The 72,089-nt window shown below is 33.7% G+C and overlaps 4 protein-coding genes across 8 annotated transcripts in view; 2 read left to right on the top strand and 2 right to left on the bottom strand.

Moving 5' to 3' along the window:
• The window catches only part of LOC126828475 (nicotinamide phosphoribosyltransferase), a 15,289-nt gene extending 8,077 nt beyond the window's left edge, over positions 1-7,212 (bottom strand). The window contains exons 1-5 of one of the 2 annotated variants that reach the window (XM_050558218.2): positions 7,144-7,212; positions 3,286-3,516; positions 2,800-2,928; positions 2,319-2,477; positions 85-215 (exon numbers count right to left, since the gene is read on the bottom strand). In XM_050558218.2, coding sequence (XP_050414175.1) covers positions 85-215; positions 2,319-2,477; positions 2,800-2,928; positions 3,286-3,516; positions 7,144-7,203 — 710 coding nt within the window. In that variant the 5' untranslated portion in view covers positions 7,204-7,212. Of the gene's footprint in view, positions 1-84; positions 216-2,318; positions 2,478-2,799; positions 2,929-3,285; positions 3,517-5,021; positions 5,141-7,143 lie in introns of those variants that run through there. The other variant, XM_056102476.1, reaches the window with a different exon arrangement.
• Positions 7,213-14,108: 6,896 nt separating this feature from the next.
• On the bottom strand, positions 14,109-59,785 carry LOC126827028 (tubulin tyrosine ligase 3). 4 transcript variants are annotated; one of them, XM_050556184.2, is made up of 20 exons: positions 59,415-59,785; positions 32,983-33,102; positions 31,751-31,919; positions 31,152-31,259; positions 30,256-30,401; positions 29,806-30,016; positions 29,577-29,632; positions 29,188-29,316; positions 28,915-29,029; positions 28,114-28,581; positions 27,595-27,734; positions 26,623-26,684; positions 25,978-26,129; positions 24,528-24,623; positions 23,852-24,110; positions 23,411-23,516; positions 22,007-22,154; positions 20,613-21,362; positions 15,532-15,733; positions 14,109-14,247 (listed from the first exon to the last, which is right to left on the bottom strand). In XM_050556184.2, exons 3-19 carry the CDS (start codon positions 31,824-31,826, stop codon positions 15,573-15,575), a joined length of 3,183 nt encoding a protein of 1,060 aa, XP_050412141.1. In that variant the 5' UTR covers positions 31,827-31,919; positions 32,983-33,102; positions 59,415-59,785; the 3' UTR covers positions 14,109-14,247; positions 15,532-15,572. The 4 variants fall into 4 exon arrangements, with proteins under 4 accessions (XP_050412141.1, XP_050412137.1, XP_055958163.1 ...); XM_050556180.1 differs by lacking the exon at positions 59,415-59,785 and adding an exon at positions 35,750-36,419; XM_050556181.2 differs by lacking the exon at positions 59,415-59,785 and adding an exon at positions 35,750-36,419 and having other exon boundaries at positions 14,110-14,247; positions 15,600-15,733.
• LOC126827029 (protein rolling stone) lies at positions 54,004-56,475 on the top strand. The gene is made up of 2 exons (XM_050556185.2): positions 54,004-54,115; positions 54,803-56,475. The coding sequence occupies exons 1-2, from the start codon at positions 54,017-54,019 to the stop codon at positions 55,544-55,546; spliced, it is 843 nt and encodes a 280-aa protein (XP_050412142.1). The 5' UTR covers positions 54,004-54,016; the 3' UTR covers positions 55,547-56,475.
• A 6,412-nt stretch (positions 59,786-66,197) lies between the features above and the next one.
• On the top strand, positions 66,198-69,877 carry LOC126828038 (alpha-scruin; the record flags this gene model as incomplete). The annotated part of the gene is made up of 6 exons (XM_050557620.1): positions 66,198-66,210; positions 66,702-66,821; positions 66,912-67,098; positions 67,473-67,676; positions 67,875-68,101; positions 69,254-69,877. Coding segments are annotated over 6 exons (918 nt in total), but the record flags the coding sequence as incomplete, so codon positions are not given.
• Between the last annotated feature and the right edge of the window lie 2,212 nt (positions 69,878-72,089).

Here is a 72,089-nt window from a genome sequence, read left to right as displayed (position 1 = left end):
CATTGTAATAGTCCCCTGCTTTCTTCGAAAGGCGGGGGACAAGGAAAGAACCAGGTGTAAGTAGCATGAATATGATGTAATTACCTATGTTCAGCAGCAGGAATAGAAAATCCAGCAATAGGGCAGCCATAATAATGTTTAGCTGTTAATATACCAGCTATTGTATCTGTACCCATAAAATTCACCAGATGAGACATACCACCAATACCTGCAGACTAATCAAACACAATTGTTTTTTTAATAAAATAATTTCAACAACCTGAACAAGAGCAATGTGTTGATTGAAATGGTAGTTTTTAAAACAAAGAGATAGAAATATGAAATGGCTGCAGTAACTGTAATGCTTAGAATTGTGGCCTGTAGGCGATATACAGACACACACATTTATTTAGGATAGAATAGTTCTTTTCTACCAATAGTACAAGTCCTATTATAGTCATTGATTGAGATCATATTTAATCAAGTTACAGATGCCTTACACAATTTCTGACCTTCTGTAAAGATGGAATTCACAGATGTAGCTAATTCACACCTTGGCTAACAGTTTGTAAAGGTTGACTTTACAGATGATGTACAGGACTTCTGATCTTTTGTTGAATTTACAAATGCAACAAAATCACAAGTTTGCTGACCTTTTGTAATGAAAGAATTTACAGATGCAGCAAAGTCACAAGATTGCTGACCTTTTGTACAGATGGAATTTACAGATGCAGCAAAGTCACATGATTGCTGACCTTTAAAATTGGTAACAGTAGAATATAAAATAGTGACTGTAACAAATCAATTTATAATATCTTCAATTCAGATAATAAGGTTAAATACATTTATAAATGACCAGATGAAATATTAATTTTTCCTTTGAAATGACCAAGTTTCTCTGAAACAATGAATATTTTTTAAAAAATCTCTGAAAATGCCAAATTATTTTTCTTTTCTCTCAAAACGCAAATTTTTTCTTTTGAAAGTGCAAATGGTTTTCTTTAACCAGTGGCTGCCAGGCAGGATACGCCCACATTTTCGAGAGATGGATAGAGAACAAGCTAAAAAGAAAATGATTTTTCCTACAATCAAGGACCATAATTCAGGAAATTCCAATTCGATATGCGCAAATATCGAAAGGAACCGAGATCTTTGTTATAAACTTACATTTCAAGTTTCAACAAAATCGGATTAAAATTGTGACCTCTATAGGGTCCACAGCCTTGATATACTATATTTTTACGCTATTTGAGAACGAAGGGCGGCCATTTTGTCGGTCAGTTTTGGGCCGATTTTCATGAAATTCGAACGCAGGCGTCCTTAGGGTGTAACGGTGATATAATAATACGTTTTTTTTTAAATCGGATAAAAAATATGACCTCTATAGGGTCCTCTATAGGGTCCACAACCTTGATAGACCATATTTTTACGCTATTTTAGAATGGACGGCGGCCATTTTGTCTGTCAATTTTGGGCCAATTTTCACGAAATTTGAACTCAGCCGTCCTTAGGGTGGAACAGTGATATAATAATACAGTTTTTTTAAATCGGATAACAATTATGACCTCTATAGGGTCCACAAGCTAAAAACGCGATTTTTCGTACAATCAGGGGCCCTAGTTCAGGAAATTCCGGTCCGATATGCACAAATATCGAAAGGAACCGAGATCTTTGGGTTATAAACTTACAGTTCAAGTTTCAACAAAATCGGATAAAAAATGTGAACTCTATAGGGTCCACAACCTTGATATACCATATTTTTACGCTATTTGAGAACGAACGGCGGCCATTTTGTCTGTCAATTTTAGGCCGATTTTCACAAAATTCGAACTCAGCCGTCCTTAGGGTGTAACGGTGATATAATAATACAGTTTTTTAAATCGGATAAAAATTATGACCTCTATAGGGTCCAAAAGCTAAAAATGCGATTTTTCGTACAATGAGGGGTCATAATTCAGGAAGTTACGGTCCAATATGCGCGAATATCGAAAGGAACCGTGATCTTTGGGTTATAAACTTACATTTCAAGTTTCAACAAAATCGGATAAAAATTGTGACCTCTATACAATCAGGGACCATAATCCATGAAGTTTCGATCCGATACATGCCAATATCGAAAGCAGCCAAGATCTTTTGGGGATAAATCTATATTTCAAGTTTCGTCAAAATCGGATAAGAATTGTGACCTGTAGAGAGTCCACAAACAATTGTGGACGGACGGACAAGGACGACGGCATAATACGTCCACATGAAAATGTGGGCGTATAAAAATGCAAACAGTTTTCATTGGAAGTATCAATATGTTGTTTTTATTTTCTTTTACATAGTTATTTACTCACTTCCATTGACGATGTTCCTCTAAAACCAAAATCATGTAATTTAAATGGCAGTCCATCCAGATTATCTGCTGTTTCATCTAAATATTTAGCTATAATTTCTTTCTGATACCGAGAATTGGTAGCAACCGTCATCGGATACCATGCCTGTACTAACAGCGTCTTTTTTTTTAAAAAAATCATTAAGAATCCAATTAATATATATTTAAGAATAAGATGTTTTACATGAGGTTGCAAGCTATAATATTCTGAAAGAAGATTCTCTAAAATAGTTCAATTCCATTTAGTATTTACAAAGATCGGGATCAATGACTTTAAGGGTTATTCGATCATAGAAGCCTTTTTAGTCATAAAGACCAGAGAGAACATGGCAAATTGAACAATCATGTCCACATGATAGTTGGACCAAGTGGTGGTCTTCTCTCTTGTGTCTGTGGAATTCTTCAGTTTTGTGTATTTATTCTATAATGTTATATTAGCTCACCTCTAAATAATTTGTCAACCAGTAACATTCTGGGTCGGTATTTTCTACTGTAAATAGGACATTTTTAAATGGAACAACACTACCTTCAGGTACAGCATTTATTCTTATAGGTAAATAGCCTTTGTGATGCTGAAAAATAAAATGGTAAAATATTGAAATATCAGAATTAAAATGTGATAAATGAAGAAGAACTGCCTTCAAATGTTAAAATAAATAAATCTAAATACTGGCACTACCGGTACCGTGTACCATAAAATTAAACCAAAGGATGTCATGAGATATTAACATTAAAATAACTTTTAACTTCATTAATTATCTTCTTCAAGCCGAATTTAACCATATTAACTATTTACATCTGAAGAAAACTTTTTTGGTAAGGATTCTTTCACTAAAGGCATTTTAAATTAAACTAAAAAAACATGTATTCTTTATTTTGATAAAAAAAACCCAACAAATTATTATATTTAAATTATATTTAAAGTTTACCTCGGCAATGTATGTCCATCCTTTTTCGTTAAAATAATCATTACCAAAATGAAGTTTATACAATTCTTTCGCTTCTTGAATCTTCTCTTTTGTTACAACTGGACCATCCAACCATCTTTTTAAAATATATTGAAGACCAAAGAAACAGACTTTAGGGAATTTACCACCTCTACTTTCAAAATATGAATAGACTTTAGTTGTATTTGGTGGATACTGAAAGTGATGTGTAACCTACAAAAGATAATCAAAGTTGTATTGCCAACAAATATGTTGGTTCAAATCGACCTATTCTCTGTCCACCTGAAGTTTACATTATTGTGTATAGATTTCATGTTAACATCTGGTTCCATGAAAGTCCGGAAGCATTCACTAAGATCAAAGTCAATTTGTTGTATTTACATCTTTTGTTCTAATCTGTTAAATTAGCTTGTAAATATTTTTTGTAAAATCCTATTCTGTTTGTGTTGAATTAAAAGAAGGAAATGTTTTCTTTTAATTTTCTGTTGTGTTGCTTTGCTACTTAAGAAATAAAAAAGTAAACTGAAAAAATAGGCCTATTTTTGGACTAAATTGTAGGTGAGAATTAAAAAAAAAAGTTATTTTATGTCGATACCAGACCAGTGCAGAAAGATGTCTAAATACTATAGTCAGTATAAAATCCATATAAGCCCAGATATCAAAAAATCAATGGATGAAAGATACACAATTTTTAAGAAAATAGCCTACAAAATAAAGGTAGGTTGTCACATGCTAAGTCGCCTGAGCAGTCCACAAGGTCACATTATTACAATAAATTACAAGACATTAAACACTGACCAAGAGAAGAGTAACAACGCATGAAGTAATTATCGTTCGGAGCAGAACAGTAGGACATTAAACCCCATTTCATTTCATTTCTTTTTATAGTATGTGAGAGAGAGAGAGAGAAATGGGGTTTAACGTCCACTCGACACAAACTAGGTCATTTCGGGACTAACATATGGTTTAATTTTATTTCAAAAATTCGCTTGCGCGTAGGGGTCTTTAGCAGTGGGAGGAAACTGGAGGACCTGGAGAAAACCCACGAGATTGGACAGGCGACCCTACTCCTTGTCACGTACATTTTATAGTATGTAATATGTACAATGAAATGTATTAATTAAAGTAAATTATTCAACTGATAATTGTATAATAGGCAAAATTATTTTTAAACTTCAAAAACAGTAATTGCTTCCTTCCAAATTAAATCAATGAACTTTTAAAAAAATATTTCATCATTGTTGATGCACTAACCTGTGGTCAAATCACTAAATGATGGGATTAATGGATTAGTACTTAAATTACAACAAACAAGCCAAGTGTACGACTTATGTGATAGAAAATGGACTTAAAGAGGCATTATTGTGCTTTGGAGGTCTTGGTTACTGGAAAAAATTAATTTCGATTTGGCATGATTTGACAACTTGAGTTACATCATGCATGTTCAAATTAGATATGCAATATCTGTGAACAATAACTGTGATAGATATAAGCATTTTAACAGTCAATTTGCGGGTTATACAAATTGCGAAGTGTTTTTTAATGGACTCTATAGATCAGTGCTTGTGTTTTAAAGTCATTTTGAACACAATATTCCAAATTAGTTAAATCTATTTTCTTGATGAAAGTGATAATTCCTCTTTAAAGTTACATCTATAAAAACTTAATAACTGTAATAACTTTGTTAGCTTTTTGTATCATTAGTTAATTGTTTTTACCTTGTAAGAATCAGTTGAAAGTATAATATTGCTTGGATCCAATGGATCAGTTGCATTCTGGGCATTTTTCCAGCGTTGATACATTTCAAATATTTATTATAAATAAACAGTTGTAGCTACTATTATTCCAGCCAATGAAAAAAAAACACAAAAAAAAATGTTGGCGGCAATAATACAGATCTGGCCATCTTTGCTCTGTTGCACGAGAGATTATCATATCGTCATTTAAAATATGCATAGTTCTAATATCAATGTACAGTTAAATGTCCTATTTAAGTTTGCATTGTCTAACTAATATGTGCCTTCTGTTCAACATGTATACAGGTCACAATTCTATGGAATACAATTACTGCTTCTTACCTGTATTGTATTCCATAGAATTGTGACCTGTATACTCCAGTTCAATTACTAAATGCCATTGAAACAATTTGTTCAACATGATCTCAGAGATCTAATGCAATGTAGGGAAATAAATAGGACTATATATACAGAAACTTTAGCAACATGTTATCTTTTATACAGTAGGGCCCAATATATAAAATGTGGAATTAATAATTCACTAGTATTCAGGTCTCTACATGTTTCTGTTCAATGATTATTCTGTTCATACACTTCAAAGACAAATGAGACAAAATGGACACATAAACTTATATTAGATTCAGTCACCATGGTTCATGATTTGGAGAGAGAGAGAGAGAAATGGGGTTTAACGTCCACTTGACACAAACTAGGTCATTTCGGGACTAACATGTTTTTTTTGTTTGTTTTTAATTTTATTTCAATAATTCGCTTGCGCTTAGGAGTCTTTAGCAGTGGGAGGAAACCGGAGGACCCGGAGAAAACCCACGAGGTTGGACAGGCGACCCTACTCCTTGCCACGTACTACCTGGGATTCGAAACCACGCTATTCGACTCAATGACAGACTTTATGATACAGCGCGCGCACGCTAACCATTCAGCCATCCAACCCCCCTCATGATTTGGAAGAAACATGGTTCAAAGATAGTAATGCATACATATTTGCTCTGTTATTTATGTAATGTAGGCCATACATGTATGTATGCCTGAAATGTGTCTTTTATGCATTGCTATTAAATATCTTATTCTTATCTATTCTATACATACTTCAAATAGATCTACTAGTTTTTAAACATTTTTTTAAAAAGTTATCTTTCATTTCCATTTTAAAAATAGATAAATATTTGTTGGGTGTGGACTGAAAATTTTAATTTTACTTTTCAAACTTCAGCTTTATCACCAGTTAATTCAAGGAATTTGTCAATTTCTTCTTACATTTAAAATATGGCCTTTATGTAATTAAATGTCTGTTTTTAACTTCCTGTTCACAAATGACAAAACAAAAATATTTTTGGGGGAAGAAAAATAAAATCAGCTTCTTTTATTACTATTACGCCTACAGTATGACAAGATTTCAATGATATCCAGTAACAAATGATTTTTTTCCAAAACAAAAGTAACAGGTACACAGAATCGATTACGTAAAAAAAACAAGGAAGCTTTTAAAATTTATTAAATTCAACTTGAAACTGCATGTTTTACATGTGTGAGAATTATACAATGCCGTACGTAGAGACTAAAATAAAGTATAAAGTTAAATAAATGAATATTTTTTCAAGATTATGAAAGATTTTTTTAATACCTGATAGGTTGCACCTATTAGATAAATTCAACTAAAAGACTGGCCCTATATATATAATTTTCCCAATTCGTCCGTTTGTTTAGCTACTACTTTCGGTTTCAATTTGACATCATTTCAGGAAAACAAAAGAACTTTTATAAACGTCTTGCTTTGCGTCGATTCACTTGACCGGAAACAAAATAATTGATCACTTAAAGCCTCATGCAAATAAATCAATAGGCGTTATAATGATTCCGTGACAGACAATCACAATACTTTGCGACATTTATCGATGATGAGATGCTGGTGGTAACTAAACGATATCGCCATCAGTAACCTGGGTTGGGTTTTCTCCGAATTGAACACTGACAGTTATAATTTTAAATGAGAACCAACGGCCCAATTGTACAGTTAAATTACATGATCATAACAGTTTCTTTGTGTGGAATGTGTGACAGTTGACAATGTCTTCGTGTTACTTACTTTATAAGAATCGGTAACAAACAGTATATTGTCAGTTCCTCCAGCTAAGAACGTCGCCATTTTGGACGCTATGTGACGTCATAGCAACATGCAGGTGCGCGTTAAATACAAATTCTGAGGACTAAAAATAGTAACGTACTTCATAGTCTTGTTCATCAAGTCGTATGCTTTAATAGTCCGTGAAAAGCCCGACAAAAAAGATCCAATAACCATGACTTGGGAGTTTTTCGCAATAAACGTTAAAACTTATGCAATTTAAACGTATCTTTCAAATTATTGCTCTTCAGCATCACACGTTTCAAGTTCAAACAAGTTATTAGGATATCATTAGGGCTTTCCGCGAAGCAATTTTATGTCATGGAAAGGTTTTTTTATATATATCATCTGATCCAGTGCGGAGAATTGAGACTCCTCATATTCATAGTCATTGCAAACACTGCCCATACCGAAAACTCGGAAAACTCGGTAATATGGGAAATAGGTATTCCGAGTTTTATCATTTCAGGCGCGGAACCTAGATTTTTTGCAACGGGGGGGGGGGGGGGTCTAGGTTGGATAATTGCTTAACTCATTGCGGTGGGCGGAGTCCACCGCCACGAGCGCCGAAGTAGCTAAACGTTGTAACGGGGAGCCTGGGGGCCTAATTGGTAAATTAGATTCAATTTGGTGCATTCTGCCGTATTTCCGGAAGGTAAATTCCAAAATTACAGGTCTAAAAATCGCCAATAAAATCGCATAAAATGTTGATGGGGAATAGTTATGTATCAAATTTTTTAAAAATCTTATAAATTCCGCTAGCATGTTTTTTTTTTAGTTTTTTTTAAATTTGATAAAATAAATGACCAGGTTTTTTCTCTTATCGACGCTGCCGATAAAATTAAAAAGCAAACACAACAATATTCAACGTCAACAGGCGAACAGCGTTAATAAAACTCTTTAAATTTCAATAAACTTATATTTTCATACAGTAGGCCTACGGTATTAAAAAATTGCCGACGTCAATAGGCGATTTGCCGTGGGGTCAATTGGTCCCGACGGCAATTAATGCTGTCGACGTTTTTGACTAATTGCCAGAGCTGTATATGTGACTATTTGTTTTTGCCCACAATGGAATGAAAGTCATGACTCAACTCAATGTATACAAACTCGCAATTTTTGGGTCAGATTCAAGCTTTTAGATTTAGCCCCTGCCTCTATTTCAGCGACTTTCGCACGTCTCTTTTTTCATTGTGAAGCTATGGCATAGGCTATGGTGTAAAAAAGCTAAGTCGGCTTCATAACAACACGTTGTCCTTAAACAGAGGCGAATAGCCTTCGCATCATTTTTCTAAATTATATTTTATTTACAGAATGACTTTTATATCTTCTGTTTTAAATAGACAAATCTACAGTATATAAATAAATCATTACAACTATAATTATTTATCATATATAACTCCTGGTATATCCCTCCGCCCCACCCCCTCCCGTTCCCAACAAATCATCAACAGTAAACAGCAACAAAAGCCAAATCAAAAGTGTCTTATGAGTCCTACTGGTCTATAAAATATATTAAGTACGCTTATACATATATATCCGACGTGGTTTCCCCTTGTCAATTGAAAAAAGCAATTTAAGCATCACATACAACCCTATAGCTACGAGAAGGTCGCTAAAAAAAATGAAAAGAAAATGAAACATTGATGTGATGGTTGTTAGCTACGATTCGTTGCGTTTATTTTCACCTGGCAAATTTAAGAGCGTGTCCGCGAGAAAACCATGCAGAAGGTGCTAAGGCTTCAATCACAGATTTTGACCAAATTTGGTTTATAAGTTGGGATAGTCCCAAAACACATAAATGTGCAATATTAGATAAATCTTTCAATTCCTGTATGAGAAAATTGAAAAAACATTTTTCATATGGTGAAATTGCCAAAATCTGTCTTTTCTCAAATACCAACTTTGGCAAGTCCTTACACCTTTACTATACGTAGCAGAAAGACCAAACTCACACAGTTTTTCGATGACTCAGTGCTGTTACCACAATATTAACTTCAGACGATTTTGGCGAACGAGATCTGTATACGGACTGGATATCAAAGCCTGTCTAAATTCCCCATTTTTCGTCACCCAAAGTTTGACGCCCTATAGCTACTTCTTTCATGGGGTGGGTTTAAAAAATTTATGCTCACGTGAACAAGCAACCTCCCAACATTTGATACAAAAAATAAAAATGACCGGAATCGACTTGACAAAAACTAGGTAAAGGAAACAATAACCCATAAAATTAACCTGTAATTTCCCTATTTTGGAGATAATTAACCGTAGTAGATAAAAAAAAAAAATAACAATTTATTTTCCTTTTCATTCATATGGTGTTTACTACCAGCCCTAAAATACATTAGTATCTGTTTTATAAAAATATCTTGAAAAAAAATACTTTCAAAGGCCTGTAATCGTTCATGGCTCATCTGGCGTCAACGGGAATTGACTTCTGCAGTTGTCCACGGCCTTCCATTGGAGTTTCGACGTGCTCAATCTTAACAAACATATCCATTACTCTCCAATAGACATTATTTTAAATAAAATAATCCAACGAAAATGAAAAATTCACCTAAAAGTGAGATTCGAACCACCAACCGCATGACTTCCCCCGACCCACCCTCTCACCGAGTTGCTTGTCCCAGGGCCCCAAGGTCCATGTCGTGGGCCCTGTTCAGGGGGTTTGCCTAGGGCCTCTCTTATTCTAAATCCGGCCCTGAAGGTGCAGCTGACGGTGCCCGAGAGCTGTAGCTACCATACTACACTGTTCAATGTCACCCACTTCGACGCAATTAGGCTTCGTTGCCGTTAATATTTAAGCTTCCACATTTCTGTATTGTAGAAATCAGTGGATATGTCCCAAAATGAATAGTGGAAACATGCTCTGAAATTAAACAGACAGGGTCAAAATTAGAAGGTTGCTATTCCACCATAGAATGCAGTCTGTGCTTAAAAAAGGGGTCGGAAGTTTTTGATCAAACTTATGGTATGACACCCCCTAGGGGCAAGAGGTAACATGCTGACGTGGTTACAGTCTGATGTCGCTCTAAAGGACTGTACAGGAATTATTCATTTTATGGGTAAAATTGCGGTTTTCACATGTGTATTTATCACCTTTTTTAAGCACAGACTGCATTCTATGGTGGAATAGCAACCTTCTAATTTTGACCCTGTCTGATAAAGCGGGTGGTCAACTTCGACCCCAGCACTAATTTGAAAAAATAAATCAGTACATACTAATTTTAAGTGGACTTGTTTTAGGGTACCATATTCACATTGTCCTTATAGTGCAGAAAAAGATACACTGTAACTTTTTCTTTCATGGTCGCAAGTAGAATTTCTTTGGATGGTTTTGAAGTGCTAAGCACATAGTATCCATAGGTGTAAAAAAAACGACCGGAATGCAACATACTTAAAATATACAGCTTATTGAAAAGTGCTAAAAAAAAAAGCTTTTGTGATACAGTGTTTTGCGAATTTAATTAGAGAAATAAAAATTTTGACTTTTATACGTTTTCATCATATCCATAGCCATTATTTGTACCATGTTGTACTCTATATAAGTGTGTATTTGTATTTATTGTATATTTGGTATTGTCGTATTGTCCCTTTAACATATTTGTTGTATTGTCTCTTTAAGATTTCATTTTCAAACAAGTTACCGAAAATGGCTACAAAATGTTTAATTTCAGAACGTTTCCACTATTCATTTTGGGACACATCCACTGATTTCTACAATACAGAAATGTGGAAGCTTAAATATTAACGGCAACGAAGCCTAATTGCGTCGAAGTGGGTGACATTGAACAGTGTAGTATGGTAGCTACAGCTCTCGGGTACCGTCAGCTGCACCTTCAGGGCCGGATTTAGAATAAGAGAGGCCCTAGGCAAACCCCCTGAACAGGGCCCACGACATGGACCTTGGGGCCCTGGGACAAGCAACTCGGTGAGAGGGTGGGTCGGGGGAAGTCATGCGGTTGGTGGTTCGAATCTCACTTTTAGGTGAATTTTTCATTTTCGTTGGATTATTTTATTTAAAATAATGTCTATTGGAGAGTAATGGATATGTTTGTTAAGATTGAGCACGTCGAAACTCCAATGGAAGGCCGTTGACGCCAGATGAGCCATGAACGATTACAGGCCTTTGAAAGTATTTTTTTTCAAGATATTTTTATAAAACAGATACCAATGTATTTTAGGGCTGGTAGTAAACACCATATGAATGAAAAGGAAAATAAATTGTTATTTTTTTTTTTTATCTACTACGGTTAATTATCTCCAAAATAGGGAAATTACAGGTTAATTTCATGGGTTATTGTTTCCTTTACCTAGTTTTTGTCAAGTCGATTCCGGTCATTTTTATTTTTTGTATCAAATGTTGGGAGGTTGCTTGTTCACGTGAGCATAAAATTTTTAAACCCACCCCATGAAAGAAGTAGCTATAGGGCGTCAAACTTTGGGTGACGAAAAATGGGGAATTTAGACAGGCTTTGATATCCAGTCCGTATACAGATCTCGTTCGCCAAAATCGTCTGAAGTTAATATTGTGGTAACAGCACTGAGTCATCGAAAAACTGTGTGAGTTTGGTCTTTCTGCTACGTATAGTAAAGGTGTAAGGACTTGCCAAAGTTGGTATTTGAGAAAAGACAGATTTTGGCAATTTCACCATATGAAAAATGTTTTTTTCAATTTTCTCATACAGGAATTGAAAGATTTATCTAATATTGCACATTTATGTGTTTTGGGACTATCCCAACTTATAAACCAAATTTGGTCAAAATCTGTGATTGAAGCCTTAGCACCTTCTGCATGGTTTTCTCGCGGACACGCTCTTAAATATTAATGTAGTGTAAAATGAGAACTGACATCATTTTGCCCACCAATTAAGAAGGATTGTGGTCAGTTATTTTTTAAAACTAAGTCAGGGGATCTATAACATGCTATAGATCTACACTGATCCTCATTTTTTTTTACTGTGTCAAAATGACCAGATGTTTTTCCTTTTTCTTTGACATACCACTGCCGTAGAACTAGGAACTTTCTTGTCCAACACTGGACCTCCTTGTACTGAGTCACCATGACTAACTTTTTGGCAAATGAATAATAAGTAAGGTGACCATCAAGCAAATTTCTCCAAAACAAAAACATCCAACATGATTAATTTAAGCCTTTATTTAAATATATATCCTCTTCTTATCGAATCAACAGAAACATATATATTATATAAATACAATAACATCCTTTGCAAAAGATCAATCAAAATCACTGTTCATATAATTTCCTTATATGAATTATAAACATTTTTAAAAAAACCTTAATCACAGCAGTTCATAATACCTATAATAATACAACCATCTTATTTATTATAATTTATATCACAGATATAATTCAACAAATATATTCCAATGGTTATTATGAAACATTAACATATGATAATGTAAATATTTATAATTTGTGTATATAAACAAACTGCATATACAATTAACAAAAAACAAAATAAATAACAGAAAAAAAAATTATATGGCATACAAAAATAAATCTGTTTAAAATTCATACAAAAATGAGTAAATTGTCTACAAATAATAAATATCTAAATTGTCCAAAAACCATAATTGGTAATAATGTTTATGAAATAATGTGTGAAACAATTTCCTTTGATTATAAAAGGGGCCTACTTACTACTTATATATCATATTTTCAAAGCTCTCCATAATACAAATAATGTTGTCTTTCTTTTCATTTTTTATGGATTGGACATTTCAAGTCATACATGTTATGTAGACAATAATTGAATATTATAGTTATTAATGTTTTTGTAATTGCAACAAATCATATCAATGAAAAAAAAGTGGGTAATTATTGGTTATTTAAATTACATAATGACAATGATGTGAGTTATTCTATCTTTGAGGTTAGGCCTACTAATAAAAATTCATAAACCATTTTTTATCACTATTAATATCTGTTGAACAGATACCCCAGAAATATACAAATATATATAAAAAAAAACCTTAACAAACCACCCAATTCACACAAATGACTAATATGAATAATTATTTTAGTATATACATTGAGCAAAATGTCCATGACCATAATCATAATTTATTGCTCAAAATATTATAAATACAGACTTCTATTACAGATTATATGTTTCAAACATATAAAAAAAATTGCAAATCTAATTATGTTCAGAATTATGATGTATATATTATATAGGCATGTCTGATTGGTGGAAGCAGGAATGGGGCTCAGTTTTTATTTAGAAAGATTGAGAGAACAGTGACAGGTGAGAAAATACTCCAAGTCTGCAATGTGATTCAGAATTGCATTTAATAATAACAATAATGAATACACCTATGTGAGGTGATCTAACAAACAATAAACATCAATGATAATTTAAGCAGTGAGGTGGATAAAACTGAGGCAATCAGAACATTATTACAATATACATGTGTATGTAAATACATCACCGACAACTTTTTTGTTGATCACTATTAAAGTATGAAATGCAAAGTTCATACATGTTTTAAATTTTGTACCTTTGTTTGATACTGGTATTTATCAGATAATCAATACATAACTCAAATATCCAGATATCTACTGAAAATTAGATTTATGAGTTGTTATATAGAAAGGATTAGTGTATTTTGAGGTATCAAGATAAACAGAAGTATTATCCTGCGATCTTCCAGGTATTGAGTTTTTAATGTAATATCCAACAACATGAGGTAATGTATCTTTAGTATTGCCAGGTGTCTTAGGATGATGTCGTTTAGAACCAGCATCAGTATATTTTAATAAAACCTTATCCATGTTTACCATTTTATAACTACTACTGGAATACTTTTCTTTAATTTTTCTAATGTTGCTAGCAGCACTCGGTGGTCGTGAGTTCCCTATAGCATCTTTTGAACTAAAGGGTTTAAGGTGAGCACTTTGAGGTCGTGAATTAATAAGATAATCAAGTATTCTATCTCTTCGACATTTACAGTTTGGATTGACAGCGTGAAAGTGTAGATTGGTTCCATAACCACATTCACTGCACATCCGACACCACATTGTTGGTATTAGTTGTGTTAGACCTGTGATAAAACAACAGTATTATATTATAGTGCAGAAAGAAGCAATAATATACAGTTTTATAGCTAAAGCATGCAAGATTTTACATACAGGGTGACCCAACAATAAATATATAATAGCCTTGGGGAAACAATTTATTGTGTAACGTGTAAACTGTGATTCATCATGTTTTTGAAATGACATCGGCCATTCTTTAATCCGAAAGATTTTATTGCTTTTGTTCACAAATTAAAATATCAAACACATATTATGAATGACTTCGGAATTCCCTGTATATATACAAAAGTTGAAAATAATTTTACTAAATTGATTTCTTAAATATATATCCTTAATCAGTGACAAAGAATCTGTCATAATATTCCAAAAATATTTGTTCACAAATTAAAATATCAAACTCATATTATGAATGACTTCGGGAATTCCCTGTATATATACAAAAGTTGAAAATAATTTTACTGAATTGATTTCTTAAATATATATTCGTAATCTGTGACAAAGAATCTGTCATGATATTCCAAAAATGTAAAAGAAAATCAATTGTAAGAAATATAACAGAAATAGTAAAGCCAGAAAAAGCAAAAGGGGAATATGAAACTATACAGAAAAAGAAAAAGCAAAAGTGTAAATTAGAAACAATATATAAAATAAGACAGAAAGTTATGTTTTGAGCTAATATAAAGTCCATACAGCTATTTTCTCAAAACAATTTCAATAGCTGTATTTAATAATTTCCAGCCAATTTTTAGGATTCTTCTCTATTTTTTAGGGGATACTGTTATTTGTAAATAAGAAATCAATTTATACAACAAGTGGTAGTTAATTGGAAATTTTGCACACCCAACCTTTAATAAGAAAAATACACAATTTTAAATAAGGTACTAGTCACATAACTTCAAGCTGAGTTCTTAGAAGAAAGGCTGAGAGTTAATAAATGTATTTAACTAAAACGAATGAAGCAATTTATAGATTTAGAATCCAGATAGAAAAAAAATATATATATCCTAGATAAAGGTACCAAGGTAACAACTGAAAGTAAAGCACAATTTGTTGGCTTTCCGTATCGAGAAAGCACCTTTTTCACACTACACAATAATCATAGAAAGTAGTGAAATTATTTAAAATAAGTAACAAAACCTTTGAAATAAAACAATTCAATAATCTAGTCAAATCTAATAAGTGATTTTGTTACAAGTGAATTCTATTTGTTTAGTTGGTTAGATTTAAGAAAGACATACATAATAGTCTAGCTAAGTTAATCAGAAATTTTTGAAAGGTTCATGATGTACCTTAATTAGTGTGCAGATTGCTTGCTGTGAGATGAAGAGATTTAACCATGACGATTAAAAATATGCACCTTTATAACAGGCAGTTTATGTAGCACCAGATGTGATTGTGATCTTGATCTACTAGACATAGCTAACTTAAGAGGAGTATGTCGATTAACGTAAGGGGATAAAGCTTTTGATTTGACCTTAATTCTTCTTCTACCTTTTAAGGAAATAAATTACAAAGTTAGTTATTACTATCATATTAAAATATTAAATATACTTACACAATAACACCATTTGATTTATATTAAAGACAAATACACATAAGGAAACTTTTAAACAGTAGAATATTTGACGATAAAATAATTCATAAAATACCGATAGTTTCATCAAAATAAAGTATTTCTTTGAGACTAATAATAAAGGAAATTTCATAATTGGACAGCTTCTAAGGCATAAATGATAGTATGTGTTCTGAAACCAATAGTCAAATACTTTGTATAAACTTAAATACCATTTGAAAACTGTCCCTTTCATGAACAATAAATAATGAATAAACACATGTAACATTAGAGGTGATTAATGTTAGGTGCATGTTTGTTTAGTGACAAAAGGACAGTACAAACAACAGACCAACAACAGTATGCATGTGCAATGAATAGTTATCAGAATAAAATATCTAAAAGGAAAACACACAAAAAATTTACTATCTGCCTGCCATCATTGCATTTAACATTTGTAGGATGGGGTTTAATATTCCTAAATGCCCAAAGTATTTTCTAAATACTGATTTGAAGTGTCTGTGATTAAACAGAATTAAAATTTCAACCGATTACAGCATTATAGTAAGTAAGGTGAGGAATTTGGAAATATGCTGCTCATAATCTAAACATTTCAGCTTATTTTGAAGTGAATTGTAAATAAAAAAACATAGTAATTAAGAATCTATTATTACCAAAAGAAAACAAGAAAGTACTGCAGGACATGGTTTAAATCCACAAGCATATCAATGCATCATAATGCAATTTCCGAATGTTTTCATGTCTTACTTGTGTGCAATAGTTTGATGTTTACAGTTTTAACTAGTCTATAAATATAATTATTGTTTAATATGTATATATGGCAGAATACCAATTTTGACAGCTAGATATGTACTGATGGTGGTTCTAATTACACGTATAACTATAACAGAAACCTAAAATTTATCTAAAATCTATTTTACTAAAAATATTAACAGTTTAAAATTTATCTAAAATCTATTTCACTAAAAATATTTGTATTCTAATTCACAGATCTAAAATCTATTTCATTAAAAATATTTATATTGTATTACAGAAATCTATAAGCTAATGATGAACACCATGACTTATTTAGTCAAGACATGTACAGTAAGTCATCTTCGCCTGTTTGAATGTCCATTTCACACTTGCTGAGAGTATATATGAAGGAAGAATCTCTGATTACCATTTAATTTTCCTGTTCTCCATTAGAAGTTTTTGCATACAAGGAGTGGCCATTTTGTTCGGCAGCTTCGTTTCGATTTTTCCAAAATTCGACTTCAACCTTCATTAGCGTGGAATGGTGATATATTTAAACATTTTCTTAAAATTGGATAAAAATTGTGACCCCTACAGGATCAACTAGTTAAAAATGTGTTTTTTCATACAATAAGGGGCCATAATCCAGGAAGTTATGGTCTGATATGTGCAATTATCCAAAGGAACTGAGATCTTTGAGATATAAATATATATTTTAAGTTTCATCAATATCAGACAAAAGTTGTGACCTCTAGCGGATCCACAACCTTGGTATTGCATACTTTTTGCACTAATTGCGTTCAAGGCAGCGGTGATTTTATCGGGAAGTTTTGGTCCGATTTAGACGATTTTAAAATCGGATAAAAATTGTGACCTACATAGAGTCCACAAGCTAAAATCACGATTTTTCGTACAATCAGGAACTTATTGTCCGATATGTGCGAATATCAAAGGAACCAAGATCTTTGAGACATAAACATGTTTTAAGTTTCATCAAAATCGGATCAAAATTGTGACCTCTAGAGGGTCCACAACCTTGATATTACATACTTTAACACTATTTGAGTACATAGAGCAGCCATTTTGTCTGGCATTTTTGGTCCGATTTTCACAAAATTTGAAATGAAATGGGGTTTAACGTCCTACTATTCTGCTCCTATACTGGGCTAACGACATTCGAACTTAATCATAATTATGGTGTAACGGTGATATATTTGAACTTTTTTTTCTAAATCAGATAAAAATTGGGACCTCTAGGGGGACCATAAGTTAAAACGAGATTTTCGTACAATCAGGAGCCATAATACAGGAAGTTTTGGTCCGATATGCGTGAATATCAAAAAAAAAAAGCAAGAACTTTGGATTGTAAACATACATTTCAAGTTTCATTTAAATTGGATAAAAACCTATATTTTATGTTTCGTCAAAATCGGATAAGAATTGTGACCTGTAGGGTATTCACAAACAAATTGTGTACGGACGGATGGACGGACAGGGTCAAACACAATATACATCAAAATGAAAATGCGAGAGTATAAAAATCCACAGAATTGTAGGCGTATAAAAAACCACAGAATTGTAGGAGTTGAGTCGACCCCTTAGCAAAACTACTTAAAAGCCAGATTTTCTACCTGATGTCCTTACCATTAAATTGTGATTTTCAATATTCCCATTCAGTCAAATTCAGTTTTTATGTGTTTGAGAGAACTTATGTGCATTAATGTGTTTATGCGATCATGAAAACATCCATTCTCATATGTCATCATCGTCGTGATGTTGTTACATTCAGAATTACATGGTTATTATCAATATTAAAGTGTATCTCTAAAACAAGATTTCTAAACAGCCTGCATTTTCATTATGTCTCAGTAGGCTATATATTCTTTAAAAAAAATTTCTGTTGAATAATTTCTGAATAGTCTTGGACTGATTTTAATTCTACACTAATGATCAAATCAACTGAAGATATGTTTGTTCAAGATCAAGCGTGCAACATAATTATCATCACTGACAAGAAAGAATGTTTCCCTTTACACCAAGAGTTATTATCTAAACTATCCAATAAATGAACTGAAACTTAAGCTACAGAAGAGCGAAAAAAAAAATACAAGCTATTATATAATACTAAATATAAACATATAATTGTAAATTATACACTTGTGCTATTTTATATTTAATAAACCTATATAAATTATAATACTAGATATAGGTGTGAATAATACTGCTAGTCTTAAGGTATTGCTTCTAGGAATTAAAAATAAATAGATCTACCCCAATGAATAAACAAAATCAACTTTCTGCATTGATATATACTCATAAAACATTTTGTTTATAAATTTACATTTGAAATAAAATGTCAAAGTTACTCTAGTATTTTAGTGTCAATGATTTTCTCAACCTTTTTCTATAAAATCATTTGATGAATTATCAGGATAATAGATATTACAGTCAAGTGCCATTGGAGCAAGTTCTTAATTAGAATTGTTAAAATTTAAATCTGTTGTGTAATAGTGCTGGCACGATATATCGATGAATCGATGTATCGCGATTCACCGTCCCACGATACCTGTATTGAATCGCGGGATGCCGAATCGATTTTTCACGATTCTTTTTTGCGTTTTCTCAAATATATTATGAACTTTAAAAACTTTAAATTATACACTAAATTTTATTTGAAACAATGACACTTCGCAAACGATGTCCAGTAATCTTGACTCTTGACATGTGTGTTACTATAAATAGCGCACAACCGTAATTACCGTTAGTTTCGTAGGTTTAGATTAGCAACATTTTAACGCCTTTTCGTTTGTTTCCGAATTTTAAAGTTTGTTATAAGGCTTAGTTAATAAAACATACATATTTAAATACATAAAACTACATTTTACTCTAGAATTTTATAAATTTAGAACGTAAATATAATAGATAGTAGCTCTTGTAAAAATCAAAATGGCGGAAAACACAGTTGCAATAACAAATCCTCCAGCGAAATATAAATCTAAAGTTTGGGAAAACTTTGGGTTTTTAAAAGGTGACACAACGAAAGTTGTTTGTAGAATATGCAAAACTATTCTAAAATATTGTTGTAATACAACCAATCTCAGCACTCACTTGACAAGACACCATAGTGGCGACTGTCTAAGTTCGTCTGCTAAGATTAAGAAGACAGCCAGTTCAACCTGCGGTGAAGTTTGAGCTTCATTAAAAACACAATCACATATTTTATTTGTTGTTTTACTGATAAATCTATGACCTAGTTATGAATCGCGATACGTATCGTATCGTGGCACATAAATCACAATACGTATCGTATCGTGACTACAGCCCCAATACCCAGCACTATTGTGTAACAGCCCGAGCAAGTTCATCAACTGAACAGAAATTCTGTAATCTAATCAATAAAATAAAGCTAAAATGACAACAACACTAAAAGTATGGACCTTAAATTTAGTAACTTCTAAAATGAAAAATAGCCCCCGCCCCGACCCCCCAACAATAATAAAACAATAAGCAAGGAAACAAAGACTAAATGATTTATCTATTGTATTATTGTATACTAAATAGCTAACACTAACAATGATTAGGCTTAACAATAAAACTCTGAATGATGATGTACATTTGAGCTATTTCAGAATGTTCACATATGGCAACAAGAAATAGTTACACTAACATGATTTACATATCCCTGTCAACAAAAAACAATACCCCCAAAAATCATTTTAATGTCTGAAACAGCTTAAATATAATTCAACCTCAAAATCTACTGAAATGGATTGACCCAAACAGGACATCTCTAAGTACCCTCAACTGCACCACATGCTCTAGTGGGTCGAAATATGTCTTCTTTTGATTTAGAAAGATTAAACATTTTCAACCTTGGTAAGGTTCTAGTATGAGTTTCATCAAAACTGACATCAACTCCAGCATAGGCTACTTTTGGAAACTTAACAGTTACATGGGGTGGTGGCACTTTAACTAAAGTCTTATTTTTTATTTTCTTAGGTTTCCGTTTCACTTTACTCAAAGGAAACAAACAAGCAGGAATTCTAGGATCAATAATTTTACCTTTTTGACCTTTGACATTTCGAAGGTCAGTTGTTTCCACGTTTTTAACTGTAACTGCAGCAGCTCTTGATTGTTTTTCAGATGGAATTCCAGGAATATTGTAATTCACAGAGACAGACGTTTTGGAAACAATACGTCTATTCCCTACAGCCATGTAAGGTGTCTGCAAACAAACTTTCGGATGAGACGGAGGTTCTGGTACACGATTGGCTCCTCCCGATTTAATGACCTTTGGCGGTGGAACTTCTGGCTGGTTATAATAATACTGTGATCTACTGATACCAGTGTCGCTAACCGAAGACTGTAATTTATAATCACAGCCGCTGGCTTCAACAGACGAGGTCCCTGCTTTTGGCAGCTGTTTCAGCATTGTACTTATATTTGATTTTGATGGAGCACCTTGTACTGGAGATTTTTTGGCCACATTGTCTTTTTTCTGACCAACGTCAGTGAGGGTCAATACTGTTTCCTTTTTTTTAGAATCACTATTAGCTTGATTGTTGCTATTTGAAGTAACACTTTTCAAATCTGGTGATTTTGCAGTCAAATTTTGTTGTGATTGTTTAGGTGAGAAGAAGTCCGTTGATTGGACTATTTCTGGTTTCTTATAGCCTATTGGTTTTTTGATTGCTTGTCCATCAACTTGTAAGTTAATGCCTATATAAGGGGGTACAGACACAACTGGTTGTTTAAAAGCTAACTCAAAACGGCCAATATCACAGTTTCTATCGTGCTTTCTATCTATTACAACTGAAAGGAAGAGCAAGATTATCTATTAAAGAAGTCAGGATGATATAAATTGTTACAATGTACAAAGTCAGTAAATTCTCAAAATCAATGTTGGTTGTGTTCTATAAATTTGTTTATTATTTTACACAAAGCCTTCTTTTATTGCTTGCCACAATAAAAATAGTATTTTATTGCTTGCCACAATAAAAATAGTACTAGTGCTGGCACCATATATTGTCGAATTGATGTATCGCGAGTCATCTTCTCACGATTCGAAAGAGAGAGAAAGAAATGGGGCTTAACGTCCACTCGACACAAACTAGGTCATTTCAATTTAAGAATTGCTCAAATTTGTATCTAGTCCAGGCCCTAAAATTGCACTGACTATATTTTTATCTTGAGGGCTACAAACAAGGGACTGGAATATATGCTCAACTTGTTTGCTCAATTTAAGAATGCTCAGATTTGTATCCTGCAGTATGCATAAATGAAATGGGGTTTAACGTCCTACTGTTTTGCTCCGAACTGGGCTAATGAAGACGGAGTAGGCATAAAATTAATCATTTTTCTGTTTAGGGCTACATACAAAGGACTGAATTTCGAGTTAAACTTTAATTGAGCACAATTACTTACAATATCAACTCAGAAAAGTGGTAATATTTTACCTTTGATTGTATCATCTAAAACACTATTACACATCCTAGCTGTAACAGCAGTACTGGCCTCCATACTTGGTGAAGAATTGATCTCAATTAACCATGGATGATAATTTTCTGTTAGCATAAAATCAGCTCCATACAATTCAAATGATGACTGAAATAACCCAACATCAAATTAAATTACATCAGTAATTGAAATAATATAACAAATTAAAGCCAATCAGTCTACTTTTCGATTAACTTGTTTGAGTGGTATTTAGGAGCCACTATGAATCTATTAACTGTTTTCTTGCATCCAATAATTATACTTGACAGCTGTTAGCCAGTTACAGTCACAAAAATAAGGGCTGATTTTCTGGAGACTTTTACTCTGTTAAACAATTGGAGGAATCAGAGTATTATTGTCTCACGCCAAAAACAAAATTGAAACATATCCTAATCCTTTGATTGCTACAATTCATAGTAATTAATTATTACTTAATTTTTCAATACTGACCATATGTCATCAGATGTTTGTTAAAAAGTTTAGTTGGCACTCTATGTAAGACTATTAATAATAGCATTATATTGTATCTTTAACTATTTATTGGATTCACACACTCTATAGAAGTCAGATCTCATGCATTCAAACAATGAGTGATGGATTTACACATAAATTAGAGTTAAAATTTGGTAAACCTTTAATTCTGGGTTAATAACAAAATAAAATGTGTGACACTTCTGGTTGTAAGTTTCCACTGTCCATACAAGGGTGGTTTTCGATGTCATAAGGCTAAAACCAATCATTATAATTAATTACGTCATATTTGACTCATTAGATAATTGAAGGTCCAAACCCAAAGCTACAAAGCTGTCATATCTCTGGGCATTCGTCAGATAGCCACTCGATTCCAGGGGATAAGATGTAGAAATTTCTATCAGTAGACTCACCCCAGCAAGTCTGGGTGGAATGGGATTGAGAGAATGACTTTATTGTAATCTATGCTTGTATCTTATGTAACCTGTGCTTGATATATAAAATACAGAAGCAAACTGTCGCATTGTTATTCCTGGTAAGATAAACGTCTTAACTACTGAGATAGTAAGAAGAAAATACACAATGTGAAAAGGAAGCCAAAGAAGACAATTAAAAATACTAGACGATCACAAGGCTATTAAAATATGTAGCAGAGATGAGAGTATGCATCACACGTTGGATGTGGGGAGTTTTCTTCTGGTGTATTTTCCACATCTAGCCAGCGAATAGATGTCTATTTGTTTTAACAATTTTGTTTGATAATATTCAGAGTTGTGCACTTTTGTAATAACATCCAAATATCATGTGATCCTTTTGAAAAATTATTAGAAAAAAGAAGTCTATTTATTTTGAATGAATGTTTTTTCTGAGGGAAAGATTTGAGATAAATATACCTTTCTATATTCTATCAGATCTTGAGCTGTTAATAAAGCACACTGAATAGCTTTTTTCATACCAGGATAAATTAGTTCTTCCCATAAATTATCTTGCTTCTTCGATCTGGAAGATAAATTTGTTGCTCAAATAAGTCAAGATTATACTTTGATATATAGCTTACTGAATATAATCCATTTTTAATCCAGGTTTCTTGTATCAGAGACATTTGTCAGTCTTGATTGACTGACAGTTTACATGTCATGAAATTATAGTTTTATGTTTAAAAATAATTCTATATATATATCTAAAAAGTTGAGATGAAGTTAAATATGGTCATATTTTCTGAACACATATTGACCGACTTGAAAAATTTTGAAATGACAGCCCTGTCCATCACTGATGCCAACTTGTTTTAATTATTATTTATCACATTAATTGATATCATCTACTTAGCTTACTTAAGATAATCTTTAAACTGTTCATGTGTCCACATATTATCAGATGGTAGAGATGTAGATCGAGGGCCATTTTTATAATGTTTCTGTATGGCATTGTTTGATAAATGGATTGATTCATCAAAATCATCTAGAGTATATTGTTGAGAACAGAATCTAAGATAACTATCTTGATAGAAATATATCGTTAGAGGATTCCAATCTGTCACCAAAAACCACTGTCTTATATCAAACTTAGTATTATAGATTAATAATGGCCGTTCTAAAAAAGAAAAAAAAAGATAACATTAGTCACATGGAAAATACATTTATTTTTAGCTTTTTCAAGTATCTTTTAATATTCTATGCAAATTTCCACACTGTGCGAAAGAAAAATAGGGTTTAACAACACAGTCAACACTATTTATATCATTCTGGAAGAAAAGTGAAAATATTAGACAGGTGACCCAACTCGTATCCATGGCCATGCATGGGATCGAACCATAGCTTGAATAGATAAACAGCCCTTGTGAAATATGCATATCAGATCACTTGAATGCCCTCCCAGTCCCCTTCCTCACCAAATTAAATTTAAATGAATAAATACTAAAGACATTAATATTTCAGAAATGCATTCTTCAGTCTAAGCATGGAATATAAGAATAATGAAATCTAAAATATATTAACCAAGATTTCTTACCTATATATTTCTGCACTACATATTTACTATCTTTTCTAACAACTTGAGAACTGACTAGTTTTAACATATCTTCTAATTTATCATAACACACAATACCTGAAAAAAGATATAAGTACGATGTTGGAAATAATTGTTTTCATTAAAATATGTGAACAAAATTCTGTGTCCTTTAAAAACAGGGGCGTAAAAGTTTTTTTGAATCCACTAGCCCAGGGCTAGTAGTCCACTGTCAAGCACTAGCCCAGCATTAATATCTACTAGTCCATAGTTTGACAAGGTACAAGATTTAATCTTCAATATTTTGGCATATGTTTTGTTGCCTGCCAACCTATTGGTTAATAATTAAGGATGTATACGCTACTCGGTTAACCGGTCACGGTTCGGTTGCACTGGTGAAACGGTTCAAAAAACTACAATCCGATATTCGTTTTCATATAATATCTGACCTTCAAAACCAGGAATGGTAGCCACAACAATGTTTTCTTTCACTAAAGACCATATAAATACTTCATATATAGCACATGTCATTTATAATATATCACGGTAAATTAACATACTTTAATTCCCACTCGAAGATTTGTATATATGTTATGTTATTATTATTAGCACTTACTGATTGAAAAATTAATTGTTTTACCGTATTTATTTAGCAGGTCACTCTATAAAGAGTCTCAAAATGAAACAAATCAGTTTGATGTGCTGATATAAAATTAAAATAGAGAGGATTGTAAAATTGTTTATGTTATCACTCAAGTGCAATGCAGCGTGCCGATAGGGTCAAAGTTGATGACACACGGGTCACTGGAACCATTCATCATGGCGTGTGTGTAATGAACATGTGTAGTAAATTCTTTGGAAATACCTGACATGTTAAATAATCAAAATTATCTTGTATTTAAAAATACAAAGGTATGCTTTCAAATATTTATGTCAGAACTAATCTAATATAAAGTATAAGTGAGTCTTTTGTTTTTAAATCAATCTGATTTCAACTGGTTTATGCGTGTCCTGTCAAAGTGTGCAAGATGGAGAAATGAAATGTCAAGAATGAATTAATAGAAGGGGTACAAAAAATGTCCATATGGCTCTAAGTTTTACTACAGAAAATCTATTGTTGTGATTGAGTTTTCCTTGGAATTTGAGAAATAAATGTGGGATGTTTTACAGCTTATTTATCTATATCGTCACTAGTTTAATTCATAAACCGGTGAAAGGGCACTAGCCCAGGACTAGTACGGCTAAATAGATCACTAGTCCGTAAGTTATTTTTGGTAGCCCCGGGCGTCGGGCTAGTGGATTTTTACAACCCTGTTTAAAAAGTATTAGTTCTACATCTTACTGTAAATAATCTTTTCTCCAAATCACTACATCATACTTAACCATAATATAACATATCTATTGAAAAGGATGACATTACTTTAAAATGTCTTTACTATTAATTTATCCTCACCCCTTCCTCTGGACTTAGCACCAGGTTTAACAATCCACACATTCTTAACACCATCTAATTCAAACTGTGGACATCTAGCCTTTAGTCTATTCATTAAACTATCACATTTCTCTATTAATACTTGTGGTACTGACATTATAACACCATCATCACTGAAAATATAGAACATCCTGGTGGGTAAGATAGTATCATATCATCATCCCAGAAATACAGACCATTATTTTATTAATACCTGTGGGGTACTTCCACAATATAACACCATAATCATTGAAATATATCATTGCCACTGACTGAAGCATAGAAGAATTTTCTAGCAGTACTTGTGGTATGGACAATATAACACTGTCACCACTGAGGTATAGAACAATTTCAAAGCAGTACTTAAGATACTGGCAATATAACATCAACACCATTAAGGCATAGAACAATTTTCTAGCAGTGCTTGTGTTACTGACAATATAACATCGTCACCACTGAAGTATAGAACAATTTTCTAGCAGTACTTATGATACTGACAATATAACATAATTACCACTGAAGTATAGAACAATATCACTAAGATATAGAATATTATCCTAGTAATACATTTGGTACTACAAACTATGCAGGGTTTTTAATTAACATTAAAATACACATTATACTTACTGTGCAAGATTATAATACCATTGTAATAACTGATCCCATTTTTCCTCGCTCAAGCAAGCAGTCTAGAAGATAAAAATCAAATAACGTTTTTAAAATATCACTTAATATATACTTCAGCCTAATAGATTTAGTTTTACTTACCAAAGCTATAATTCATTTCAAGGGGCTTCATCCTAAATGTTATTATTATTAGCCTAACTTTTCTGGTATTTGTGGCCATTTTGTTAGGCAGAAACCCCACTTAAAGATACATTATGGGAGATAAACTAATACTAGATAATGTAAAGGCAATTTGCTGAAAATTTCAGTCAGATTGATCAACTATGAACCAAGAATTAAGCGATTGAAATTTCGGCCTAGCCTCGATCATCATTACTAAAGTCTGTACGATAAAAAACATAGTCTCGATCATCCATTTCATTATTAAATTATAAATGGAAGTCGAGCAGCAAATGGGATCATAATCCAGTAAAGTTGATTATGGTCTGGATAAGTTAATTAATGTCTAATTACTAATTTAGATAACATTTCAGGCCTAAAGAAAGACCTGCAATTGGCAGATTTAGCTCTTGCATAATGTATGTTTAAGCCTTGTTTAAAAGTTAAGACATCACGCCTCAACCTTAAGCACATTCTTCATTTATACATACTCTGTAAGACTAAAACTACAAGAGTTATCAAATTTTCACCCTACTTAATTATAAACTTCTTTATGCATATGGTCCCTGATCCTTCCAATTCTGAGATAGCTGAATCAGTCCACGAAATTTCAAATTTTGACGTAACCTCTATAAAAATTTATCAAATGTGAATAAATTTGTTAATGTAACCGATATTTCAATATGCGTAACCAGGTAATCATTCGAGTGTTTTTGAGCTTGCGCGACAGCACATAACAAATTGGTATTATTCGCGTGAAATTTTGTGGCCTGTGAATAGTAATGTTCATGAAAAACTAAATATAAAATCAACCTCATTTGTCTCATCAATATCTTCATGTAAATTAAATCGTAAAAACTTTTCACACTGCATTACAGCCAGCTCTAAAGCTTGAACTGGTACAACCATCTTTTTCTTCTTTTTCTTAGCACCACGTGGAGACGTTTTTGATTCTGCAATAAAATACACACACTATATTCCAGAAGAGAGAGAGAGAGAAATGGGGTTTAACGTCCACTCGACACAAACTAGGTTATTTCGGGACTAACATATGGGTTTATTTTATTTCAATAATTTGCTTGCGCGTAGGGGTCTTTAGCAGTGGGAGGAAACCGGAGGACCCGGAGAAAACCCATGAGGTTGGAATTCAAGAAGAGACTAAACTGGGAGCTACTATGACAAGAGTAGGCACCAGAAAAGCATAAAAGTTTCAATTGAAAGATCAGAAAATTAGGTACACATACAGGTAAAGTTATTTCTTTAAAAAGATCAATATACATAACCTGATGATATATAGTGCCTAAAATAAAATCCAATGTTCATAAAACTTACGAGTTGGATTACCACTTCCTCTAGGAGACAAATTTAATTTCTTGCTTTCATCTAATTTCTTTTCTTCTTCTTTTCTTTTTTCCTCTTTAATTTTAATCTCATCTTCTTCTAAATGAACACATTTGGTGCCATCTTTCGTAATTTCTGCACATTTAGGATCTTTACAACTGGGTTTAACAATCTCCTTTTCAGAATCTTGTGACTGTTTCTCTCTCGATTCGCTTAAATTTTCAGTATCTGGCACTATTTCATTAATAACTGTTTCCTTAGTTACATTTTGTTTATCACCGGTTTTAGCAGACGACTTAGATGTAAGAACCGTTTCAGTGGTATTAGTTACAGAATTGATGTTAATGGTGACACATTTATCGGCACTCGGTTTAGGTTCTATGTTTTGTGTGCTACTATTTACACACACATTGTGAATAATCTTAACTATATTCATACACGCTGATAATCTGTAATCCTCTGAAAAACAACCAATTACAAATGTGTGTTATATATAATTACTGGTAACATTTTGTAAAAAAAGGTAAAAGGGGTCATGTATAAACTAAGAACAGATAGTAATTAGAATTAACTCCCTTCTCAATTACTTCAATTCAGGTACCAACAGATCAGAGGGAACTTAGAAACAATAAGTTTCTTGACTGTGCCAGTACAATGACTGAGAAACTTGACGTTCATTTCACCAATAAAACAATAACATTCCTATTTTTCATATCTTATAAACATATCTCCTCAATGCTTTAGAACATTGGTTAACAAGTTGTCATATAAAAGACAAGTGGAAAGGTATACCTGTAAAAGCTTCTTTGTCTTCCTCATGACTCAATCTATAGCAACGGGGACAAAATGAGTCTTGATCAGCATTATCAAATAATCTCACATTTCTTAAATTAACACACAAACCAACCTGCAACATAAAACCATATATAAGAAATAAAAAATATATTTGAGTGTTAAAAAACAATTTAAACTAAGACTATAAATTCAATTCGGTTTTGAGTTTACATGCATTTTTCATAACATTTTACAGCTTGGATTATTAGATAAGAGCAACCTTGATATTACCTTAGTTGTAAATGAACCAGCTTTACAATAATGGTTAACCATCTGCTCACGCAGTAAAAAACGATAATCTATTACATCTCTCTTTAACACCCAGAAAAACACTGGATTTACATTTCTCACCATTCTTGACTGTAAGTAATCAAAACAAATAACATGTCACTACACTAAGGCTTAAAAAATCAGTATTAAATTTAAGCATCTGAATGAATAGAAGACCAATATGCCTTACTTGATTGAACTGTAGAACTTTAGCCTAGAAGCCATGCACATGTCTACGCTTTCATACATGTTTTACATAGCCTTGGTGTAAAAGACACACTTGTGTATACTATAAGACTCACTTGTGTCTTAGACACCATAAGTTTTCAGTAAAAATTGCTTATATTTACCATAATACCATAAATACCATCATCCTCTTCCCATGGTGGAATCTTAGGTTCATCATCTAAATAGAGTAAAATCAACAGTGAAAATATTTCTACCAAAAATATTTACATTTCTAATGAAAATTCAAAATTATTTTAATCATACTGAAAAAATTCATATTGCCAACAAATGATAATAAATTACAGTTGAATAATCAAAATCATGATAACATTTATGAAGTACTATACTTACTATCATCATCTGTTCCATCATCATCATCGTCGTCATCATCATCATCATCTCCATCACTATCATCACTCTCAGAGTTCTGCTTTCTTCTTTTAGTACGAGATGCACGTTTGACAGGACCTGTTGTTTTATAAAACTTTTCTACCCAGCCTCTCTTACGTAAACTCTGTCGTATACTAGCATAACCGCCTTGAATAGTAAAGATTTTACGAAACTGAAAAAGAAATGAATGAAGATATCAACACTATAGACATGTTCAAAACTGGTTGAGTTATCCTAACTGAAATGCACAAATGGGACAAAAACTATTACATGTATATCAAGGATTCCATTTACTGATTAGGCAAATACAAATCAAACACAGTCTATCCTAACTATTATTCATGAAATTAAGCAACAGCAAATGGACCACATGAAGCAAACTTTAGTGCTGATAAAATGTCCAAAATTTACCTTGATTGCCTTTTCCACGATTTCCTTAGCATTTCGAAGACGTTCTCCATCAGCTACCAGTGACATTTTACGACCAGCTTTAGGTCGATTTAATGTCGGCATAGTTTTACTTCGAGATTGGGTGAAATTACTAGGGGCATCATTTTCTAAAAAGCAGAACAAAAAGTTATTAGCACATATCTAAAACACACAGATCCTTTTTGCACCTAACAATATAGGACTTGAAAACATAAAATTTTGAATGTTTTCTAACATCGGCTACTGTGAGGGGTCAACATGGGCTCATCAGGGCTGACACTGTTCGCCGTTGAATATGCTGGCTGTACTGCCTCCCATACAACTGTACGTTAGATTTATCAAGCCACTTTTCAGACATCACAAAGATCTGCTTACATTTTAGCATGACAATGCTTGAGTGCTTACAGTGTTACTGCTCATGCCTCCATGGAAGTTTTGAATCAGAACTGTGTGGTAGTGCTTAAACAGTAATTTCTTTGTATTTTATAAAATGAGTTCAACTCAGTTAAGTGCGTCTTTTCATGGTGTTTTACAAAATGAATTCAAATGCAATAAACAAAAGTGCATGTGCAAAAAAATTGACTTTGATTGTACATTGTGTATGCCGAATTGACCCTCTGATTAGATATTATTATGATATTATTTGAGCAGATATCACATAATTTATGACACATGCACATTAATATTGAATAAATAATAAGGGTTCTTATAAAAGGCTTGATTCTAAATAATATATAGAATTGGTATATTATAGGATATTGAAATGATGTTTTATGCACTAGACTATATTATGTTTAGGTATCTAATCAAACACAGGTATAATGTATTCTACTTTCTGCCAGCATATGGTTCTAGTTGATTATATTTTTTTATTTTACCTTTATCACCATCGGTGCTGTCTCCATTTGGACGAGGACGAGGCAAAACGCCATGATTATTAAAACGAGACTTCTGGGATTTCAACACATCATGGTTAGCATAAGGCCCTGAAAGAGGGTCTCATTTAGCTAACATGTATTTGACTAAATTATCATTATATCTATAACATTTTTTTATCTTAAACTCATATATTCAGATCGAAATCCACAGAACGAAAAATTGCTTTGGTAAGTCAATAAAGTGAAAACTAGGTCACACCAATTTGAATTTTTGTTCTTCCAGAATAGCTATTAAAATCTTCTTCTCTATTTCTTTTGTGAAAAAAGAAAACTAATTTAAAAACAAAATGTATTGGGTTTTAGTTCCAAGTTTTGGCAGTTTAAACAAAATATTATTTGTGACACTCCAACTGCTAATTTTTTATTAAAACCCTGAATAACGAAAACTGAAATTGGTTTGGCCTATGTGTGCATTTTATATACATCGACATTGTACATGCAATTTAATATTAAAAATATGTGTACTATTTAACATAACAATGTGGTATGTTTCTTTAGTATAAATTTATGTGCAAATAAAATTGTAGCAAACTGGGTACCTTCCAACAAACGTTGAAGATTGGGTGATGTTGTTGTCTTCATTCTGTTAATGGATAGTGGGCTTACAGCTGGCATGTCTTCTAATTCATTTAATGTTTCTTCAAAATTATCATCAGAAGTTACTTTACTATCAAATTGATTAGTGGGAGAGGAGAACTTGTCTCCTTTCTAATAATAAAGAAAAAAATCAAAATTTTGAAGTTTGAAATTAAGTACAGAGAACTGCTATAAAACAATTTTTTGACATGCCCTTTTCATAAAGGTCCTTCATGTTATTATTTCTTATAACTGACAACGGCCAAAGGGATCAATTGTACCATTGATTTGATTATCTACTGTAAAAATATACCGGAGTCTGAACCACTTACTCGGTTAAAGCGGAAATTGCAAATTTTTAAGTTATATTTTTAAAATTTATTAAAATAAAGCCTGAAAATAGATGGTATCCATAAACAGTCCTACCTTGTTAAAGAATAATCCTATTAATCCTATAATTCACTATTGCCAGCTGAGAAATTGGCAAAAATATCATTTTCCTCTTCATTTTCAAACGTTTGAAAAAAGCTACTCCATGGTGGAGAATAGAAAACAAGGGAGGTAATTGGGAGGTAATTGTGTTATTATTTCCTGTGTAAATGAGTTTTAAGTGTGAGAATGACACCTATGATCGTATAATTGTGAGTTGACAACCTATTGAGCAAAAGACATAGAAGAAATAATTAAGTTTTGACTTTCTTAGAAAATTTGCAATTTCCGCTTTAAAAAAACCACGAATAATTCTTAGCACTCATGTCATATGGAGAATAATATTTTGTCACCTTGAGTAACCTAGAAAGTAGCTCTTCATTTATTGGGTAATATCACCCAATAACACACTCTACAGTAGATATCGTTTATGTGATAACTTTCATAATCTACCAACTCGTAGCAGATTCATTATCCAAATAAAGCTGAGAAACAGAAAACACCAGCAGGGCTTTTCTAGGAATGATTTTGCTAATCTAAATGGTGCCCAAAATTAAGCAGTAAATAACAGTAAAATTCACCACATTCTAATAATATCAAACTCCTTACAAGCAAAAACTTGCGACTTCGTTTGATATCAAAATGTCTTCCTCTTTCTTGTTTTTTTTTTTTTAAGTATGATATAAAAAACTTTCCCGTCAGGTGTAATAGTTTTGAGATGAACAATAACAACAGATATCTAAATTATATGAAGTAAATACTGTACCTCTTTCCCACTCTCTGATTCACTAATAATATCATTATCTTTATAAATTCTAGTGGAATAACGTTTTGAATGTGGAGACAAGGTGAGGTTTTTCTTAAACTGATGATCAGCTTTCTTTATCTGAAAAGGGTAATAAAGAAATAACATATCTTAAAATTAAAGATGTATTATGTAAAAGCTAAATTTGACTATTGCAGATCTTTTTTCTAGTTTCAAATAGAGCTGGGCATTATTTTGGTTTTTCAATATAAAACCGGTCACAGAGATAAAAACCGTCAAAAAATACCATTGTACGAAAATATCAAAAACCGAACACACTGTGATTTATCCAGGTTTTGATTTTTCTTGATATTTAACATAAATATTGAAAAAAAATTCTTCCTTTTTATGTGTTTAAGAAATTTTATTGTTTAATGATGAATAAATAATGTTGTTCATCCAGGTTTTCTGGCGTGGTTCCCCCTTGTCAGTGATGCAGGACGGAGGGCCTGACAAGAACAACTGTCCTTCGGTTGAGACGAAAAACCGAGGTCCTGTGTATATATTGGAATGCACGTAAAAGATTCTCTGGCAGTTGGAATTCGATATAAGAGTAGGCGATAGTGCTGCTGCCTGGGCAAAATTTCCCTCATAGCACACTGTATGGCATATGCCCGTCTTCATTAGCACACTATAGGAGCAGAAAAGTAGGACGTTAACCCCATTTCATTTCATAAGTTAACTCCTGAGTGTTCATTCCACAAAGTTTGCAAACACCGTTATAGAGCTTAATTCCTTCACGTGACTTCTCGCTCACTTTTCCACCCGACCAGTACTGTTAGTAATATATCTGTTTCTTTTCAATTTCTATGCATCTCAACGAATTGTGTATACAGAATCTTTGATTTTTTGAAGGAATCATTGATTTTCTTATTGAAATAGATTTTAATAAAGTAGAAATATAAATAATGGCAACTATAGTACCAGTAAACTGATTATCAATTTGTCATGGTGGTCTGTGATAAAAAAAAAATCGCTATTTGCAAGCCTGGAAATAAGGCACCTGTCACTGACAATGTCAGGCACAGATTCAGGCTTTGTCAGGCACTAAACCTCTGCCCTGGTGCCTGTCATTTTGTCCTGCATTGATATTATTAATACATGTTGAAAATGTCAGGTACTATTTCATTAGTGCCTGACATTATGATTTTGTCAGGTACATGTAAAACTGTTATTTCCAGGCCTGGCTATTTGACTTCATTAATGGACTTTTTGAGACAGCACTGATGTTTATGGTATAATTTAGTACCGTGTTTATTATATTGTAAAATTCATTTTCAAGACGGCATATGCTTAAATGATAAAAAACGAGTTTTCAAGCGTGAATAAACAGCCTCCAATCGTACCTGTGGCTATAAAAACATGCACAGACGATAGAACAACGCAGACTTAATGTTTTCCTTTTTTTATGCTTCCTTCATATGTAAATAAATTGTTTTTGTAAATATGATAGGCCTACTGTATCTTATGTTGATATTTTTTAATATATCTGTTTCTTTTCAATTTCTATGCATCTCAACGAATTGTGTATACAGAATCTTTGATTTTTCGAAGGAATCATTGATTTTCTTATTGAAATAGATTTCAATAAAGTAGAAATATAAATAATGGCAACTATAGTACCAGTAAACTGATTATCAATTTGTCATGGTGGTCTGTGATAAAAAAAAAATCGCTATTTGCAAGCCTGGAAATAAGGCACCTGTCACTGACAATGTCAGGCACAGATTCAGGCTTTGTCAGGCACTAAACCTCTGCCCTGGTGCCTGTCATTTTGTCCTGCTTTTGTAAATATGATAGGCCTACTGTATCTTATGTTGATATTTTTTAATAATATTGACAGTACAAGGTGTCAAGTGAATACTCAGGGTTATGTCCAACTTTTTATGCACTATATTATTAAATTGACATTTTCTGAAAATAATGGCATATCCACTGAACTAGTTACTTTAGTAACGTAAATTGTATTGGCTCTGCTCTGCCGATACAATTTACGTTACTAAAGAAACTACCCCGGAACCAGCTCTAGTTTCAAATGTTATATAATTATGATGTGGGCATATTCACATATGAGAAGCACATAATCAACTCTTAGATCATCAAATGGCTTACATATTTAAGTTGTATGATATGCGGTACTAAAAATGACACCCGATTGAAGGTGTGAAAATCAAGACTTCCTTTATTATTGAGGCAATGGTGTAGGCTACTTGACAATCAAGAATATGAACTGTCAATTGGCAGTCGTCAAACAGTATTTAGGCAATTTCTTTAATAAGTAAGTCTAATATATTATATGGCCTATTTATCAAATTATTGTGGTGGGGTGCGGGGGGATATATAATTATATTTCAAGAGTCAAGACATCATTTAAGTCTTCAAAGAAATATTACACTTATTCACCAGACGGGAGGAAATATATATTTCTTAAAGAGAAATATAAGCTTATAACACTCATAATAGTTTAACTAGAGCAATAAATAGGTTTCATAAAAATTGATTAAAATCGCTTGAGAGAGAAGATAGAACAAAATCAGTTATATCTCAAGAAAGGCAGTATTTTCAATGATTACAGACAGTCATTCAAGAAAATTCAATGACATCGCAAATTTTATTTTTGATCCACCAAATACGGTAAAATAAACGAGGTCCAATGATTTTAAGCAATAGGCCCTAAACTGGATAAGAAGATAGAATTAAAATTTATTCTTTTTACTATTTCACTCACATGTTTTCTTTGGTTTTCTATATGTTGCTGTTGGCGGGACATGAAATCACTATTTAAGGTTTCCGCTATTTTAATGCTTGCCATGTTTAAACTTGGTTTAAATGTAAATACTGAAGTATCAAGATCAGCATGTCGTGCAGAGAGGGAGACATTTTTATCAGCAGTCTCACAATCAAACTCTTGGTTCTTTTTGATCAACATTTCATTAGGACTCTTTGATATTGGGTTCGCCAATATGCTTGATTTTTCTGCACAGTCTGAGTCTGGGTCTTCAAATTCCGAAGAAAGCTTATGAAATACTTTCTTGTTCGAACATTTTACATCTGACATTGATTCTGTACATCTAGGTTTTGACTGGTGAGCAGTGATAGCAACAATGGGTCCTAGCGGTTCACGAGTATTTAACCTGCTCTTTGTTTCCAACATGAAATGAGGTATCCCATAACTATTTTCCAAAATATGGCGCTTTTCAAGTGCAATCCGTTGACTTGTTGCACTGATTTTTGGAACAAATGTTAGATCAGCGTCCATGTATCGGCTTCTTTTCCCCATTTCATTTTTGTAAAACCCATTAACTTTTACTTCATCATGACATTAAATTAGTTGCATGCATTTATAAACTAATAAATCCAATATTCAATGTCAGGGGTCTTCTTGTCGCCATGGAAGGGCGCCATATTGTTTGGCATAGTTTCCCATATAGTCTCTAACCCAAAATGTTTCCACGATAATTTAATATTTATTATTTATTTTATCTATCGAATTGATTATACATTGCGTGATCCATGATTATACATTACTTATGATGGCTATTTAACAAAGAAAAGAATTGCAATTAGATGATATGTACGATAATAAGCCGATCTTGTTCGTGGGTCAGATAGTCACGTGACAGGTGTAAAAAGTGGGTCACATGGTCACTCTGGAAGTGTCATGTGATAAATACTAAGTTTCTGAGGTTCCTTGGAGTTGTCGCATTGTCATTGACGTAATAAATCTGACAGATTCGTCTATAATTAATAGATAGGATCTCTGTGGTACAATTTAGTAAGTATATGGTGTCATTTGATCGCTCAATCAATCTAATATGAAATTGATATTGTAAATGTGTTATTTTCCACTTTGTTCACGCAAAACTGTCAGATTTTGAATAATCATCACACAGATTGTGACAGATAAAGAAATGTCAAATGCAATTAATGGCCCAAAGTAGTTGAACCCTGGACCTTATAAGGTCCATGTTGAAGTACTTAAACTCTTAAAAGACAACAGTTTTTGGGGTCTTTACATTTGCGATTCCAGGGTATTTATTTTAGATAAATTATGAAAGTATAACTTAACTTAATCATATAGATTCAAACTATATTAATTAGATCTATTAAATTGTATTAAAAAGTACAAAAATAATGATTATATTATGGCAAAATCTAACAAAATTGGTGAACAGCTGATCAAGGTTATGAGATTGATGAAATTGGATGACTCCATTATCATGAATTAAATATTTATCTAACCACTGTAAAACTAAAATACTAATAGAATCAATTACTTCTTCGGTTCTTATCCAAGCAAGTGTATTATGAAATGGTAAATGAATTAAAAGTGACACAAACTATTAAATTTACTTACATGCATGATTAATAGAAAATATAAGATATTATACTGCTTAGTACATGTAATTGTATTTTGTAGTAGGCCTATACTTATTAATAAGGAGATGAATAATTAAAAGCCTTTGTCTTGTTTTAGAATCCTTACTTTTTGAAAATGTGTGTATTTAACATGAATAAATATTGTTTAAATCAATTAAATATTTTACAAGTACATGTACTTGTACCGGTAAAGCAGTGAAAATAATATCAACCATAATTTATCAAATTATTGTTAACCTTGTATGACTTTTTACAAATATAGCCCCATACACCTTCCTTGTTAAAACATGTCAATATTAAAGTAACAATTTCATATTTTTAAGTTATATTTTTAAAATGTATTAAAATAAAGCCCTAAAATCGATGCTATCTAGAAACTCCTACCTTGTTAAAGAATAATCCTATTAATCCTAAAATTCACTATTGCCAGTTGAGAAATTGGCAAAAATATCATTTTCAACTTCAAATTCAAATGTTTAAAGATAGCTATTCCGTCGTGGGGAATAGGAAAACAAGGGAGGTAATTGTGTTATTATTTCCGGTGTGAAGATTTTTGAGTGTGAGAACGATAACCTATGATCGTATAATAGTGAGTTGACAACCTATTGAGCAAAAGACATAGAAATAATTATGTTTTGACTTTTTTTTAGAAAATATGAAATTGTAACTTTAAACAAACTAAATTGTTTTTGTTTTTCCCTTACAATATGCCAATATTGCCCAAGACATAGTTGGAAAAACAAGTTCTTTGTCTGATAAATAAACCAGCAAAGAATGGACTTCTTATTAGCATAGGTGAATAGTGATACAGCACAGGTCTTTATTTTGGTTTCAAATGTTATATATAAACTATTATTCAAACATTTATTAATATGACAAGTCTATAATCAACTCTCTAGGACATTGGATGACATTTTTATTTAGTAGATTAGAAAGCTTTGGCCATTTAATGATTTAATTTAAAAATGGAGAAGTGAGGCTAAGTCTCAAAAAAGAAAAAGTACCATTGCTGCAATAATAAACAATCAATGCCACATCTTGTCAGAAATCCAAACAGTGATAACTTTGCTCAGAACAAAGTAATTTAAATGAAATTTTCAATATATTCACTTTGCATTAACTATTTTTATATGCCCACATTTTTATGTGGACGTATATTGTCCTCGCCCCCTGTGAATGTGTGTGTGTCACTGTTACACAATAATGATGGTTACGGTCAGATGTCATAAAAATGGGATCGAAACTGCCCAACAAAATGATGAAACTTTACATGTATGTTTATAACCCAAAGATCTTGGTTCTTTTGGATATTTGTGCATATCAGACCATAACTGTCCGGATTATGGCCCCTGATTGTATGAAAAATCATGTTTTTTAGCTTGTGGAACCTCTAGGGGTAACAATTTTTATCCGATTTAAAAAATTAATATCACTGTTACACCCTAATGATGGTTGAATTCAAATTTCCTGAAAATCAGACCGAAACAGCCTGACAAAATGGCTGCTTCGTGTATACAAATAGTGTAAAAGTATGTAACACCAAGGTTGTTGACCCTCTAGAAGTCACAATTTTGATCTGATTATGGCCTCTGATTGTACAAAAAATGGCATTTGTTTTTAGTTCATTCTATGTCCATCTCTTGCAAAATGTGGGCATATCTTGCATGACAACTACTTGCTAATTATTCATATAATTTACAGAAATGGGTTGTTCCACAGCATTACATGTTCTAAGAGAAGAATTTAGATTGAAGAAATTTGATTTGAGTGGTGTGGATGAAGAAAGGTTTTATACATTTCAGGTAGTAATTATGTCATAGATTTTATTTACTTCCTGCTTGTTGGGGTTAAAGTTTAAAAGTTTTAGATTGTTTCTTAATCCCTAAAATTCTTTTTGGAGATCAAAGCATAATATTAATATTTGGTTGTACAAATAATATGAAGTAATCAAGTGTCATCTTCGAATGCTAAAATCAAAATTCTATCAAAATGCAATACTGAATATTAAAGTTGCAAATTTCAATTGATCCTAAATAATTACTAGAATAAAAATGTGTGAAACATCACTTCCAAAAATTAATTCTCTTTTTGAATTTTTCTGCTATTAATGTCAATGCTATTGAAGACATTATCTTCACTAGAAAGAGAGAATGAAATTGTCTGTTTTAGCTTTTGTTGTATGGATAGCCATATCTAGCAAAACATGTAATATTCATATTTTAGTCCGGGGTATTCCATTATAATTTCTGATATGGCCAATACTGTTGGACTGTCACCACTATGGCAAGTTCAAATTGTGGTACAAGCTCAAATTGTGGTGCAGTTAAAATTCTTGGGGAGCTGACTTTTAAGTTGATTTTCAGGGAAGATTAGATAGCAATCTCTCATTTCACCGAATTTTGTCATAAAAAATGTTTTTGTTGTCCCAATAATGTCATTGTCGTCATTGTGCCAGCAAATTCTTACTTAGATTATGAAATCAGTCCTTTGTCTTTTGTTTCTTTACTTTCTCAGCTGTATTTTAACATAATTTTTTTTCTCAGATGTTTATGCAATATGGTTTTGTTCTTTTTATCTTTCAGTGGAGAGTACCTCCCATTGTCTATTTAATTTATCGCTTCGTCGTAGCAGGTTACACATTCTCATGGTTGATCTACACAGCACAGATCTCCAGTAATCCTCCATATGGATGGGCTGTTTATTTAACTAATTGGTCATATACTGTCCTCACTGTTTATTTATTTTTACATCTAATTATAACAATTGTACACTATTGCCTTAGTTGGCGCCGTGGTGTTACACTCTTCCATAAGACTGATTCCGAACAACACCAGAAATATTTTAGAGAAGATAACAACCTCCAGCGATCTGCATCTTCAGAAAACATAACAGAAAATTCTCCTGATGGTGAAATCCAGGTTGTTGTACCAAAACTGCCTTTCTATGTTAAAATAGTGTGGCTGCTTTTTGCTGTTATATCCCCAGCAGCTCTGATGGTCACTATCATGTTTTGGTCAGCAATTTATCCATCTTTAAATCACGCAAACCCAATAGGTATCGATAATATGCAACTTCATGTTCTGAATTCTGTGATAATAGTCATAGAACATGCGGTAACAGCATTGCCTTTTCGTTTACTTCATTTTATATACCCATTCATTTATGGCCTCATTTATATTACATTTAGCGCCATCTTTTGGTCTGGTGACCACCATAGAGTTATCTATAATATAGTAAACTGGAATAAACCAGGTATGACAGTTGGTTTTGTTCTGTTAATAGGTTTTGTAGTCATACCTATACTGTGTTTGATATTTTTTCTCATTTCTCGACTAAAACTTTGTATATATCGTAAAATTTCTTCTCAGAGTTAGAATCAAATTTAGCTATATTTTTGTTAAAGCGAGAATTTCATATTTTCTAAAAAAGTCAAAACATAATTATTTCTATGTCTTTTGCTCAATAGGTTATCAACTCCCTATTATACGACCATGGGCATTATTTCCCACCCATAAAAATCATTGACACAGGAAATAATAACACAATTACCTCCCTTGTTTTCCTATTGCCTCCATGCATTAGCTACCTTCAAACGTTGGAATTTAAAGTTGAAAATGGATATTTTTGCCAATTTCTCAGCTGGCAATAGTGAATTATAGGATTAATAGGATTATTCTTTAACAATGTAGGATGGTTTATGGATACCATCTATTTTAAGGCTTTATTTTAATAAATTTTAAAAAATATAACTTAAAAATATGAAATTGTAGCTTTAAGCAGTTAATCTATATAGACACAATAACTGAATAAGCAGATATAAAGACACACACAACATGGTGGTCCCTTTATCTTTTGTTACAAAACAGAATTAGATTGCTTATGTCAAAAGTTATTTATTTTTGTTACAAAACAGAATTGAGATTGCTCATTTCAAAAATGGTATTTATTTTTGTCACAAAACAGTCCTACAAAAGCTCAAAAATTAAAAATATTTGTTTACAATTTAAAATATGATTCCATAACTTAACATAACCAAAATGAATATTCTTTTACCAAAAGTAAAGAACAAAAACGTTTTTTTTTTTCATATTAAATCGCAGATTAATACATCTAGTTTATTTTGTCAGTCCTACAAAATCAAAAATTAAAGATAATATGCTCAAAAATTAAAAATATTTTTTGACGTCTTAAAATATGATGACATGACTTATGAAAATAACCAAAATTTTAAAAAGCTACCAAAAGTAAAAAAAAAAAAAAAGAAAAATATCCAAAAGTAAAAACTACCGAAACTGAAAACACCCATATAATTATATAAATAATTTATATACCCCAGATTTGTTGTTCTTCAATGGAAGAAAAACACTAATATTATGAACCATGTGTCCTCAATATACAGGTATGATCAGTTTAAATCCAAAATATGTGAGTTTTGGCATTATGCTTAACAGAATTACCATTCCAGACTTAATTCCAATTTTCATTTTGATGGAATTATTGAAATACACTTTAATTGACTGTGATGCATTCACATGTAGAATTTTAGCGATTTTTCTTTAAAACTTTAATATAAAAAATGATCTCATTGTACATTCCAAAAGCTATATATATATATACACTGCTTTTATAATTATTTAATGAGTAACATGTTAATTCTTTATTATAGCTTTACAAAACAGCTCTGCAAAACTTAATCTCATTCCAGAAAATAGAAATCAAGCTTTGTTAATTATACATATTAATTTAATATATGTAAAGTGACCACTATTTACCTAATACCACTTTGTATTCATTTGAGAAGATTCCAGAATCTAGAGCAAAAGATTTAGTATTCACACAAATATATTTTGTTTATTTTTGCCTAGTCATAAGGAGTTAATTATATTAAATAATTCACTGTATTTATATAGTATTACTTTATACATGTGTGTGACTTATCAGTCAAGGTCCAAAGGTCATAGTGCAGTTCAACTTTTTGACCTATTCTCTTGCAGGTTAAGAGTTTATGAAACAAAAGGTCAATGTGTCTCATAATTTCTTTTTTTTTTTTCATATTTACTACAAACTTATTATTTTAAGGCTCCTATGTTATTGTTTTGATAATCTGGACTGTCATTATGCTAGAATCGTTTAGATAATTATCTAAGCTAGGCCTACTCAAGACAACATTCCATAATATTTCGGGGGGGGGGGGGGATTTATAGTAATTTTAATTTTGGGTGAACTGTCTGCCTACAGCCACAATTTGTTATTTAAAACAAAATGTGACTAGGTCGTGCTAGTGGGATTGGGATAGCCTAGTGGTCTACAGTGTTGTGCTTTGAGCACTATACCTTGCTGGTTACCGCTGGCTTGAAGTCATGTGTTCGATCCCTGGCGCCTTTTCAACCACAAGCGTTTACTCCTGTGTCCTGCATAGGAAAAACACCTGCTCGTGCGCTAGGCATCTGCGATATCACTATTACTTTAGATAATCCATATTGGGTGCTCAGTGCTCTTTCTTATCTAATATTGGTGAATGGCTGTCTTAAATACTACCTGGTCATATCACCATCAGTGGAAGCGGATTTTGAACACTAGAAGGAGTATATCGTGCTATCTCTGATGTTTACTGTGCTACATCAACATTAAAGGAACACAACTTTAAACAAGTTATCTTTTGTTTGTAGGTGTAGTTTGAAAAAATATGTAGATCAAATTTTGAAATACTTGTGATACAGTATCACTTCTGCTATTAAAGGGGCATTATGGAAGATCAAATTTTGAATTACTTGTGATACAGTATCACATCTGCTATTAAAGGGGCATTATGGAAGATTAGATACAGGACTGACAGTTCTCACTATAATAGTTAAAAAAAATAGATAATGAAAACAGAATATGCTGAAAATAAAGATATTAGCTATTAGAGATTCAATTTTAGGCTAGCCTTGAACATCATAACTACTGTTTGTACAATAATAAACAAAGTCTCGGTTATCCATTTTTTACGTTAAATCATCCGTCATGAAAGGTATTTAAATCCACTAAATATCGCATACTAACAATGGCATTGAAAGTTGATTATGGTCTTGATAAGCTAATTAATGTTAATTAATAATTTAGATAACATTTCAGGCTTAAAGAAAGACCTACAAAAGGCAGATTTAGCTCTTGCATAATGCATGGTTAATATTGTGACATAAATCTACCATATTCCCATCATTGATTGAATTAAATGGATGATTTATCTATTGTCTTATTTCTTTAATTAAAAATATAGATAGAAAAGGATGACAGCTAATTAACAACTGTTAAAATGCCCCCACGACCCAATGCAATTCATTAAATTAAAGATTGCGTTCAGGATGTCACTAGTCCAAAATAGTAATTTTTCAGATGGCAAGAATAGAAATACAACTAACATTTGATTTCCACTCTAAAAATAAACAAATTTGAACGATTTACAAACTTGGGCATGCCAAACATAAAGAACTGGTAGTACAGCAGAACAGAGCACCTAGAATTTTTTATATCTTGATTATCCATCTTTTGTTCAAGAATCAGACAAACCATTTTTTGTCCTATTAAATATGCATTATGTAAGAGCTAAATCTGCCCATTGCAGGTCTTCTTGCTATCTTTATTATTTTTTAGACTTTTATTTTTAACATGACAAGCCCATAATCTATTCTAGAGTCTGGCCCATCAGATGACTGAGATATTATGTAGATTGGGCAATGTATGCAATATCTGTAAAATCAATCATTATTATAGTTCAAACATTCATATCATTGCTCAAAATAAAGTAATCTGACTGAAATTTTCAAAATATTTATTTTTTAAACTATTATAGCATGAACAGACAGCTCTTTTAATTATCTAAATTATAAATAATGCATCTTTAAGGGTTTACAATGACAAGTTCATTAATTAAGGTACATATTGTATGTGGAATCAGTTCATTAATAAAATTATATTATAAGTGTGATCAGTTCATTAATTAGTTATATATTATACGTGTAAACAGTTCATTAATATATAAGTGTGATCAGTTCATTAATTAGTTATATATTATAGGCATTAATTTATCAGATAAGAACAGTCCTGAATCACTATTACCTGAATAGGCTGAACTTATATGAATCTTACATTTTTGAAAGATTAAATCTCCACAGCTTTGTTAAAATGATTTTCACATTCAAGCATCACTCAACTTTAGTCTATTGTATATTCTGTTATACTAATTCATTTAAAATAAATAAATTATTATAATGGGTTAGATGTGCAGGTCCTATTTTGTAATATCGACCAATTTGTTATGAATCATTTTCCAAGACCTTTCTCTGATATGCCTAGCCTTAGTATGTCATGGTTTAATTGCCCCATAAAAGATATGTTACTGGAAATTTTAAACTGGGGTCTTTAATTCCTTAACAGTCCCAGTGTGATGCAGTTTTGTGTCAAAATTGTTGTATACATATTTTGTATTTTTTTTATATTTATATACACTTATATTAAAATGTGCTTATTTATTTACAATGCCCCTGTTAGTCTGTAATCCACAATTTTGCTTGAACACTCTACAGACTACATTTATCATTTATGTTGTTTACATAAGTGAGATACAGAATCCTATTAAAATTCTGCGATTTCTGATAATAAATTCCAGTTATTGTCTTCAATGATCAATTTGAAGAATCTTGTGAACAATCTAATGATGATTCAGGTTAGTCAGATACAGAACCCTTTTGAATTCCAATAATGTTGTAGAATGCCATTAACTCTCTAGCTGCAAACTACTGATGCACAATTTTCAAACAATTTGCATTATCTATTGCTGGAGTTATTGGTCTTGCTCACTGTGTAGAAACTTGTCAATGTGACATAGATTCTTGTACGTCAATGTGTCTATGGTGTTATGCAGAATAAAGATATTTTTCCATTTATTTGCCTATTTAATGATTCACATTTATTTACCTAATGACGTGACTTGGTAAACTTCATGGATGCCTTAGTTTTATTGTTTTCATGGAAAATTTTCTACCAATGTTTTTGTAATAAAACATATAAAAAAATTCTCATAATTGTCAGATATCCTCTTACAGTCCCATATGACAACTTTTGGTCTTCGAATCAATTATCAGTGAGCAGAAATTCGGCTGTGTATCTGTTATCGCTCGTCATTTCAGTCAGTTATATAAAGGGATAACTCGCGTTTTCCTTTGGCGTTCGTCACTTCCGATTCATGACACCCAGTGCCGGACTGGTGGGCCTAAGCTCATTAAAAAAAGTGGGCCTAAGCCTATAAAGAAAAAAGAGAAAGAAAGGAGAGGGGGAGGAAAGAAAAGAAAGAAGGATGGACAGGACAGGAGAAAGAAAAGATAGGAAAAAAAGACTGACAAACAACACAAAAAAGAAGTGTACTAGAATTCTCAAATTCATCTAATGATAGTGCTCTTAGGTCATTTTGTTATCTAATTGTATCAGGAAATCAAAAATTTGCCTTCTTCTGCTTTGGTTTGAAATGCTTGGAAAATGGGCTTGCGGTTGTCAATTTTCAAAATTTTCCTGGGGGGGGAGGAGAGTATCGCGCGTACTTGTTTGGGCTTTGGTCAATGACCTGACAGGTGCGCCTTCGGCCCAACGGTCCGGCCGGCACTGTTTAGCTTAGTCAGTATTTTGGACACTTACCATGTGGTAGGTTATTCCCCTATGACGTCATCAAAGATGGCCGCCGACATTATTTCAATTTTACCCTACCTGCTATAGTTTTTTTTCAATATCTATGAAATAAAAGTCAGAGTGAAGCTGGCTGTGTGAATTAAAGTGGAAAATATATTTATTAAACTTTTATTAATTTTTCAAGAAAACTCAATACCCATATAGGCATAAGGGTTTTAAGGGTGCAGAGTTCAATTTCTATGCAAAACTAATTATGAATAGCCCAGATGAGCAAAATTTAAAACTATGAAAATAGAATCCAATATAGAGATTTTTGTTCATTTGGATCTCCCTTGAAAAATAAAGATGTCAGAGTTACTGAGTTCGATACGGGGTTCAAAAATTAATTTCCGATAAGATTGTCAGACTTAGAATTTGTGCATAGGCTGAAAACATCACGACTAGATGTATCATAGAAAGCATCATTTTCAGTCAGTTTTTCAAAAGAAATTTTGCGCCCGTGAGAAGAGAATCCCATTGGAACCCATGGACCTTGGTCCGTCCGTGGTATCATCTAGACCGATAGTAACCACAGGTAGACAAAAAACAGGCAGAAATGATGAGCCTGTGGTTAATGTCGGTCCTAATGTTACCCCCTGGGGGCGGGGGGCGGTGGTGGTCTCTTCGAATAGGTGCAAAATTTATTTAGAAAAATTGACTGTAAATTGTGCTTTATAGAGTATATCTTGGTCTTTCTAGCTTCTGAACATCTAACTTGCGTCAACCTTAGCAATTCATCAAAAACGACATAAATTCATGGTTAAAAGAGGACACCGAATTACGCAAGAACATTTAGTCCGGGAGCTAGGTGGGTTTTGTTCAACATGAAAGGTGCGGAAGGTTTGGCATGCTAGTGGTGTATGGCTGGGTTAGGAGACCCCAGAAACCTAATTCTTAAGTTGCGCCAGTGGTGGGTGTGGTAGGAGGAGCCACCCATAGTACTCCCCAAAATAGATTTATTCAACATGGAAGGTGCAAGTTCCACTTCAATGGCATTTGATAGAGGAATGTGCCCTGAATTAGGAAATATAACTTAAGAATGGGATTTTTGGTGGAACAGGCACTTAAGAAGAGGTGAAAGGTCACTAATTAGCTATTTTTCGATTTTACTGAAAACGATTTTTCCATTATCTCGTGATCTACTCCAGGTATATTACACAAAACTACATGGACATTTTTTTTATACTGCTAAGAGCAAAAATTTGAGACATAAAATTAACGAAGTATTAGCTAAAACTATGACATAATCTCAAAAATAACGAATACATCACTCGACCCCCTTCGGTAATTAAAATGTTAACCAGCATGAAAGGTGCGAGTGGGAAACCAAGCCTAAATTGTACGGAATGATATCAGAAATCATTATCATCAACTTAAGAATGAAATTTCTGGTGGTCAATGTACTTAAGAAGAGAATAATGCTGGTTTGCACTGAATGACCCCTAATTAGAAATTTAATTAACATGAAAGGTGCAACATTGGAACAAGGTGTAAAATGTAGGGAATGATCATAGGATTCACAACCACTAACTTAAGAATGAATATTTAGGTGGTAAATGAACTTAAGAACAGTAGATGTGACCAATAACCTTAAAAAATCAGTGACAAAGCAGTGCAATATGCCAACAATGCTAAGTTTCCTCTTCATCTCTGGTAGTAACAGTGATACATTAATTACCGCCCACTTCCTTCATACTAAGAGTCATTTGAAACATAGATCTATGTCATGTTATTGTAGATATCAATCAAGACCTAATCAACCAGAACCTAACTTAGGAAATGCAACTGTCTTCATCAGAGGAAGCAGTGTCAAAGTCATCACAGAGGTATCCTGATCAGATTAATCAATGTCCTCTTCAATCAATGACTCCCGGAGTTCAGGACCATTAAAACGCATGATTTCATTCTGTCCTTCTCTCAATTATCTTCTGGCGATAAGTGCTGGGTAATTTCTGATTTATCAGCGCTTCCCGATATCTTTGCGACAAAAGATGCCTCTTTTGATTTGCAGTGACACTTCTGATTCGCAAGGAGGACTCCTGCTATCATCGATGCCCTTTAGATTTTTTACATCTTGCATTTGGCCCATTATGTTATTTCAAACACGATGTAGCGATATCATTTACCGTGCAGATGTATGGGGCTAAGCGCCAAGCAATCTCCTCACCCAACAGGCATCGCTACACCGTGTTTGATAAGACGTAATGGGTCTAATGCAAGATGTAAAAATCATCTGGAGAAACTGAAAAAGGGCATCAATGGTGGTATGATTCCTCCCTGCGAATCACAAGTGTCACTACAGATGACAAGGGCATTTTTGGTCGCAAAGATATAGGGAAACGCTGGTAAATCAGGAATTAACCAACACCCATCGCCAGAAGATGGTTGGGAGTTTAAGGAAAGACAGTATGAAATCTTATGGTTTAATGGTCCTGAATTATGGGAGTCATTGGTTGAGGAATAAAGAATCTGATGATGCTTAATTTGATAGAGATGGTTGCCTCTCCTAAGTTAGGTTCTGGTTGATTTGGTCTTGATTGATATCTGCAATAACATGCCATAGATCCATGTTTTAAATGACTCTTAGTATGAAGGAAGTGGACGGTAATTAATCAGTGTTACTATCAGAGATCAAGAGGAAACTTAGCATTGTGGGCACATGCACTGCTTGTCTCTGATTTTTTTAAAGGTTATTGGTCACATCTACTGTTCTTAAGTTCATTTACCACCTAAATATTCATTCTTAAGTTAGTGGTTGTGGATCCTATGATCATTCCCTACATTTTACACCTTGTTCCAATGTCGCACCTTTCATGTTAATTAAATTTCTAATTAGGGGTCATTCGGTGCAAACCAGCATTATTCTCTTCTTAAGTACACTGACCACCAGAAATTTCATTCTTAAGTTGATAATAATGATTTCTGATATCATTACGTACAATTTAGGCTTGATTTCTCACTCGAACCTTTCATGTTGATTAACATTTTAATTACCGGTGGGGGTCGAGTGATATTTTCGTTATTTTTGAGATTATATCATACTTTTAACTAAAACTTCATTGATTTCATGTCTCATATTTTTGCTTCTAGCAGTATAAAAAATGTCCATGTAGTTTTGTGTAATATACCTGGAGTTGATCACGAGATATTGGAAAAATCGTTTTCGGTAAAATCGAAAAAATAGCTAATTAGTGACCTTTGACCTCTTCTTAAGTGCCTGTTCCACCAAAAATCCCATTCTTAAGTTATATTTCCTAATTCAGGGCACATTCCTCTATCAAATGCCATTGAAATGGAACTTGCACCTTCCATGTTGAATAAACCCATTTTGGGGGGTACTATGGGTGGCTCCTCCTACCACACCCACCACTGGCGCAACTTAAGAATTAGGTTTCTGGGGTCTCCTAACCCAGCCATACACCACTAGCATGCCAAACCTTCCGCACCTTTCATGTTGAACAAAACCAACCTAGCTCCCGGATTAATTAACTAGTTTTGGGAGCCCTGAAAAAGGGAGGGTAAAGATAAAACGTGTTGCAAATTTCTGCAGTACTTGATTACTTTAATCATCAGTAGAAATACGCTATATAAAATAATAATTCGTATATTATTTTACAGCTACAATAACGAAAGAAAAGTATGTTTCCGTTTTATCCAAAAAGAAATTTGTTGTCATTTCATGCAGAACGATATGGTGTTAAATGGTGTATGCCTTAAATTATCCTATAAATTAACAATTGGTATATTGATCGAGTATTTTACAGCGACAAGAACTTTCCGTTTAATAGAAAATTCCAATAAACAATTTATTGTTAGTTCGAGGGGAAAGTGCTACAGGTGGTAGATAATATCTAAATGTTGTTTAAATGCATATTTTCATAAACTTATTATGCAGATAGATGTTTATATGGAAGGTCTACTTGAATATAACATAATATCCCATTGGAACCCATGGACCTTGGGCCCCCGGTCCGTCCGTGGTATCATCTAGACCGATAGTAACCACAGGTAGACAAAAAACAGGCAGAAATGATGAACCTGTGGTTAATGTCGATCCTAATGTTACCCCCTGGGGGCGTGGGGTGGTGGTGTTCTCTTCGAATAGGCGCAAAATTTCTCTCGAAAAATTGACTGTAAATTGTGCTTTATAGAGTATATCTTGGTCTTTCTGGCTTCTGAACATCTAACTTGCGACAACCTTAGCAATTCATCAAAAACGACATAAATTCATGGTTAAAAGGGGACACCGAATTACGCAAGAACATTAACTAGTTTGGGGAGCCCTGAAAAAGGAAGGGGAAAGATGGGAAGTTAAAACGTGTTGCAAATTTCTGCAGTACTTGATTACTTTAATCATCATGTAGAAATATGCTATATAAAATAATAATTCGTATATTATTTTACAGCTACAATAACGAAAGAAAAGTATGTTTCAGTTTTTTCCAAAAAGCAATTTATTGTCATTTCATGCAGAACGATATGGTGTTAAATGGTGTGTGCCTTAAATTATCTTATAAATTAACAATTGATATATTGATCGAGTATTTTACAGCGACAAGAACGTCTCCATTTAATAGAAAATTCCAATAAACAATTTATTGTTAGTTCGAGGGGAAAGTGCTACAGGTGGTAGATAATATCTAAATGTTGTTTACATGCATATTTTCAAAAACTTATTATGCAGATAGATGTTTATATGGAAGGTCCACTTAAATATAACATAATATTTTGTGTGAAATAGGCGTCCCGAATAAAATACAACATAGGCGGCTTATGAAATTTTGCAGTCTAGTAGTTTAGTCATCCCTTGATTCTGTGAAATAAAAAACATTTTGCCACCACAGCTGGTTTGAATAGCCTACTGTTTGAATTCTGCGTGCCCGGTTTGCGATATTTTAGTATGTTTACGATAATAACATGTCTTAAAATGCCTCTATTATAAAGGTAACAATTATTATCGTGATACATATAAATATATATATGTATATATGTTTTATTGACGCTAGGTATATGTTTGCTAATTTAATTTTGAATTCGTGTGAGAGATTCTGCTCGGCGTATTTCTTCACAGTCAGAAGATATTACATCTTGTGGTCAGTGCCGGACTGGGCCGGGCCTAAGCTCATTAAAAAAAGTGGGCCTAAGCCTATAAAGAAAAAAAATGAGAAAGAAAAAAAGAAATGAGAGGGGGAGGAAAGAAAAGAAAGAAACGAAAGAAGGAAGGAAGGAGAGGACAGGACAGGACACAGGCTGTGTCCTGTCCTCTCCTTCCTTCTTTCCTAATGATAGTGCTCTTAGGTCATTCTGTTATCTAATTGTATCAGGAAATTTTAAAGCATTCTTCTTCGGCTTTTGATCTTTTAGTTTTGTGTTCAGTATTCAACCGACCGTCGATATGCCACATTTGAAAGTAACAAAGAAAATGAGAGTAAAGTCGGAGCAGCCTTATAGTTCATCAAATAAGTTTCAGTCTCCTCCTGGTAAAAGGCCATGCCTTAAATGCAGCAAAATCTATACAAGGGATCAAGACTGCATTCACTATACATGTAAATGCAAACGTTGGTTTCATTCCACATGACCTGCACATATTAAATACCAGCTTCCGGCCTGGGGAAGGCGGGTTATTATTCGTGTGGACTTTGTGCCTTTGCCCCCCCCCCCCCAAAAAAAAAAAAATTGCCGATCATAGCTCTAAAATACCTACTGTAGACTGTGCCCCGCCTAAAACCTTCACTGCCCCTCCGAAGCTAGCAAGCTGGCTACGGGCCTTCTTTGAACTATGACGGATCATTACGATTACTACTAGTTTCATTAGAAACTTTAACCCTTGAAAGATTCAGATATTAGCCATAAAATTTAGCTGGATTAAGTCCGTATGACGCTGGCGAAGCACGCTCGCAAAAAGCGTCTATGTGGATGAACTTTTACTTACTTTTAAAGCTATTAACTCACCGCCTGCTAATGCTATTTAAAAACCTTTTTAGAGCCATGAAAGTGTCAAAATCTTATAGAGCAGTCACAAAAAGACTTAAATAGCCTTGTTCGCGTTGATGGGGGCCCAGACCCAGTTGTGGAAATATGGACTTATAAAGTTACCCTACTCATGTGGCAAATCTACACGTAGTTTCATTTTGTTAGTATATTCATAGTCTGCAGACGGCTGAATGGTCGAGACTAATAAAAGCTATTATATTTAGATATAGGTCACTGTATTTATATTGTTTAATGCATAATAAAACTTAATAGTTTTTTACAGTTTTATTCCGTTTGTTCGAAGACAGAGAACCGATTATAGCGCAACTACTTCTTAGCTAGTCCGCCCTCTCCTCTGAAGAGGCTCTACTTTAAACGGCTTATTGTGATCGGCCAATAGACCACTGGTGGCAGATAAATTTCCAGGGTGTGGGTCCTGGGCAACAATTGCAGCAGAATACACCAACACTATCAAACTGCTACACCATTTGATGGCCCAAAATAGAAAAAGAGAACGCTACACTCACCCTGGTTTGAAATATGGACGCAATATCCAGGCAAATTGATCAATTAGCTTTGGTCTTAAAGCACTGGATTGTATGCTTATATATACACCTCAAATTATCTTAGGTCTATAGGCGTACGAGTCAGGGGGGGGGGGGGGGGCAGGGCAGCTGCCCCCCTAACTTTCGGGCAAGCTGACTTTTCGGGCAGACGGGTAAAGTGAAAACAAAAATTTATTTCATCCACTTGGCAAAATAAAGTGCCCGAAATCTAATAAAACACTAATTTTACGGGCTGGAATAGCAGGAAAACGCGTTTGCGGCTGTCAAATATTCCAAAATTTTCTTGCGGGGTCCATACAAGGTCAGTTCCGCTTATTCGCCTCTCGAAGAAAACCGGCGCCGCTGTCTATAAACCCAAATTTTTTTCGGGCATTTCTAGTTTTGCTTCCCTAATATAACACTAATTTTACTTTTCTTTTAATTGAATGTCACGAATTTGTACAGAGTTGACTATGGATCAAAAAATGTTGCCTGGAGTCACTCTACTTTGTGCGACATTTTCGGGCATCGATTATTATTTGTGAATGCAGCTGCAACAGTCTGATTGGATGGTTGGAATTCAGAGTTGGATTTCGGTTACAAAACCATTGGATACTTTTGGAGTTTACACGTGCTAGAATAGCAGAAAACGCATTTGCGGTGGTTAAATTTTCAAAATTTTCTCCGGGAGGGTATTACCCCGAAACCGGCGACGATTGATTGGTTGTTTGGAATTCCGGTTAGCCAGGTAGGCTATATTGGACCAAATTGAAGTTGCTGTATTCACAGGCTGGAATAGCAGGAAAACGCGATTGTAGCAGTTAAATTTTCAAAATATTCTCCCAACGGTCCCGTCTTCGTGGACTGTAAACGATTGATTGGAATTCGAGTCAGCCACCTGAGGGGGGGGGGGCAAGGTCAGCTCCGCTCTCTTCGCCTCTCAAGGAAGTCAGGCGCTCTCTGTAAACCCGAATTTTTTTTCGGGCATATCGCGTTCTGCCCCCTAGCTGTCATCAAACCCGTACGCCTATGATTATCTATATGTTCAAAATTTACCTGGAAGCGACGAATTTTCCACCACTGATAGTCTATTGTGTTATAGTCCACCACCTATGTTTTTTTTTCGGTAACTTGGCTGCGATATCACCTTCGGTGGAAGCGGACATGAAGAACAACAACAAGTACAGGAAATGAAGTCTAGTGACCTTATGTGCACTTTAACTATTGTTAAGCTCTATATCTTGTTACCTTTATCAGAAGTGGGTTGGATTGTAGTAGAAATTTACAAAGTAATATTTATAATAGCGTCTTGCGAAACATGATATATATATACATGTATATAGCTGAGTCATTCATTTACACATTTCGTTGACCAAAGAAAGGTTACGGAAAACATGGATTGCGGGACGGTATTACATGTTTTAAGAGAGGAGTTCAGGTTAATGAAATTTGGATTCGGTAATGTAGATGATAGCAGATTTTATATGTTTCAGGTGAGTTAAAAATGTTACTAAACATGGCGTTTTTACACAAAGGGGGCGGTAGCATTGAGTTAAAAGATGTTTTGAAGTAATAGTGGTTTAGATCTTTTTGATAAGGCCACCTTCAAGTTTTGTCAAAGGTCACGAGATGTAAACAGGACTAGCGCTAATCCCAACACTAACCCTAACCCTGGATCTAGCCCAGGCGCTTACCCTAACTCGCAATCTCGCCAATCACTTGCCCTAGTCTTATTTACATTTACATGTATATCCATTCATCGCATACCGGTAAATATTAAAAATGAGTTCGTATCTAGTAAATTGTATTGCTCTTAGCAATAATGTGTTTTTCGATACCTGAATACATTTTGCAATCGGGGGAGGGGAGGGTGGGTGGTTGGCTGAATGGTTAGCGCGTGCCCGTTGTATCATAAGTCATCTGGTGTAGTTTCGTTTTCCCGGTTGTTCGTGACAGGGTCGCCTGTCCAACCCCTTGGGTTTTCTCCGGGTCATCAGGTTTCTTCCCACTGCTAAAGACGCTTACGCGCAAGCGAATTACTGAAATAAAATTGAAACTTATGTTAGTCCCGAAATGACCTAGTTTGTGTCGAGGTGGACGTTCCCACACATTTTGCAATCATTAGTTTTGTACTTGAGGTATCGACTCTCAAACACGATACTTTTCTTTTTGTTTTACAGTTCCGATCACCACCGATTGTGTACATATTGTATCGTTTATTTCTTACACTTTATACTATGTCATGGCTAATAGTCACCAGAAATGGTAGTATTGATGGAGGGAAATTAGGTTGGGGCGTCTTTTTAACTAACTGGACCTACATCGTTCTCACTATCTACCTGACCACACATTTAGTAGCGGCAGTGGTGTACCATATTTACAAATGGCGACAGGGAGGCTCGATTTTCAGAAGAACGGAGGAAGACGTCCATAATGATTACTTCAGAGACGACGACGATATGAGTATGCAAGAATCGCCAAAAGTGCACTTTTATATCGCCCGAATTGTTGTATGGGTAATATATAATGCCGTTTCAACAGGGGCTCTCGTGGTCACCATCATATTCTGGACAAGTATTTATCCCACCATGCCAGGTGGTCCTATAGGAAATTATAATCTCCAACTTCATATCCTTAATTCTCTTATAATATTTATAGAACATTTTGTCACGGCAGTGCCTTTTCGAATCCTTCATTTTATTTATCCGTTTGTGTATTTATTACTATATACTATATTCAGTGCGATTTATTGGGCTGGCGACCACAGCCGGGTGATCTATGATATTCTTGACTGGAATAAACCAGGCCCGACAACGGGTGTGGTTTTGCTTATAGGATTAATTGTTGTTCCCTTATTACACTTTTTATTTTATTTAATTTATAAACTTCGGGTCTTCGCTTACAAAAGATTAGCTGCGTTATAGTTGAAGACTGTGCAAACAAATTTTAAATGAATTTAATTTAGGCTATAGTTTATGGAAAAACGGTTCTATACGAGAACCAAACTTAAAATATAGTCTTTTGTAAACGAGGTTTTAGCTTTTGCATTGTTAGTACATGTGTGTCCTTGCTATTTATACCCTTTGAGATTGTTTCCCATAATATATCTTGTTAATTTTTGTTTTAATTTCAATTTTTTTTTTTAATTCGAATTTTATTTTTTTTATTTTTGTGTGTGTGTGTTTTTTGAATTAAAAAAACTATTTTTATTAAGTATTCTCATGATGTATATTGAAAATAATGCTCATGATGTTATTCCAGACTTATTGTTGTAATTGTTTTCGAATGCCCCGGGCATCCATTTCAGGGAAGCGTCCACTGATAGAGTGAAATTCAAATTAAGTTTTGTAAAATTTGAAAGTATTGGTTTACAAGCCGTCCTACTTTTAATATGTTTTTACATAAGTCTTTGAGACATACAACTCATGGCAATTACACTTAAATTCGTTTATATATTTTATTTTCTTGCTGATAATTATCTTTTACAGCACGACACTATTCCATTTCAAAATGAAATAAAATGTCAACCTTTACATGCCCATATATAAGTCTTTGTATTGTTTATTGGTTGCTACCAACAGCGGACAAAGAAATACATTCTAGATTTTAGATCTTCTATATATTTATTATCTAAAGTCTACACCATTGCACACGAGACATTAATATTGAATTCTTAGCGAGCTTTCCTGGGCGTTTCTCTTTCCTTTATTTGAGTAACACATGAATAGTTTTGATGGAGGCATATAAGACAATAACAAGACATAAGAGAACAGAGATTTCTCAATTATATTGTAATATTTAGCATACTATAAGAGTCTTATGTAATACAGACTTTGAAGTTTGAAACTCAGAATGGCCCAATGTTTTGGTTAATTCTGTATAAAATTATCACTTTTGTTATAGAACCACTTAAGTTATTTTACTTTTTTTTTATTTCTTGAATTTTACCAAAAAGTTAATTACATTAAAAATGTAAAGATTTTAATTTTCTTTCATTAAAATCGTTTATAAACTACTGATGGGATGAGGTGTATGTATTTGCCAAGGGCCAAACCTGGAGCTTGCTCATTATAAATGATGGCCCAAAAACCTGGGCACTGTTTCTCGAAATCTTAACTAAAGATAAAATCCAAATTTTAGCAGATACTTCAATTTTGATTGGCTAAGCACTAAAATCAACCTAATATTATCCAATCAAATTACTAAAATTTGGATTTTATCTTAGTTAAAATTTCGTGAAACAGGCCCCAGGTCCTTAATTTCATTTATATTGAAGGGGGGCGGGGCTTAATGGGCGACAATATCCCAATAAGAGAGTCACGTTATGGTTGTTTACCCAATGCTAATCAATTTCCTAGCCATTTTGTTGGATCGAACAACGAACTAGTTTATAGAATAAAGGATACTAGTATTTAGGGGAAAGTGGGGCGGGGTAATATGGGACATATTTTTTTTTTTTTTTTTTTTTTTGCTTTTTTTTTTTTTTTTGTCGTGGAATATTTCACATAGGTATAATGTTATATTGAAACAAATCAACTTTCTAGTTGATGCTACAGGGCCCATCTTTCAATTTATAAAATATAAAGACAATGTGATGGGGTAATATGAGCTGACAGCATGTAACAGATTTCTGATACTGCTTCCAGAAGAAAATGAGGAATTTAGAGTGCAGCTTAACTTAAAAGATATAGGTTTAGTTTATCGATTCATTATACCTATGAAATATTCCACAGCAAAAAATATGTCCCATATTACCCCCTTCTACATATAGTCGTCATAATGCTTCTGAACCACATAAAAAAATAAAATTGCTAAAAATAATTTTGGCTTATGATTTATTCTATAAATCATTCCCGTGAAATTTGTTAAGATTCCGTGGATAATTTATTTTTAATGGTTAGGGCATAATATGAACCATGGTTCATATCACCCCAAATGTGCATGTTCCTTATTACTCCAAGTGACAAAGATTAGATAAGAAAGGATTTCATAAAGATAGACCAGGAGTTTTCTCCCTTTAATTACAGGCTCGAGCCTAAATATAATATTATATTTAAATGCTCAAAAGAGATTTTGTTTACAATGTAAGTGTTTCATGGAATGCACTGATAGTCTTCAACCCCCAAAAAACACTTTTAACGCATAATTTTTTTTTTAAAATACCGAGCTTTTTTGTGGAATGTATCTCTGGACATTTTATGATGCGTAGCATATGTTTAGAGGATGTAGAAGTCTTGGTAAATAACATTTTAAAGAAATGTCACATGACAAGCTTGTCAGAGTTGTGGCCCATATTACCCTCATGCCCATATTACCCCCCACACACACACACACACACCCTTCCCCTACCACCTTGTCGTCAATGTTCTGTTTTTCAGCCGAACCAGCTCCAACATTTGGGTGGCTGCCTATATTGTTATATATAGAGACAACAAGATCGCAGAAGGCAAGCGTTCATGTATATTCGAGGCAGCTGTTTGGAATTGTTTGGTTCATACAAATTGCCCAACGAGTACTATATACACTTAAAAGTGTATATAGTACTCGTTGGGCAATTGAAACACTATACTTATTTTATCAGATTTATCAATTATACAAAAGACAGTGTTTCTGATTAATATCTACACGCTATTTATATTGATTTTATACAATTAACCTAATTTTAGGACACCATTGTTAACATAACACAATGAAAACATAAATATGGAGACGGCAAGTTGTATCAGGTGTTCTGAAAAGACAAAGCATAATCTGTCTGATGTACGACCCGCTATAGCACACTTTGCGCAATGGATTTTTTTTACTATGACATACTTCCGGAAGGAGGACCTGCAAAGAAAAGTTGTCCAGTTGTTCGTGTGTGACGAAAACCCGAGGTCGCGTGAATATCGGCAGTTGAATATCCGAAATAAAAGCGCCGATGCCCCATCCCCCTCATGGCACCTGCATGGCGTATGTTCGGCCTCATTAGCCTGGTTGGTTTAAGAAATTCCGATTTAATTTTATCTGATTTTCTTTGTCGCAAACGATACAGATAAACGTCTGTATTGGTCAACCTTAAGTGTAAAATACAGAATAAGAACTGTAAATGTTATACATTTACCCACTCCAGCAAAAGTCACAAAGCATTCTCTTCATTAAATGTCAAGCAGCCTCTTTACATTTGCATATCCTTAGATATTCATATTGATTATCAATTGGAATCTACAACCATGTTGAGACTATTTTAGTATATATACGCATTCCTGACAATTCCAAATAATGGATTCATTTAGTCAAACGTTAAAACTCGAACTGATTTGATTGTTCTGTTGGACGATAAACTGAAATCATTAGTTTACGTAATGCAAGTAATTTAGACAACGTTGTATTTAAACTTGCCCCCTTTTTTTTTAAAATGTTTAAAAATTTATTGTATTTGATTACTTAAATCTCTATTTATCGTATTACAATGCATGTGTTAAATTCCATAATGGTGTTCTACGTGTAGATAGTATGAAACTTTTATACTTTTGTACTTATATATATCACGCAGAAACCACTGTGTGTGTCTTTGATTCAAGTGAAGTATTACCGAGACATAAAACATCAGTCTCTTTATAATTATATTATAATATGGTGAAATTCAGTTGTTGATATAACATTTTTAGAATTTTTCACGTATTTAATTGAGATCATATATTGTTTATAAAACTGTATGTAGATACACAATGATAGTTTAAAACATCACTATATTATTAATTTGGACAAAATAATGTATTGATACAACAAATATATTTTTGATTTACTTACCCCTTAAAACAATTGTACATATTCCAAAACATCTAACACTGTCCATTGGACGTGATCCCGTCCAAGTACAAATCCAAAATTCCCTAAAACCTATGTGGTGCTTTAGATGAGCTTATAATTAATTGTAGTGATTTGCATTAATCGCACACATGGTCGCAATAATGTAAATCTCTATTAATCCTCACTTATTATGACTGACGTTCATATGTTCGACAATACTAATCCATTAAGCCGTTAATCCGGGTTTATTATATTAATCTCGTATTAAGAGACAGTTGTGTCTATAATGTACTTAATATAGTTTTGGTCGCATACAGGTTGAAATAAGCTAGAATATAATAACGCTTCAATCAATCTCTTAATGTTTTTGGTTTGAGAGTGAATGCTATCACAGACAAAGTTTGGTGATTTGTTGTCCTTGGATACCGGGCATTGAATCAATATGGAGTCTCCAACTTGAAGTATATGTAGAGAAATAGTGTCAAGCTGAATATTAAACAATATTTATAGTTTTATGAATGTTAAATGTTATTTGATTGTGTAAATTTAAACTGTTCTACCTCCATGTCTTGTTAGATCGTTGAATGCTTGACAACATAATATCACGTTTCAATAATACCGATTCAACTAAATCAGGTATGCATTCAATGTAATATTATACACAATGCTGTATATAGAATAAGGTCACGCAATCAAAACATTTAAGTAAATTCTAACCGACACACCATAATGTTTATTTCGGTCAAATATTCTTCAAAAGAAGATGTACGCCACTTTACATGGTTAAGAGGGGTGTTCTCACTTTCCCAGCAGCTATTGTTTTCCAGGTAAAATCATTGGACCAGTACTAATTAGGGTAACAATGGTGTTAAACTATAGTCTTTTTCATATCAATATTAACCACTTTACATAAACGTTATTTTATTAACAAATTTAGCATGTACATATATATTTTTCATATCAATATTAACTACTTTACATACAAGTTATTTTATTAACAAATTTAGTATTGTACATGTATATTTAAAATCCGACTAAATGTGATATCGAATTTCCGTATTCATATAAAGTCTTCTTTGTAAACTGCTGGAATTGGCTTAGAATATGCTTTAACCGATTCTTTCATTGCTGATAAAAAACATGTCAACTTTTAATTTGGTTGGATCAGCTTGATAATTATGGATGTTTCTGTAGGTAGTAACCAGGTCATTCCTGGTATTGCAAGTAGCAGGGCATTCACGAACAGTACACCTCCAGTTAATGGGGGGCTCCTCTTCTTGTCTTAACACTGAACTTATAGCTTCGAGTACCTCTCGAGTTTGGAATGAACCTAACGTTTACCCGTGCATTAGCCATTTTGGAATGACATACAATTTGAACTTTCAACTATTTAATAAACTTTTACCACAAACAGTGTTCATCGTAATTAAGTATAAAATTAAACTGACATATGAACGAAAAATCAGACAGTGATTTATAGTTCACACATGTCATATGTTAAATTGAACTGTTCATGCAATAATTAAAACAGAGTATAACTCACTAATCTATAGCTAATCCCTAATCCGCTTAATTAGTAGGGTTAATCTGCTGGGAAAGTGAGAACAAACCGGTTAAGAGAACACCATCATGAATTAGAAAACAATCGAAGAGAACTCTATTAAAGCCCCAACAGCCCAGACAAATACAGACTTTCAGACCATGCACACAAAATAGTATTTCCAAAAGGCACATGAGTAAACAATTATTAAGATCAATCAGCCTTTCAAGAGTCTATGCATTTCATTCATTGCCAACAAGAAGGATTAATTGCCCAGTGGCGTTTAGCAATAATCAGTAGTGTATGTTTTGTAAAATTTACAGAAAAGTCTTCTTACTTTAAAATCAATAATATATTTTGTCTATTCAATTAGGACATCGTTTACATTGTAAATGTTTAATTTAAAAATATCGATTAATTGGGTGTGACTTCATTTAGTTATTCAACCAGTTTACTTGTCAGTTTACTTGTCAGACTATATTGAATTGAAAGATCAAACGAATAAATTATTCTAAAGTTATGTACAATTTGAATCGATAGTTTTGAATTCGTGACATGATATAAAGTATATGATGTACCAGAATAGAATCAATGTCTATCCATTCATCTGATCAAATTAGGCAGAAAAATGCAACTTGAAATAAAGAAAATAATTCTACATGATGCCACAGTACAAGTACTGTGTAAAACAATCAGCTCAATGGTACGGTCTTAAAAATCCACACACCCTTTATGACGTTATTATATTGTATGACGTCAAAGCAACTTCACCATAACTCCTGCCATTATGATTAAACGCTGGGGAAAGGGTTGTGTTTAGGGCGACTAGAGATGTACAAGGGGGAATTGGACCAATCCACTGATTTATATAATCCGTTATCTGACATAGATCCACAGGCGGAATGGCAAGCCAGGTACAGTACCCTTGCATCAAAGGCTGGAGGGGCAGTTTCACCAGAGGTGGTTATGTCCTCGAGTCAGCTCGAGGAATCACTGTTAGCAGATATCGATACCCTGGACAGTTTTTCTCTGGAAACCTATAAGTACGCGGGTAGTTCCAGACAATCTCCTACACCAACTCTCTGCTCACAACCTGGTCCACTCACTTCAACACCAAAACCTCAGAGAACATTTAAAGAGGACTCCGGTGAGTCTGAAGGTCGTCGATCTTTGATGAAAGATAGCGGATACACGTCAGGTAGCACATCACTTCGATCTGAAAATACATCTAGGGAGACGAAGCCCGTAAAGCCTAAGGTTAATGGAAAGGATAATGAGAGAGTTTCTGTTCAAAGTGGGGGAGTTGAAGAGGTTGTTACAAAAGATATATTTCCTAAACAAGCTCACGGTAAGTATGTAACTAATCAACCAGCAAACCATAATATTTCCAGTGACAGCAGTTGGAAATACCCAAAACCCCATTTAGATGGCCAAGCAGCAAAAATAGTGGGATACAAACAAGGCGCAGTAGGTCACTACATGCACCTCCATGCCTTTTCGGTTCTGTTTGAGTGTAGTGCGTCCCCCGAGACTTACTATACATGTTAAGTTTAACATCAATTCTAATTCTCTAAATTATTCAATATGAAGCCATGTAATGTTCGTGCTTAAGGTGGTGGTGGGAATACCCCAACAATACAAATGATACGTAAATAAGTTTCCCCATACAATCTTGACATATTCACAAGGCTACATAGCATTTTTTCAATGCACGGGATTTTTTTTTTATCTAGAGGCACTTAACATTTAACAATTAAATGGCTTGTATATCGAGATCAGCCATTAGTAAAATATTAGTCTATCAGATGCCATAAATGTGGTAGATTTGCCTAGTTAATTCAAATCGAATAAAAGCTCCATATTATGTTTGTTCCTAACACAACAGAGCTTATTTTCAGCAAAATACTTACCTAGCTCGGTAATGCCGTGACTCGAGATGAACTAATACGATGTGTAAAATTCGGGAAGCATGAAAAGTTATTCATTTTTTTTTTGGGGGGGGGGGGGGTAGAGCACGTCCAAAAACTACAAGGCCTCCAAATAAATCCTACCCTGGTTTCCATTGACGTTCAAAAGTTCCCGGATATGTTTGGCCTTTTCGGATGAAACAATGATCACGTCGTGTTTTTTTTATGTTGAAGGTGGGAATGAATCCGGAGAAAAACATAAAGTAACACGTTTAACATCAGTTCCAATAGCACCTGGTCGAGTTATGTTCCTTGATGAAAGTAACATATTCCATACAATTGACAATGAGCAACAGATTGACGAAGTAAATAAGGGAGATGATAAGCTTAAATCCCATCCGTCAGACCAAACTTTCAACGAGATCTTGAAGCAACTCACAACAATTCCAATAGACAAAATTCATCATTTTTCAATAATTGGGGAACATCTTAGCAACTTACACCAACATACTCAACTTCTTGATGTCATCGTCTACGTGGGAAACCAAGTTTTCAAAGCTCACAGAGTGGTTTTATCATGTTTCAGCAAGTACTTTGCGGATTCATTCGCGCGCACATCTGAGAAGACGAAGCTGCCTTTAGAGATCAAGCTGCACGGTATATCACCAGATGCCTTCCGCATATTCTTAGAATATATCTACCTGGCTACAATTGAAATAACGCCAGAGTACATAGGTGATTTGATCATGGCTGCCGACTTTTTAAGCATTCCTGTCATAAAGGAAAAATGTGCAAAGTATATGGATGCTATTACAGTTGACCAAGCTTTGATTGCTGTGCAATCTGGAAAACTTCCTGTGACTAGTGAAGCTTATCGAATATCACGTCAGAGTATTATTGAACACTTCACGGATTGCTATGATACAATTCCTTTCAATCAGTTAAGCCTAGACAATCTATGTGCGCTTCTACATGATGATCGGCTATTGGTCTCTTCTGAAATGGATGTATTTTGGGCCGGTTTAAAATGGATTGCTTACAATATGAAGGATAGAGAACAGTATCTAAATCAAGTTATGGAATGTGTGCGTTTTCCATATCTATCTCATTCAGAACTTTTTAAATGCTTAGAATCCAATGATTTATTGAAGAATTCCGACAAATGTCGTGAAATGTTGATCCATGCCAACTGGTAAATATATATTATTATGTTTTACGAGCATTTGTCAAACGCTGTCGCCATAATCGAAAAGCAGAATGGAACAGCCTAAAGAAAATTGGTCTTAACGAGTATACCAGAATTGTTTTAGTGTTTTCTACATATATTTGAAGCACAATTGATCCCAAACTGTTATCCCCTTAGGTGATTTCATACAAAAAGGCCAACTGTCCAGTACCATCGCTAGTGCCATATATCTTTAGCCCTCGACACTTTTCTCTGGCTTGTTATTTAATTGAGAAAAATTCAGATGCGAATAATCACAATACAAGCTAAAATAATCTGATACATAAATTATAGGACATATATAATTTCTATATGTCCACATTTCAGTGTTGGCTTATTATTATGTCACCCTGTCCGTTTTCCGTCCGTCAACAATTGGCTTGTGAAAGGGATGGGGGGGGGCTACAAATTTTGACGAAATATTTTTTACAGATTTGGCATGAGGCATCGATATTTTGCGTTGGGCGACATTTTGTACCAATGTTATGCCCCCATGTTTTCAAGCATTGGGGTCCAGAGTGGATGAACCTTATCGATTTTCAGCGTTCCGCAACTTTCCGTTACGGGGTTATCCCCCTTTGACAAACACCTTGTGAACGTTTTAACGGATTCTTTTCAAATTTGGTGGGAAGCATTGGGGCCGTTAGAGGACGAAAACCTTCTGATTTTCTGCGTTCTTTGATATCCCAACCCAAAACTACGCCCCATCCCCTTTGTGAAAATAGGGGCTATAGTTCTTAACACATTCTTTTAAAATTTGGTGTGAAGAATTGTGGTTTTGGGAAGACGAACGCTATCGATGTTCATCGTTCCGCGGCTTTCCATCTGGAGTTATCCCCCTATATCGAAAACTTTGTGAACGCGATAGAGGCTATATTTTTCAACTGGTTTTAATTTGTGAACGCGATAGAGGCTATATCTTTCAACTGATTGCTTTTAATTTTGGCTGGAAGCATTGGGGTCATGAGAGGACAATCCCTATCGATATCCAGCTTTCTTCGATATTTCCTTCCAGACTCACGGACCCCCCCCCCTCAACACAACCAAAAAAAAACCAAAAAAAAACAAAACAAAACAAAACAACAAACACTCCACCACCCTACCACCCATGAGCGCAAGAGATGTTGTAGTTTTTAACGGATTATTTTCACATTTGTAGCATTGTGGCCATTAATGGACAAACCCTAGCGATATTCAGCAGTCTGCGACTTTGCGTTCTAGAGTTATCCCCTTCCCCTTTGCCGAAATATAAAATTTTGTCAAGATCCAAGTTTTCCTTTCCGATAAGCTGCTGTCGAGATATTACTGCTGTCTTCCGTATTTCCACGATTTGTGAGCCTATATTTATAGTTTTCGTTGAAGTGTGATTTTCATTTTAAAAGGATTGTATCGACAGAAGATAACCAAAAATCTGATTTGCTAGATTTACCTAAACCACTACCAAGAATATGTTTCAGGAATGATATTGGGATGAACCATCCCGCCACTGCATCTACTGACACGTTTATGGTAAGAAGAATTTACGTATTATATCTTTTATCCTAATCTCCCGCTATTATCTGAGACTACCGCCATTAAATTCGTCATTTGGTCACTCTTGTGCAGCATAAATCATTTCCACGCGTATGCCAAATACGTCTTCATCACAATTGTGATTATCCCCATCATCATCATTGATTGAAGCCAACATAGTATCTCGATTGTGTGCTCAATGCGCCATTTGCCTGGATGTCGGGTTTACTTGTGAATATTGTATCCTTCAAACTGTTTTCTGGCCTATAATAGCTGGGGTTTTTTTTTTTACAAATGTTGGCAAGTGTATCTCACTAAAATAGTTTTCAGAAATTTGGACTGTATTCCAAATTACTAAACCGTGATTGTGTATCGTTAGGGTAGTGCAGGGTAATCTAACGTATTTCCGTATTTCAATAGGACTATAGCACATATGAAAACCAGTTAATGAGTTATTGTCAATGGCCATATGAGAGGGATTAAAATTACACTACATTACATTCCAAAGGGATTTCTATATTTCAGACAATCCCAGATGAAAACCCACCATCGTTTAAAGATCTCCGAAACGCCTTTTCATGTGAAGTAGTGACTCATGAACCACCAATCAAGGTCGGTGTACAGAAATCACAGCCTCTGGCATCTCTTGCACCAACTCCAGCTGCTCGGTCTATCTCTCCTTCTTTTATTTCTGGTGATATTCTTGTTATAGGCGGTTTTCAACAGGACACCAAGGAAGATCATAGTGAGTTAAAAAAAAACACACAAAAAACCCAAAACAAACCCAGTACATCAGCTACTTATATACTAATAACTTCCAACTCCTTTCTGTTTTGAATCTAAAGGGAAAGAAGCTGTTTCGCCGACATTTTAATTTTGATTCCATTAAATAAAATTGAAAATGTTTTTATTTTTTATTTTTGTGTGTATGAAAGATGTAAAACGGATTAGAACCGCATTACAAAATAGTATACCATTTTGTGAATATGGCGGCCATTCAGTGTAGATATATATTCTCAAAGTAGATAGTTCTCTGTGTGAAGAATGAGGGAAGACTTTATGCCATCACTTAGTGAATGAAACGTTTTCTTTGAAATTTTTAGCTCAGAAGCATATAGAGAGATATTATAGTAACGATAACCAATGGAAGTACTACGCTGAATTACCGGAACCACGTCACCATCATGCGGTTGCCTTTTTAGGTGGGAAATTATATTTAAGTGGTAAGTATTCACAAACTACCTTTACTTTCAATATTTTCTATTTCATACTAATTATTAAATGATAGTGATCCTCTTTTATTATTGAAATAGGTGGTACAGGCGCAAAAAAGACCTTCACAAAAAGGCACCCTCTACCTTTAAAGAAAGTGTTCCAGTTTGACCCTGGTCAAAAGGTGTGGAGAGAATGTGCTCTAATGAACAGTTCGAGGATGTATCATAAAATGTGTGCTTTATATGGAATGCTATACGCAATTGGCGGTCAAGATGAAAAAACACGGTAGGTATTTCTATAAAACGTGTAATGGGTCTTTAGAAAAAAATAATTCGGTATACCTACTTCAATGAAATGAAATCCGGTATGAAACAAATAGTCTTTTTCCAGCAATATAAACGTACTAAAAGCGGATAAAACTCTGTATAGATACCCCACAGATGATGTTATGTTCGACAAAGCTACATGTTCATTAAAAATAGAACTAAACTGATAGAGAGGTGTCATAAAATGAGCATGCTCTGCCATAAAATATAGTTGTTCTTTTTATGAAACACAAGCTGCCGTTAGCTCAAAGAAGGGCAAGATTAAACTTTGGATTTGTACCCTTAACATGTATTGTGCAAAGTTAATCTAAGTAAACCTAATTGTATTTCTAGTGTTTTAGCCAGTGTAGAATGCTACAATAATAAAACCAATAGCTGGATATATGCACGTCCTATGAATTCAGCTAGAATGGGTTTTGGAGCTGCTGTTAATGATGGAAAGATTTATGTTGCTGGAGGCCATGGTGAACACCTTGACAAAAAAACGGAGCTACCAATTCTTCAGTCCGTAGAAGCGTTTGATCCCAGAACGAACCAGTAAGTTCTTGGGCCATTCAATATGAAACAAAGGAAATTATTTTGCGAGTAGAGCTGAGTTAAAACAACTGATCGTCTACACCTGCCCTAGTACAATTCTTTATCGTTATATTTCAATGCAAAGTTGTTTTTTGATGCTTTGAATCTTCAGCTGTATATTTTATCAATGCACATAATACAGATAACTTAATTTTATAGGTGGGTAACGATGTCTGATCTGCGTATTCCAAGATGTTTCTGTTGCCTGGTATCTATTGGTTCCGGCTTATACCTTTGTGGTGGTGCCAGTAGTTCTTATCCTGCAGCAAAAGACGGAACCTTTTCTAGTGTTGGTTTAATAGAAATGTTCGATCCAGCGAAAAATAAATGGGAATTTAAAGCAGAGATGGGCTTACCTAGACATCACCATGGAGTCGCTGTTATAGGTAAAAAAAAAGAGAAATGAAAATTGTTTGTTGTGTAAATGTTGTTTAAGACAAAAAGTTCGATTTTGCATCAGACATCCTGGTCGTTCTTGTCTCGTTCAGTTGTCTTAATATTTAGTTTTTCTTTATTCTCAATAAAACTCTACCCAAACTATGGTCCCTGTAGCCCCATATGTAAATATTCTTTGGTAATTCTCAATCTTAGAGTATCTCCAATGTTTTCAAGATTATATAAATGTTTGTCCGTTTTTGAAATGATGATTTGTAAGGAAGTGGTAGAGTATGGTGTCTTCATGTCTTGCGATAAGTCACGATGCCAAATCTAAATCGTTTTTATATGTCTAAGCATGATATTAATGATGATCTTGGAGAATGGAGAGATCAAAAACCAATGGCCTATTTGCTCTTTTAATTTATATATGTATTCAGAATATATCGCCGCGTCTAATTGGTACATTTCATAGCTATACATTATTGTAGCTATCTGAAACGAATTGGTTAAATTCATATATGATAAAGTTTACTATTTTACACGCCAGTCGTTGCAACAAGAATCAATTATTAAACATTTAATTACTAAGAGTCTCTTCGTGTTGTCGTGATTGCATTACACCCACACGGGCAACAGTTGAATACTCAAAAGGAATGGTTATCTAAATTTGAACTGAGCATTTATTATACAACATGGTATATGAAATCTTGCAGACGATATTGCTAAATGTGCTAAAATTGTTAGAGATCATTTTGGTTTCCATGGGACCCCGTTTGGGACAGCATAGCTTTGTATGTGCACATTCCACTTTGCCTGACAACTTATTTATAACACAAATGCAATCGGAATCGAGAGTGAAATAACACCTATGATATTAAACGAATTTGGAGAATGGATACATTTTGGGAGAAATTTTAATTCAATATTGAATAACAGGGAGCATGGGTTGGAAGGTCGGATCGTCTCCTCCGAGAGAAATTCAATTCCTAACCCTACAAAAAAAATCATAAATAAACCCCCATAAAAAAACCAAACACACCCCAGTCAAAGACCAAGTAGACTTATATACAAAAAGACTTTACCTTTGATCGTCTGTTGGAGGGTTTTATTTTAAACTTTTTAAACAGTTTTGTCTTCATTTTGAACTCTTTTACTTCCAGGAACAAAGATATTTTTAGTTGGTGGAATGTCAACAACGAACTTTCAAACCCTTAAATCGGTAGAATGTTTTGATACTGTCACGGAAACTTGGGATAATTCTGTTCGAGATATGCCGATGCCAGCTAAATGGATCTGCTGTTCTGTTTTACCAGTTGCTAAACATTAATGATCGATCTCCCTAATCTAAAAGTACACAGCCTTTTTTCGTTGGAGTGAACAATTGAAGTGTTCTTTTAATTCATGTTAAAGTGATATATAATTTGTTTTACCGGGTGGATATCTATGTATATTAATTTGTTTTGTTCTGTTCTGTTTGGTGGAAATCTTTGTATATTAATTTATTGTGTCGGATGGAAATCTATCTATATATTGATTCTGTTCTGTTGAAAAAAAATCTTCTGCATTAATCAGTTCTGATGGATGAAAATATTTCTATATTAATTTGTTTAAGCGGGTGAGATCAGTAGTGTCGCGGCTGTGATTAACTGAATTCAGAATATATAGCGGATTCTTTTTTTTCTACAGTCAACGAAAAAAAGGAAGAAACAAAAACAAAAGAGTAATAACCAATCTGAATGCAGTCTTCTGTATACCGAAAAAAAATTGAATCAGATAGAACCCGTCCCATCGCTAACCGAAAAAGCACATCAGTGCAACTTAAGACATTTTTTCAATCCTAACCTAAAAGGCTATGTTCCTTTATATATTATATGTAATTTTGAACAGGATCATTATTTTATTGTAGTCGAGATAAAGATACATGTGATAACGTTATGATTTGAATATATTAATTAAGAATGTAGATGTAATTCCATGTATATTGTTCATTATGAGCTGGGGTGTATCGGGTAAAATTATGTAACTGTATCATAAATGAATCTTGTTATATCTCATCTGGTTGCCAGTGGAACTTGCTCTTGTTTCTAGGTACTTGTCTGTTTTTTACATTGTGATTTTATGTTTTCAATGCATTTTGAATGACTACAAACTTAGAAAGACTCTACACTGTAACAAAAATTTCCGTGAAAAAACGTAAAAAATTCCGGAAACAAAAATTACCAGGAAAATTTTATCCGTATTTGTTTTTCCTGTAATTTATAGAAATTCCTTCAATTAACATAAATTCCATTTTCTAATACAGAAAAAAAAAATCCTGGTAAATTTTGTTTCCTGACCATGAAGGTGATAAAAATTTCATTGAATTAACCATTGACTTTATACGCGTGCGTGAAATAGCGTTATTTAACGTCCGCTTCCACCGAAGTGATATCGCAAATAATTTTAAAACGTAACCTCTTTTCGCTATTATAAGAATCGAGAGCAATGTATCACAAACCGCTACTCGTCAGTGGTTGGAGGTTTTCAGATGTAAGTTTGCGGTATTATCAATTCGCAGGTATGCAGACTCTGCCATAGAGACAGACCGACTTACACTGGCCAACCGGTTGTACTATCCGGACTTCAGCGTGCTTGATTACCAGATATTACATCCTTAACAACCGCAGCATTAAAACATACTTTTACATATTTATGAAAATACTTACAATCTGATTACCGTATGATGAATAACAATACACTTTATAGATCTTATAAATAATGGAAATTAGATATACATGTCAATTTATATACCAAACGTTACAAAATATGATTCTTCATATTATGGTTAATAAATTGAAATGAATACTATAACATGATGATTATTAGGAATGATTATATATGTATACGATTACTTATCGTTGCACCGTTTATCCCGTAAAACAACAGAATTAAGTCCATTACAGAACGGAATAAAACATTTTATCCCTAAATTTCACGGAACTTCCTTGTCATTCCACCGTTTATTCCGTAAAATAACAGAATTAAGTCCGTTATAGAAGGGAATAAAACATTTTATCCCTAAATTTCACGGAAATTTCCTGTTTAATACTGAATATTCCACAGAAATACATAAAACACGTAATTTGAAGAAATAATTCAGACAATTAACACAATTTCTCCAAAAAATCCATCGATTAACAGAAAAAAGGTGTTAAATTACGGAATTCGGCCACATAAAAAATGGATATTTTTTACAGTGTATACTGTGCCATGTGTAGACTGATGCCACTTCTGCATGTGTGGTACCAAATGAGTTTCAAACATTGCTTATTTTTTCCTGCAGACACGCAATTAATTTTCAAACATGAAACGGCTAAGATGACAGAGCAGTATTTATTTTGGCACAGAAATAACTTTTACAGCGTAATTTCCACTTGTCAGTGATCCTGGGCGGGGGAGGGGCTGACATGGGACAGTGTCTAGTCTAGCGGGGATGGGGTGCAGGGGGGGGGGGCTGAAAACGGGGGTCTCTTGTACAGGTTAGCGTGCAGGTAAAATAATCCCTATTTGACAGTTAGAAACAATAGAACTTTAACCTCATTTTATTTCATTTTGCAACGAACTTATGTGAAAATGTATCAGTTACATATCTATACCCAGACAACACACCATATTTGGCACAAACATGGCCCATATCTGGCAACATCTGTCAAAATGATTGGGCCGGATATGGCATACCACAACTGGGCCAAATCTGCCATATCTGGACCGGATGTGGCCCAGTCAGAGCCAGATCTGGCCCACATTCGCTAATGCACACGCTCGCCTTATATGGGCCAGATCTGGCTAACAGCTGGCAAAGATATGGCATGCCACATGTGGGCCAGAGATGGCACAACTGACCCATCCCGCACATGAAAATCATGCACCAGATGTGGGCCAAAGATGGCAACCTGAACCCATACGGTTATTCTCTGTCCTATCCCTTCTTAAAAAGGGAAGTCGGATGGTCTAGTG

The sequence above is a fragment of the Patella vulgata genome, chromosome 7 (genome assembly GCF_932274485.2).
Source record: "Patella vulgata chromosome 7, xgPatVulg1.2, whole genome shotgun sequence".
In the NCBI taxonomy this organism is placed as follows: domain Eukaryota; kingdom Metazoa; phylum Mollusca; class Gastropoda; family Patellidae; genus Patella; species Patella vulgata.
This window is presented reverse-complemented; position numbering and strand designations above follow the sequence as displayed.

Bases quoted from the DNA above. Each gene is read 5' to 3' on its own strand.
- LOC126827028 (XM_050556180.1), bottom strand. From the start codon at position 36,301: ATGGGGAAAAGAAGCCGATACATGGACGCTGATCTAACATTTGTTCCA. The intron at 24,111-24,527 runs GTAAGAAATCTT...TTTCTTTTTTAG, and splicing joins TGTAGTGCAGAAATATATAG to AACGGCCATTATTAATCTAT. The intron at 21,363-22,006 runs GTAAAATATTAC...TCTTCCTTTCAG, and splicing joins TTTAGATGATACAATCAAAG to TTGTAATAGATAGAAAGCAC.
- LOC126827029 (XM_050556185.2), top strand. From the start codon at position 54,017: ATGGATTGCGGGACGGTATTACATGTTTTAAGAGAGGAGTTCAGGTTA. The intron at 54,116-54,802 runs GTGAGTTAAAAA...TTTGTTTTACAG, and splicing joins GCAGATTTTATATGTTTCAG to TTCCGATCACCACCGATTGT.